Source organism: Protomyctophum parallelum (assembly GCF_964188405.1).
Source record: "Protomyctophum parallelum genome assembly, chromosome: 4".
NCBI lineage: Eukaryota > Metazoa > Chordata > Actinopteri > Myctophiformes > Myctophidae > Protomyctophum > Protomyctophum parallelum.
In genome coordinates, this window is record NC_139700.1 from 44,413,604 (window position 1) to 44,485,692 (window position 72,089).

The 72,089-nt window shown below is 42.5% G+C and overlaps 5 protein-coding genes across 5 annotated transcripts; 4 read left to right on the forward strand and 1 right to left on the reverse strand.

The window, feature by feature from the left end:
- Window positions 1-11,517: 11,517 nt before the first annotated feature.
- On the forward strand, window positions 11,518-12,162 carry LOC310857213 (guanylate kinase-like; the record flags this gene model as incomplete). The annotated part of the gene is made up of 1 exon (XM_083762823.1): window positions 11,518-12,162. One exon carries the CDS (start codon window positions 11,518-11,520, stop codon window positions 12,160-12,162), a length of 645 nt encoding a protein of 214 aa, XP_083618949.1.
- A 1,755-nt stretch (window positions 12,163-13,917) lies between these two features.
- LOC310857214 (cytochrome c oxidase subunit 6A1, mitochondrial-like) lies at window positions 13,918-14,259 on the forward strand (the record flags this gene model as incomplete). The annotated part of the gene is made up of 1 exon (XM_083762824.1): window positions 13,918-14,259. The coding sequence occupies one exon, from the start codon at window positions 13,918-13,920 to the stop codon at window positions 14,257-14,259; it is 342 nt and encodes a 113-aa protein (XP_083618950.1).
- Window positions 14,260-17,469: 3,210 nt separating this feature from the next.
- Window positions 17,470-22,280, forward strand: tprkb (Tp53rk binding protein). The gene is made up of 4 exons (XM_083762598.1): window positions 17,470-17,613; window positions 18,185-18,307; window positions 21,530-21,706; window positions 22,085-22,280. The coding sequence occupies exons 1-4, from the start codon at window positions 17,473-17,475 to the stop codon at window positions 22,169-22,171; spliced, it is 528 nt and encodes a 175-aa protein (XP_083618724.1). The 5' UTR covers window positions 17,470-17,472; the 3' UTR covers window positions 22,172-22,280.
- Window positions 22,281-29,250: 6,970 nt separating this feature from the next.
- Window positions 29,251-30,198, forward strand: LOC310857215 (protein FAM221A-like; the record flags this gene model as incomplete). The annotated part of the gene is made up of 1 exon (XM_083762825.1): window positions 29,251-30,198. The coding sequence occupies one exon, from the start codon at window positions 29,251-29,253 to the stop codon at window positions 30,196-30,198; it is 948 nt and encodes a 315-aa protein (XP_083618951.1).
- A 3,206-nt stretch (window positions 30,199-33,404) lies between these two features.
- On the reverse strand, window positions 33,405-41,324 carry LOC310857481 (homeobox protein DBX1-B-like; the record flags this gene model as incomplete). The annotated part of the gene is made up of 4 exons (XM_083763177.1): window positions 33,405-33,776; window positions 34,929-35,137; window positions 40,273-40,356; window positions 40,976-41,324. The coding sequence occupies 4 exons, from the start codon at window positions 41,322-41,324 to the stop codon at window positions 33,405-33,407; spliced, it is 1,014 nt and encodes a 337-aa protein (XP_083619303.1).
- Between the last annotated feature and the right edge of the window lie 30,765 nt (window positions 41,325-72,089).

The following is a 72,089-nucleotide window of genomic DNA, read 5'->3' on the forward strand; positions in this document are numbered from 1 at the left end:
GCAAATTTAGATTTTAATTTCAGTCATTAGTCTCTTCAATAGTTTTAGTTTTAGTCACATTTTTGTCACCTAGAATGTTTTAGTGTTAAGTCTAGTTTTAGTCGACTAAATATCATAAGATTTTAGTCGACTAAATCTACAGTTGATTTAGTCGACTAAAATATATTTTGGCGGGCCTTGATGCCGTCGTAATGACTGTTTTTACACTTAAAAAGTAGCCGATCTACAGGCTCACAACGCGTCGCGCTGCGAGAAGCGAGGTCGCGCTGAAACAACAGAGCTTCTTAATACGGCACAGTTGAGAAGCAGGAGTTAAACTATTAATCTGGTGTCAGTGAGGTCAGATGTAGAGTTGCTGGCCGGCTCTATATATTCAGATCTAGTATGTGAAACCATGTATGGCTATCCAGGGTTTGATGAGGTCAGTGTCGTGATCTTCATATATGGAGATCCAGGTGATGATAGTCAGCTCCACATTATGGTGATCCACGTATTGCACCAACTTGGTTCATTTGCAAGTCTGAGTCGCGTCGCGGCAACCACAGTGGTTGGACTGACAACCATATATGGAGATAAAGGGTCTCCATGATGTCACGTGATGTCACAAGGTGTGACCATATGTGGGGGCATGGGTGATGCAACGAATAACGAACAGGAAATGCAGGTTTTCATAGCAAATGCGACCTATATGGTCGCAATTACACTATTATTATACTTATTACACTATTACTTGTTGTGATGGCATATAAGCCTCCACCAGAGCCAATCACAGATTTACAGTGCGTTGTGAGTGTTAAAGGGGTCCCCCTGCATACATGGCACAGATTATTTTCAAATGGGCATCTGCGGCCAAATGTGGCATCATGCCACATATAAATCTGTTTTTATGATATGAAAATGTTTGAGAACCACTGTTGTTCAACAGTTGCAATCAATCAATCAATCTATCCTTGAGCATGCATATTGTGTTCCGATAAAGCAGCAGCGACCATGGCCTCATTCAAGATTATATGTCACATGTTTGTTATAGTGTCTGTTGAGCAGTTATAAGTCCATAGCTCCTCATTCTCTTCACATCCTGCTCCAGAAGAAGCAACCAGCCAACAGGACCAACACAAGTTTGAACGGTGAGTCCATTTCCTTTTTTTTTTTTATGTTTGTTTCAGCAAACTTTGGTTGGTTGTACTTTAGCATCATTTGATGGTAAAACATGAATATATACAGGCAATAACCACCAACACTTTTATCATCTCATTTCTGTAGCAGTTCAATCATTCATTTTAAAGTTATTAATGTTTTCTTCGTATTCATTATGAATTGCTTCTAGATGCGGATCTTCGTGTCCATACTGGCTCTTCTGGTCCAGTGCCACAGTGTCACAGCAGGTATGTGTTCAATAGATTTAACCCAATCTGAACGGGAACCCCTTTTGGTGTTTTAAGCATTATGTTACACTTTAGCTATTGAAAAATAGCAGATCTACAGGCTCGTAGTGCAGCACCGAGTGCCACGCTACGAGCGTGTAGATCCGCAAATCTTTGAATATATATTCTTTCAGAGCGAATGGTTTTGACTCATATTCTTTGCTTCTGGGGGGGTTCCTGGAACAACATATTTTCAAATGGGGGTTGGCAACCAATTACATATAAGTTCTGGGGTCCTTGACATGAAATATTGAGAACCACTGATATAGAAACATGAGGTTTTTAAGAAAATTGTCAGGATTTAGAAGACATTTTTAAAATTTTGACGTCAGGCCTAAAATATTCGATTTTATTTGAACTCTCAACCACTTCAACCCCATCTATACTTTGGCTACTGAAAGATATATAGGCGATCTACAATCTCACAATTCAATTCAATTGAAATACAAATTTCACCAATAGGTAATGACCCATAAATCTGTTTTTGAATGTACATTTCTAGCTCTGCTTCTGCACAGTAAACAAATAATAATAATAAAGCACACAAATGATCCGTTTCACCAAATGTATATTTTGCTGTGGAATTTTCATATCTAACAAAAAAAATATTATTCTCTGTATGAAAACGCAGCACCCCCGGGTCCCCCTCCCTCGGATCTCCCTCCCCTGGATAACCCTGTCGTGGGTGGTAACCCTCTCCTGGATGACCCTCTCCTGGATGACCCTCTCCTGGATGACCCTCTCCTGGATGACCCTCGCCTGGATGACCCTCGCCTGGATGACCCTCGCCTGGATGACCCTCCCCTGGATGGGCTCCATTCCCTGGATAACCATCTCGTGGGTGGTAACCCTCCCCTGGGTAACCCTCCCCTGGATGACCCTCACCTGGATGGGCTCCCTTCCCTGGATAACCCTCCCCAGCTGCGAGCGGGTCCCCCTTCCCATTATAACCCTCGCCCGGGTGGGTCCCAGCTGCGAGCGGGTCCCCCTCCCCATGATAACCCTCCCCCGGGTGCAGGGATCCCTTTTATCTCCCATTATTCTCTGTATGAAATTGCAGGAACTCCGACCCTGCAGGGTTCCCTTCCCCTGGATTCCCATCGCCCGGGTCCCCATCCCCCGAGACGACCCAATGAACGGCTTCCGATTTACCGTGGACAAAATGCAGCAGGTACGTTCAAAGACATTCAATAGATTGAATGGGTCAAATACCACATTCTATTTGATTTTGAACTCTTAACCACTTATACGCCCTGCTGTCTATACTTTGGCTACTGAAAGATAGGCGATCTACAATCTCACAATTAAATGACATTGAAATACATTTTTCACCAATAGGAATGCCAGGTAATGACCCATACATCTGTATTTAAATGTATAATACCTTTGCATTTCTAGCTCTGCCTCTGCACAGTAAAAAAAAAAAAGAAAGCACAGAAATGATCCGTTTCACCAAATGTATCTTTTGCTGCGGAATTTTCATATCTAACAAAAAATACCAGTCTTTGTTTTTTTTTCCATTTTGGTAAACTTCTCCCATTTTTCTCTGTATGAAAACGCAGCAGCCCTGGGTCTGATCCTTCCACCGAATCTCCCTCCCCAGGATAACCATCCCCTGAGTTCCCATCAGCTTTGGGATTTGCGTGAACGAATTGCAGCAGGTACGTTCAGAGACATTCAATAGATTGTGATGGGTCAAATACCACATTCTATTTGATTTTGAACTCTTAACCAGCTATAAGCCCTACCTGTCTATACTTTGAACTTTGGCTACTGAAAGATAGCCGATCTCATAATTCAATCATTTTTGTTTTAATTTGAAAGAAAAATCTTAAAAGATTTTTAAATAAATATATACGCCAGGTTCCCATGAATCTTTATTTGAATCTATAATACCATTAGCTCTGCTTCTGCACAGTAAAAAATTAAATAAAAGCACACAAATTATCCATTTCACCAAATGTATCTTTACTTTACTTTACTTTATATGTTTATTTAGAAGGGACAGAGCATATTAATGAAAAGATTTTTTTTTTTAAAGTAGCGTACACGGGATTTAGCAGAGATGCTATTTTCCATCCGTGGTCCCTTTAGGACATTGAACAATGAACACTAAACAAAACTGACATTACAAGACACGGACAGCATACAAAAACACAGTAAAAGGAGAAAATAAGAAAAGATTAAAACTATTGCTATAGGGCCAGCTCTATTGTGGACTGACAGTCATACTTTGCTGTGGAATTTTCACATCGAACCAAAGAAAAGCCAGTCTTTGTTTCTTTGGTAAAGTTCTTCTCCCATTATTCTCTGTTTGAAAACGCAGCACCCCCAGGTCTGAGACCTCTGATGCATGGACGCCCCGTTATGGATTTTGGAATGGAGGTCATGGATTCGGCTGCTGAGGCTGCTACTGACTCCAGTGACATTCTGCATTGGCGGATGATACTGCAATTAGTTAAACAACAAATACAACAGCAACAGGTAATGAAAACCATGGGGTATAAGTAGAACCCATAGTGAATGGATGTATTATTTGTAACAAAAGCCTTTTCACACAATTTGTAACGCTATAGAAGTACACATACAATCAGAAAATGTATCGTCAGTGTGAGCCCATGCTAAAACAAAACTCAAAATACCCCAAAAATCAATGACACACCGCCTTGAATTCATGGACATTTTTTGGATTTTGGATTTTGCATTCCTGAGCCAATAATTCAATGGTCAATGGGGACTAGTCTTGGCTGGTCACCAAATTATCGGCTTAGGAATGCGCCAAAAACGAACTAACTAAAACTACACATATTTTCACAGCACATTCCAACAAGGTCATTCAATATGCCTTACCCAAAACATCAAGCAAAGGAAACACAATCATAAAATGGCATAAAACAAAGAGATAATTTACCAAAGAGATAAAGCAAATGCAATTCTAGCAGTAAACAGGGGGAATGTCAAATAGTCACATATGACTAACAACTAGTACATCAAATATAGGCCTACATAATGATATACATATTTGTAACAACTGCCTACATATACAAACGGAGACCGTAGCCATGTTATCATTGAAACATGGACGGTGGTCGGACTGACAGATTAGAACAATTCAGCCTACTCAGTGTACTCAGATTCAGTCTTTATTGTCTGCTGCTCCCCATTTTCCAGTGAAGTCTTACTTTCAGTTGTTTCAGAAAGTGAGAATGACTCACGCTCAAGGTCCAAGCATATGATGCCTGAATTATACTTGGCATACACCCTCCAGGCTCCATGAACCAAATAACGGTAACTTTCTTGGTCTGGCATGAGCGGCTTGCCGAGTTCAACCCAGTGATGAGCGAACTCGTCGGACGAGCAAAGAACAGGATAGTGTGAGTCGTTCCACATTAGCTCTTGACCAATCTGGGCCGAAAAAAGGAAAAAACACTGGAATCTGTTCTTGAGAGATTAGCTCTTGAATAACAACTTATCAAATGCACACTTTGTACTGATAAGGTCACATGATTATATGCTGGTCTCTGTTGAGCCTTTATAACTCATTTAACTTTATTGTGTTGTCAGCTCCTGGACCAGAATCTTTTTAGCGTCTATCACCATGCTGCCCAAGCCTTGGCTCTGAAAGAGGCCCAAGAGCAGGCCCAGGGAGTGGCCCCCCAGGGAGTGGCTCCCCAGGGAGTGGCCCCAAGAGACCCCCAGGGAGTGGCCCCGAGAGACCCCCAGGGAGTGGCCCCGACAGGCACCCAGGGAGTGGCCCCGACAGGCACCCAGGGATCGGGAGCCCAGAGGAAGGGCCAGGAAGTGGCCCAGGAGACATAGAGAGCGGCCTAAGCAGCTGCAGGTATGTGTTTCTTAAAGTGTGTGTGTGTGTGTGTGTGTGTGTGTGTGTGTGTGTGTGTGTGTGTGTGTGTGTGTGTGTGTGTGTGTGTGTGTGTGTGTGTGTGTGTGTGTGTGTGTGTGTGTGTGTGTGTGTGTGTGTGTGTGTGTGTGTGTGGCCGATATACAAGCTCACAGCAGGGCTTGACATTAACTTTTTGAGGCACTTGTCCTTCGGACAAGTACATTTCTCATTCACTTGTCCGGGCACAAAAGTTACTTGTCCAGAGCACGAGCACACAAATAGGCCTACATTTTAAATCAACTAACTGTAGGTTGGTTTTACTTGATGAATGTATGTTTACTTTGAATATTAGGCGAATATTCTAAGTTTGCAAGTTAATAGCCCTAGATCAGAATGTCTATGATCTTACATAATATTTCATGTATATACACAGCCATATACGTTTCTATCTGACCTCGTCGGCATTTAAACTTATAGCACTGCCTGTGTAACCTGATGCTGCCAGATCCAAGAAGCTTGCTACACACATTTGTTTCACAGCTGTCTTGGGGAACATGGTTACTCAATACCGCCCCCATCTGGCAGAGTCAGGTTACTGCCTGTGCACCCACCCAATAATTAATTCCTAATACTTGGAGTCGTTTTGGGGACTAGTTTCGTATTAATTTGAAAGTTCTGGCAGAAAATGTGTATTTAGTCAATAATGTTTGTGCTTCCCAAACATCGACTGTTCCCAAAGGAAGTTTTTATATTTTCAGTCTAGCTTTTCCTCATGTAAAAGTGTCGATTTTACATAACATATGTTTTCTGCCAGAACTTTCACATGGATATGAAACTAGAGGACAATATCTGATTTAATTACTGGGTGATAAACGCAGTGCTACAAGTTTACATGCTGACGTGGTCAGTCTGCTAACTGCTCTGATAGGACTGATATATGGCTGTGTATTTGGAATACATGAAATGTATGTAAGATTACAGACAAACCAATTGTCACTTGTCCAACGGACAAGTAAGATTTTAATGCACTTGTCCGGGAAGATGTAATACTTGTCCCGGACAAGCAGACAAAAAGCCCTGTCACAGTGTGTCACTTTGTGGTGCGTTGTGAGCTTGTAGATCTGTTATTTTCAAAGGGTTTCTATACATTTGAAAACTTGAGAAATGGAACATTCTGCATAATGATGAGTAGGCTACTTTTACTTTTGGTACTTTAATGGGTAAGAGCACTTTGGTAGAGGTTTGGGTTGTGTTGCTATACCTTCCCATAATTTAACTCCAAATGTGGACAAGAAATCAAAAATAATAATGCTCCAGTTATTAGAAATTGATCATTCAAATCCTCATTGACTTACATTGTATGCTGAAACAGCTCTCAAAGTCACTCTTTTAGTACAAACACAAACAAAGTTGATTCCGACAATATAGAGCATCAACAAAACTCTTTTTACTTTTTAATATACCGGTATATAAAAATGTTAACTTCCTGTTGATTTTACTATTTGGAGATCCGGATACACGGATCCAGTCAGGGTTTTCTTCCTAATAAAATTAGCTAAATCAACAGGAAGTTAACATTTGTATATAAATAACAGTACAAGTTTTGGTGACGTTCTATATTGTCTGAATAAACTCTTTTATTTATTTTTAGGTAGGCCTACCAAAAGACTTTGAGAGCTGTTTCAGCATACAATGTAAATCAATGAGGAGCATATTTTTGAATTATCAATTTCTAATCATTGGAGCAATTATTGATTTCTTGTCCACATTTGGAGTTACATCATGGCACAACCCAAACCTCTACTGAAGTGGTCTTGCACTTTAAGTATATTTTGATGCTCAAACTGTTGTACTGTAAAAATCCCTAAACCACACCAAAGGGTGGAGACGGTTTTAGCGTTGTCCCAGCGGTGTGATATGTCACTTTGTAACTGTTTGGACCCAAGGTGTTGCATGGTGACCCTTTGGTGTGGTTTTGGCCTAACAGATTATTTCTGCAATAGGGTATTGATAATTTGACTTACAAAATGTGAGTAGGCCTATTCTTCCATGCATTGGAAACAAATGAATAATAATGAATTGGAAGTGGAACCCAAGTTGATTTTTTTGTACGGTTCTCTCTCCTGATTGGATTATATTTGTAATCCACTTGAAAATGTTTAATCTGTTTACCATTAACTGGTGAATAACTGTTATTGAAGTGTGTGTGTGTGTGTGTGTGTGTGTGTGTGTGTGTGTGTGTGTGTGTGTGTGTGTGTGTGTGTGTGTGTGTGTGTGTGTGTGTGTGTGTGTGTGTATAACAATATTGAAACTAAACTCTTTTGATTGTGTTTTTGTCCAAATATAGATTTACAAATAATGTACCCTCGCCTTGGCTGCGGAGATCGATCCCAAAGACAAATCAGACACAGGACGAAGATCGAAGAGGATGGTTACATGTATAATGATTTCAATAATGAACTTATCTAAATAAAAAAATGCTCTGTCAAGACAGCTTAATAAACGGATTCAGATTCACAACAGACGACTAATTTATTATTTTCCCATTGGCATGTGTCCGTAAATTGCCACCTTTAGAAAGTATCTTGAGACAAGTTAATATTTTGATATTATTTCTATTCATATTGGTAACCAGTGGGAACATATTATGTTACAAAAATAATAATGTAAATTCTCTGGGATAATAAGTAATAACCCTATTTCATCCCTTCCATTTTCACTTAATTATCCTGTACAAGCCTGAATGGATGATATTGGTATTCCGACCAGAAATTTTATTTTAGTTAACTTTATTAAAGCAAATACAAGACAAATTACAATAGCGTTTTTACTACATATGATATAATTCTGTCAGTTTACATAGTCTTGTTTTGTGTGGTATTTTGCTGCCACCTGGTGGTGGCTGGCTGTAATAGGTCTGCACCATGATAAGTGGTTGTGTAGTCTCTGTCCTGAAGTCTCCAGTTTTGATTGAAGTAATTTTTCCTGTCTGGTTTGATTTTAGGTTCGTGTTCTATGGGTTTGTGTAGAGAAGCCAGGAACCCAAATGGTCCCAGTTTTTTATAGGAGAGACCAGGGACGGCAACATTATAACATAGACAAATATGGTGTTGCATTTATCACAGTGTTCACAATCAATTTAAATTTAAAGCAGTTGACAGTGGTGATCGAGTTCCAGTATGATCATAAAGAGAATCACTGGTCACTTTGATTTTATCAGGTTAGTAATAGTCTTAATATACCTTCTCATCACTGACATGTTTAAAGATGGAGTGCCGTGATTTTGGTACTTTTTTCCAATTTTTAATGTGTTTAAGAGGTGGCAGTACTTCATTAGACCCCTTGGTGTGGTTATGTGCAGCCAATGATGTATTCCCTTTGTATTTAGTGTTTCTTCCTATAGACTGAGGCTGAAACCTTGACAGTCAAACTTGCCAATGAAAAAAACAGTATTATAGTGATATCAGCCCTTCCCTAACCCCTCCCCCTTTATCATACAACAACAGCTGTGGGTGTGGCTTCAGTTCAGGTGGATCACCACCCATTCAGCACCCACCAGGCAAACCAGGCATACGTAATGAACTGGTGGGCGTGCACACATAAAAATGACATTTTAACAAATACTGTACACTTTTTTTGAAAAACTTCTTCATGCCAACAGACCTGATGATCTTGTTTTATGATCATCTTTAAGATCATTCATAGCACTCATACGAACGCTTTTAATTATGGTTCTCTGCCCATAAACAAAGTAATGCATACAATATGTATCTATGAGTTCTCCACTTAAATGCATTTAGAAAATAATGTCTGATTAGCTAAATTTGACAAAAAATTACATTCCATCACATTACAGAATCATTTAATTTTATATGAATGTGACATTTCCTCAGCAGTTGCTGTTTGTGTATTTTCTATTCATTAAATATTTGACATATTGAAGCCTCCCATACACTACGACTTCCTTAATTAAAAACACTATGATGTAAACACTATGATGTCACTGATCTTGATGACTGCTGCATAGGTAGGTACAGTTGGGATGGTCAAGCTGTGAATGGCCAGCTGGTGGTTTTCAGGGAGTAATTAACCTAAAAAAAAATCGAATAGGTTTCTTCGACTATGCATGCACCTCTTGGTACCACAGCACCTCAAAGGCCCTTAAAACAAGGCTCCAGACTTCCCAAAAGAAACTGGTCAGGCTACTGCTTGGCCTCACTCCCCGAACCCACCTCACCCCTGCCCATTTTGACAGGCTGGAATGGCTTAGGGTTGACGACAGTACAGCATCTTGCAATGGGTCTGGTCCACAAGATTCGTTACACCACCAAGATACCCATGTACCTGTCTAAATACTTCCTTAATGTCAGCGAAGTCCACACCCACAAAAAACACCAGAGGGAGTTTAACAAACCATGTGCAATCCAGATTCGGCACAAACAAGGGACTAAATTCATTTCGCTCCTATTTCGCTACCAACAGTCATTAGGACATGTCAATCCCTTGACTCCTTCAAAATCGCTCTCAAAAGGCCACCTACGGACGGCTGCAATTCTAAACTGGACCCCCGTTTTCCCCTATATGTTTGTTCCCATTTTATTCCCTTTTATGATGATTTCCTGTTTTTGGTTATATAGAAGTGTATATTTGTACGTCTCTAAATGTTCTGATGAAATGAAAATGGTGGACCCTATTGTAAACAAGTGTAATGCTTTATGGTGTCGTCCACAGTTAACCGTTTTTGTATTGGGTTGTGCTTGAAATTCTGCTCCTATTCTGCAAACTGTTAATAATACATCAATCAATCAATCAATCAATCAATCAATCAATCCTTATTTTCAGTGTTGTGAATATGTATTTGCCATAGATATTTGCCATAGAGTGTACCAGTGAAGTCAGACTTTTCAAACTGTACTACTGAGATATAAAACCCTGCCTATACCAAGACTTAAGCTTTATAGTTTTCTTTGGTAATGTATTGTGAACACAGAGGAAAAGGGAACAGGGGGTAAAGGGAAGCAAGAAAAGAGAGTTAAGTAACAGCAAAATGTAAAAAAACACACAGAGGAAATATAGGAACAGTACAGCTCCATGTTCATAACAGTTCTGTACTATAGTGATGTGTGCTGCACATCACTAGTAGTGATGTGCAGCACACTAGTAGACAAGGCCGGGGCTCCATTTTTGCCAACGCTAAACCCCTTATCCCTAAACTTCTTTTCCTTTTTTACTATTTTGCAAAACATCTTTGAATAGTCAAAATGGCCAGTCTACAAGCTCACAATGTGTCAATTGGCTAGTTGAACTATTCAAAAATGTTTTTCAAAATAGTAAAAAAAAAAGGCAAAGAAGTTTAGGGATAAGGGGTTTAGCGGTGACGAAAATGGAGCCCTAGTAGTCTAGTCTGGCTGGGTGGGTCCCTTTAATGCCCATATAATATAATATAACGATATTGCTGTATCTGTCCATCTGTCTACGTCCATTTTTCTGCCCCGTGTCAGGCCTGCCAAGTAGCCTATGGAGTCCAGGCCTAGCCTGGCTAATAAGCCAGACCGAAAAAGCCTGCCGGCGATAGTGTGATTTGAGTCTGGCTTATTAGCCAGGCTAGTCCAGGCCTTCAGTACAAATATATAACATGGTGACATCAGCGCACTCCAAATATGGGGAATCGCTATTTTATCAATATTATTATTAGAAATCTGTTGATCCGACTGACTTCCCACTTTGTATCACATGCCCTCTGGTCCAATATGCAGACAGTTGGGTCGGTGGTTCTAGACAAACGGATCTCCCTAATATGCCTGTATATAGGCATACCATCGGTATCGTATCGGTCGGATCTGTCGCTCTGGACAATTGATCCAACCGACTTGATGCCGGGCATGACTCCCTCGTGTCACGTCGACCAATTTTATTTTGAAGTCGGTCGGTCAGATGGTTCTCGAGGTATGTGAACTGCAGACACCATGTATGCACAGACACATGGACAAAGATTTCACACATTTAAGGTAGGATAAATAAATGAATTCATGAATAAACCGTGCTCTTTCTGCTATCGCAACCTATAATCAAAGGTCATTCCAATAAAGATTGGAATGACTTACGTCGGCATTGTTAAGGCAACGGTTTATGTTAGTGTGATGTCAGGCTCTGGCCCGATGTTTCATGTTCAACAAACTGTATAAGATGTTGAAGATTTCTTTAGTGACCCACACAGTTATAGAGTGACAGATGAACACTTTTATTGGATGCATGGCTGCTCCCAGACCTGTAGTCATTAGTGGCCCGTCAGGGGCCGGGAAAAGCATGCTCCTTAAAAAACTCATGAAGGAATACAAAGATGTTTTTGGATTCAGCGTGTCCCACACAACAAGAAGTCCTCGCCCTGGTGAAGAGAATGGCAAAGATTACCATTTTGTCACAAGGGACACCATGAAGTCCGCAATCGACAACGGGGAGTTCCTTGAGCACGCCGAGTTTTCGGGAAATATGTACGGGACCAGCAAAGCTGCCGTGCAAGACATCCAAGCCAAGAACCGCATCTGCATACTGGACATCGACATGCAGGGTGTGAAAAACATCAAAGGGACAGACCTCAACCCCATCTATGTGTCCATCCAGCCTCCGTCCATAAGCGTCCTGGAAACGCGGTTAAGGGACAGAAGAACGGAGTCAGAGGAGAGTCTCCAGCAGCGTTTACACGCAGCTCAGAAGGACTTGGAGATCAGTAAAGAACCGGGTTTATTTGATGTCATCATTGTCAATGATAACTTGGAGGGTGCCTATGGGCAGTTAAAAGATGCTCTTTGTGAGGAAATTACCAACGCCAAGAAAGTCGACAGTTCGTGCCCCGAACTCTTTGCAGATAGTCCTTTCAAAACTCATATCCGGGTTTGAGTGATCCATCAGAGCGATGGTACCTGTAACATCTAAAACTATATAGAAGTAGTCTACAAAATGGAAACAATAATGTATGCCTTTACTGTATATATATACAGTAGCTACTTTAAATTTGTTGTTTTTTTGTTTTAGAAAGATAGTTATTAGCCTAGTTATTTTTTTTACCTGCATGTTTCTCTCGAGTCCAGGGCCAATGCCAATACCACCTCATAGCGCGCCACCGAGTGGCGCTCTATGAGCTTGTAGGTCTGCTATTTTTGAAAAATCGAAGAACGACTGACATAGAAACATAGCTTTTTCAGAAAACTGTCAGGATGTTGAAGACATTTTTACAATCTGATCTCAGGTCAGAATGGGTTAAACCACCGAACCAATCAACACCACATGTCTTACGTACGCCTGCCAGCAGGCTCATTTAGTACCTTTCACAGAGATTTGTTTTTTCACGTCTAAACAATTCTGAAATATTTAACTTCCATTTTAGACTGGAAGTCAATGAAGGCTCAGATCAGCCTGAAGGAAATCATGCCCAAACTGAGATGACTGGCATCATCAATATGACGTTAGCGATATGTAATAAATGCAATATTCCTTGTTGGGGCGGCAGGAGAGTGACCGCTTCGGCCCTTGGGAACCGGAAGGTTACCACTTACCAGTGCGATCCCGGGCTCCCCCAGAGTTGGTGTCGAAGTGTCCTTGAGCAAGACACTTTGGTTTACTGCCATGGTTTACTGCCATAGGTGAATGTAATGCACAATCATTGTAAATCGCCTTGGATAAAGGCGCTATATAAATGCGGCATTTATTTTGTCAGCAGGTGCTATGTTCTATGAAATCAGTAACCATGGTACTACTAACCTAATGTCAAACCATTGCTTAGCTGAGATGTTTTGACAATGTTATGTATATGGACTTCTTAATGAAAGGTTAGGTCCAAAAATAGCCTTTTTATTTCTGAAAATAAATGCACAAGCCAGTTAGAGGAATTTGTATGAATGCATAATGTTATTGTTTGATTATGTTATTATAGAACAGCCATAGAACAGCCTAACAGATTTATTATCACAAACATTTGATTGAACTTGGACCCCTAAATGTACAGTATGTATTTCACCTCCTCGAGGGCCCCTGAGGGTCCAATGCTGTAGATGACAAACGCCAAACCAAAACCCTCTAATACCTTCCTTTTCAAAATCATGTTTTCACTCTACTGGGTGGTGGCCACCTTGGATTGCTGTGTCAAAATTATGTCATAACATCAGACTGACTGATCTGTGTTAGATTCATACACGATTCTAGGTGCTCTGGTTTTAGAAATAAAATGGTCAAGGTGGTACCAGGGGCCATCATGGATTTGCGCATCTCTTATGAAGGTCAAATCAATCATTACAACACGGAATAGATGTTTTTGACCCTAACTACTACAACACAGTGTGGGGGCCCAGTGCTTCTACACACTTCATGCCACAGCACGCTGCAATACTGTATATAAGTTGCTTTTGGCTGCTTACAGAGTCTATGGAACTGCATGGATACCTGTGCAAATCGGTGTTGTTAATCATACAGGACAACTGTGTGTGTGTGTCGTCAGAGACCAAAGCTCTGGTCTGTCTATATAAAGTGAAGGTATTATATCAACTCTCACACACATGAGCTTAAACAGAGCCATTTGTGTTTCTATGTGAAAGAGAAGAAGGAAAGAAATATAGAAAAGAGAGAAGAGAGTCTTCTACTCCCTTGATCGCAACGTAAATGCCTATGTTCGGAAGGATCTCTCAAGCCCTGTTGCGGTCTTCGGTGACCAGGACGCAGCGCCAACTCTCTGCCGCGGCCTCCCATGGCGAGGACCCAGCAGCAAAGACATGGAAGATGCTATCCTTTTTGGTCGCACTGCCCGGTGTTGCAGTTTGCCAGTTGAACATGTACCTGAGATGGCAGGAGCATCATAGCCACCACGAGCAGCCAGAGTTCATACCGTACGCCCACCTCTATATCCGCAGCAAGCCTTTTCCATGGGGAGATGGCAAAAAAACTCTGTTCCACAACCCACATGTAAATGCCCTTCCTGATGGCTATGAAGATCTTGACGACTAAAGACTCTCACTCAGGGCCAGGTTTTTATGGATGTGGCTTCAAGGACGTTGGCCCCTGAAAGGCCTGAATTTATGGTGTGGCTGACTGTTTCCTAGGCTAGTTTCACAAACCACATTTCTTGTGCATTTAGACCGTTGTGAGACAGGTTAGTTTTATCCTACCCTGATGTTGTGTTGATGCAATAGTAATCCCGCTCGGTACGAGAAGAACCCCCAGCCGGGGGTTGCTGATCCATACAGTAGCTTATTAGTCTGTTTAAGTACGTACACCTAGTCCACACCTATTTCAGACCACAGCCATCTGCTGGCTGATGTGTGGTGTTCAGTCAGTGCTGCCAATGTCTGCTTATTCTAATCGACTTTGGGCTTGTTTTTCTGTAAAATTGCTTGTAAATTCTCTGCAGGCCCTTATCTATCTAAAATATATATATATTTCACATTTTCTTTTCAAGATCTTTTTGAAAGTAGCAGATCTATACAAGCTCGCAATGTGACGCGTTCTAAGCTTGTAGATCGTCTCATTTCCAAATATCCAAAGCAATTTGGTTTAAAGTTCTCCATGTGGCCTATAGTTGCTTTAGGATTGTTTTCATAAGCCGGTTTCTTATTTCTCTCAAAGAATCTCGAAACACGGCTGGTGTTTAATTGTGACATCATAACCTATATATTTTATAAATGCCTTCCAGCCAAACAATACAGAAACATACAGACCATCTTTGAACACCAGAGACAAATGGCTGGTTCCAGGCCCGTGGTGATTAGTGGCCCATCGGGGGCAGGGAAGAGCACTGCACTCTGAAGGAATACAAAGGTGTTTTCGGCTTCAGTGTGTCACATACGACTCGAAACCCTCGACCTGGTGAAGAGAATGGCAAAGATTACCATTACATTTCAAGAGAGATCATGCAGGCTGGAATCGACAACGGGGAGTTCCTTGAGAATGTTGAGTTTTCAGGAAATATGTACAGGACCAGCATCAAAGCTGCTGTGCAAGACATCCAAGCCAAGAACCTGATCGACATGCAGGGTGTGAAGCTTAAAAAGGACAGACCTCAACCGAAAAGTGCTTACGGGAATTCAGGTCTTGTCCCCACACGTCTCAAGATTTGCCATTGACAATGAACGGAGAAATTAGGTCAAAATTAATGTCCGCTAAATAAAATTAAACATCAAAACATTAAACGCCACTGACATTGAAGGGAAAATTTACGTCATATGTAAACGAGCAAATCAGCTAACCAACAACAGGCATTCTGATTGGCCAGTATGAGAGGATGCATGACGATGTATGATGATAAGAGTGCCCCTCACTTCACACGGGTGTGATTTTTTATTTAACACAAATCTCTTCTGAGGGGTTCCATGGCACAAAACATGTTATGGGTGGGTGGGGGGATGCCAGACTAGAGAGACACACATGAAAGCATTATAACCATCTAAGTTGCTTACGGCTATTATTCAACTATTCAAGTCCATCACTCAGGTGGTCTCTTACAGTAGGCTATACTAGTCTTGTTTAGTGGTTGACTTTTCCCATCACAGTATTTTTTGTAAACTTGTGGGTCATGAAAGATCTTTGTCCATGTAGGATGTTATCTCTTCTTCCAGTCCCATAGGTCACTGGTTCCCAAACTTTTTCATGTCAAGGACCCCCAAATTGACACTAATAGCCCACGGACCCCCATTTAAAAAGATATGCCAGGGACCCCCATAAGAGAAGATTTGTATGGCTCTAGAGGTGATTCTCAACCTGTTTAATGCATGTCAAACTAGGGGTCCTTGAAATTAGTCTACGGACCCCTATTTAATAGCATTTCTATCTCTGGGACCCCCAATTTATATTGTAAAATCAATGCTAATTTAACTCTGAGAGTGTACAAATGGAAATGGAGTGTACAAATGGTTTCATTTGTACAAGTGTACTGTACAAATGGTTCCATTTGTACACTCTCTGAGCTACAGACCAATAAGGGTCCATTTGGTTCCAAATGATCATTTAGCTGGGTCCCCCCTAAACTCCCTCAAGGACCCCTCGGGGTCCCCGGATCCCTACTTTGCGAACCACTGCTCTAGGTGACTTTGGAGAACAGGTTCCTGCTACATGCAGTTTGCCTTTAGCCTTATGTTATGTGCATAAAACATACAGCTTGTTAATAGACAGATTCCAGGTTCATGTGTTAACCTGACATCCTATAGTTTGTATAGTTTCAATGTACAGATATATATTTTTATATTCTACTGTACTAGTCAGTGATGATAGGTTATTGCCTATGATCCTATTTCTATGCATTTGATAATTTATTACCTTTAGTATACCTTGCTTACTAAATTGCTGCTCAGCCTGCTCTGGATTAAGAGCGTCTGCTAAATTCATAGTTATGCTAAATGCCTAAATTGTAACAAGTCACAGGGCAGAGGATAGAACTTTTACATTAAGTTGAAGATATCTTGAAATACAATTTCTACTAGTAATGTTATTATGGGTAATATCCTGGCCTCAGCCAATAAAAGCCAATTCACGTGAAAAACATAATAATGATAATGATAATGATAATGATGATGATGATGATAATAATAATAATCATAAAAAGTCCAAGAGCAGCAAATTTAAGTTAAAATAAAATTCCTCCGAGGTGGAAAGCCTGGTGAGTGGTGATGCGAGGTTAAAAATACCACATGTCACCGGTCCGTCCATGAAAACGGTTGTTAAGCCGGTGTATTAAATGTTGTGTAACTTGTGTGATTGGGTTACATTACATTTTAAATGACACAATGTAGTGTGCACACCAGTGCATTATACATCGCCTTATTTGAATCTGGGCAGTTTTTATTTCTTCATAATGTAAACGAATGCATGTGGAACCAAGTTACCCAGCTTGTCGACTGTGTCACTCTGTTATTGGTCCCCCATTTGCACGCTGCTGAGAGAGGCTATTTGGAGAGAGGAAAGAGCGGTAAGATAAGATCACCTTTTATTTTTACATTTCCACGGGCAGGAAAATACAAATTAAATTTCAATCACATTATTAAACAATACACTAGTTTGAACTTAATTCACATTGGTTAGTCACTGAGAAAAGGTGTTTCTTTTGGCACAACGTACCATATGCAGTAAAACAAGTTGTTGAAATGGTCCAGCTATGTTTCATATTGCATGACCCTAATATTACATTGTTCGTAATCATAATCGGTGACATTTTGTGCAGTCGTCATCATGCATGTAACCCAGGAGCTGGAGCTCTATCCGGAGCACAGCGTGACGCAGCTGCTGTTCAAAGATGTGAAAAACGCTGCTGAACTGAGACAGAGCGCTGTGGACGGTAAACTCAACTGTGCCCTGATCACCCCCACTATGGTACGTGTCGTGTGTGTGTGTGTGTGTGTGTGTGTGTGTGTGTGTGTGTGTGTGTGTGTGTGTGACTGTGTGTGTGTGTGTGTGTGTGTGTGTGTGTGTGTGTGTGTGTGTGTGTGTGTGTGTGTGTGAGAGAGAGAGAGAGGGAGAGAGGAGAGAGGAGAGAGAGAGAGAGAGATCGTGTCAACTATCCTTTTTACAATTACATTTGAATAAATTGCTGCCATTTGTTGCGAAGTAATAATTATGCGCTCAACTGATTCAAACCAAATACCAAGATAAACTTTCCTATTATGGATGTGTAACTTGTTTTGCCAGAAATTGTTATTATTATTTTTGTATACGGTAGTTTCAGAACATTCTATAAAACATTCCTTGTATTATTATTTTTTGTTTGGAATGTTACACGTTTTCTCATGCCATTTAAAGCTCATTTGAATTAAATTCAGAGACAGGCAGACTGTCTGATAAGAGAATGAGTTCTTTAAATATTGAGACAGTGAACGCATGATTTACACACACATTGAATTCCATTCCAAGTCATTATAATTAATATTAATCATCTTTTTTACAGCTGGTGAATCCTCTCCAAGTGCTGGTAGCTGCGAACAAGGCTGTGCACTTACAGAAAACTGGCAAGATGAAGACCAGAGGTTTATATTCAGAGATTATCTTCAACCTCTCTCCCACTAATAATGTGAGTAAATGTAAACACACACACACACACACACACACACACACACACACACACACACACACACACACACACACACACACACACACACACACACACACACACTGTACTCATAAAACACATTCCCTAATCCCTGCCAGTGACGTGTCACGTCCATTTTTTTGAAAGGCTCACACTGCCAATGTCCAAACTGTGTTTTCAGTGTTTTCTTACCGCTCTTATGATCAACCTTGCAAATCCCTGTGTGTGAAGGTATTTACAGTTTCATATAATCTTTACGGTCTCACCTGACATGTGCGCTGCTGGGTGGCGCCTGTGATTATTGTTTACGGAAGCAGTAGAGAGAATGGCAGCATCAAATAAGCTAGTGTGTGTGTGTGTGTGTGTGTGTGTGTGTGTGTGTGTGTGTGTGTGTGTGTGTGTGTGTGCGCATGCGCGCACGCTGTGAACTGTGTGGTTTACGTCAAGTCACAAAATCGACTCCGCCTGTGTTCCCATACCTCGTCTGTGTTACACCTCGCCGTACAGTGGAGCGCGTGCAGAAAATAGCCGATCTACAAGCTTACAGCACGTCATCGCACATTGCTTATGGATGCGTTCATTTGTTTGTTCATGACTCGTTTCTGTCACACCATAACAAGATACGTAATGGGTGTAATGGGTAAAATAAAATCACTGAGACAGGTGAAGTTGGCAAACATGACTATAGACCGATTCCGTAGCGGGTCTCATGGTCACAGCCTACGTATTTCCTGTAGGCGGACTCGACGTAGCTGCGGGGGTAAAACCCTCACCAGGCGCACCTTTTCCACTACAGTGAACGGCAGAGTGACTGATGTTAGTTTGCCTCAAACTTTACTCCTTTACCTGCTTTTTTACTAACACTAACATTACAAAGATGCCCAGAACATCGAGATGAACCTGTGTAGTTTATGGCTGCTCCAACAGTAGTGGCAACATATAAAATAAAATAAAACGGAATGTCTAATATCCACCACGGTGGCGGAGACAAGAGCCATTGAGTAATGGTTGAGACGAAGCAGTGAAAGATACATAACGCCAGTCTTACCCAATACCAAATATTTCTGTTTTATTAACACAAGGCTGCTGTACTTTATACCTCATACTTTAAATGCTTAGTATGAGGTATAAAATACAGCAGCCTTGTGTTCATAAAACAGAAAGATTGGGTATTGGGTAAGACTGAAATTATGTATATTTCAGGACCCTTCACTGCTTTGTCTCAACCATTACTCAATGGCTCTGGTCTCCGCCACCACGGTGGATATTTTGACATTCCGTTTTTTTTTTTTTTTTTATGTTGCCACTACTGTTGGAGCAGCCATAAACTACACAGGTTCATCTCGATGTTCTGGGCATCTTTGTAATGTTAGTGTTAGTAAAAAAGCAGGTAAAGGAGTAAAGTTTGAGGCAAACTAACATCAGTCACTCTGCCGTTCACTGTAGTGGAAAAGGTGCGCCTGGTGAGGGTTTTACCCCCGCAGCTACGTCGAGTCCGCCTACAGGAAATACGTAGGCTGCGACCATGAGACCCGCTACGGAATCGGTCTATACATTACAATAGCGAAAGGGGCCATCTTGTGGCGATAGACTGCAATAGCATTCTCTGATTAACTAAATGTAATAATGCAAACTCATGGCCATGTTAAAATTAATTACACGGTAAAACCATAAACCGGGGTTTAAAACGTTGCACAACGCCCAACCTTACCTGGTAGAGCCTTTTTTTCTCTGCCTCGTAGTTCCTTGTATCGTTCCAATTTCACCCTGACCACCAGTCATTCTTGAATGGGTTCTAATTATGGATCACACGGTTTTTCGGACAGATATTTTTTTTCCACAAACACAACGAACATTACCAACCATCTGGTATGCAATCGTAGTGAAGATGAATATTCTCTGTGACTACTTAAAGGTGAGTTAAAACACATGGACAGCAATTTCTGGCAGTGTTCATTTTGTTGGCAGTGTTCAACACTGGTCTGGACTATTTTGGTTAAATATTCTTGGCAGCATTATAGGTCAGTGATATGATGCTGTGTTTTCATATTTGATAATGGACTTTTTTTTATTACACTATTCAATTCAATAATGTCCCTCTGTGTTTTATGAATGTCCAGTTACTGAAATCATATTTGTGAATAACACAGGTATAGAGAGGAAGCAACACAGAGGAAAGGATTTTGGTGAATTAAATTACTTTACGCTGATCAAAGATACAAATTAATGGGAAAATAGATAATATGTATGTGTTCAGTATCTCTATATTAACGTTTTCATATTGCTGTTTGAAATCTATCTGTGTTATTGGAGAGTGTGATATTTGTATGTAGGGCTGTCACGATGAATTGTATGACACGTCATACAAGTAATTGCAATTAAGCCATTCTGAACAGGACCCCCTTTTGGTGTTTCAAGCATTATGTTATACTTTAGCTATTGAAAAATAGCAGATCTACAAGCTCATAGCGCGACACTGAGTGCCGCGCTACAAGCTTGTAGGTCTGCTATTTTTGAAAGATTGTGAAAATGTGGCGCAAATCATTGTGTATATATATTCTTTCAGAGCGAACGTTTTTACTCAAATCGTTGCTTCTGTGGGCGGGTCCCTGGAACAACATATTTTCAGATGGGGGTCGGCGGCCAAATACAGATAATTCTGGGGGTCCTTGACATGAAATATTGAGCACCACTATATGATATACAAACAGGTATTTCAGAAAACTGTCATGATTTAGGCCTATTTAGTAAATGGGTTAACTTGTTGGTTGTGTTTTTGGCGTTGAACAAGATTTCTGTTTTGCTTGTTGGCTTCGTAAAAAAACGAAAATGTCAAATATTCACAGAAAAGACTGTCGGTCCAAATAATAATGATAAGCACACATGGCAAAGTCTCATCACAGAACGTAATGCTTTGAAACCCATTTTCTCTGCTTGCTCTTTTTTCCACTATTTTTTCCACTAACCAATATGTCAATTTGAAGATAAAATTCCCTGCTTTCACATGACAAAAACAAAAAAAATCAATTTCAATGACTTAGCCTCGGTCAGAAACGGAGAAACGGTCACATTTTTGAAAATCAATATGGGGGGGGGGGGGGATACTATATTGAAACGACTCAATTATGCAAAACATAATTGTTATTATGTAATAAGTGTGACAGACAGGCATTATTATTATTATTATGTCTGTACTTCCTCCAGATCTCAGAAGCCTTCAAGAGGTTTGGGATCAGTGACGGTGATGACTCTGTGCACGTGACTGTGGTTCACTCCAAAGATGAGTTCCATCTCGTGTCGGACATCACTAGCAGAGTAGACGGACAGCAGCTTCCCCTGGAACACATGTCAATGCTGACAGACGCTGCCAAGGTCAAAAAGGTGAAGTCTTAACACTTGTTGACTGTGTTATTAACCCATTTAAACCTGAGTACGATTCTACAAATGTCTTCTAAATCCTGACAGTATTCTGAAAAACCCTATGTTTCTATGTCGGTCGTTCTCAAACAATTTCATGTCAAGGACTCCCAAAAATATATGTAATTGGCCGCCGACCCCCATCTGAAAATATGTTGTTCCAGTTAAAAACATTCGCTCTGAAAGAATATATATTCAAAGATTTGCGCCACATTTGTACGATTTTTGTATTATTTTGGGGTATTTGGAAATGTTTGACATTTTCGGCTATAATGAAATGCCCAAAATAGGGACACTAAGTTGCGAGTGAATAAAAGGTCTCGTTTCCTGTGTTGGTTTCAGCTGTACAAAGTCAGCCCACAGGAGGAGAAGTGTGGCACTCTGTTGGATGCGTTGATCTGCAGGATGGCTACCAAAGATGTTCTATAGCTTCACAAACTCAACTCTGCTCAACACTATGCTTACTTTGTGTCTTTGTTACTGTTATTATTGCTGCAAAAAAAAAAAAAGATGTTCGAGGAACCAAAATATTTTGACTCATGTATTCATGTCACTGTACAGTATGTAAGACCTAACAATACAAAATGTTGAACTTGCCATCTTATCTTGTCATCAAATTCTTTAACATTGTCATGTACAAGGCCATTCATTAAATACATGTTTATATTTAATAATCTTTTTATTTGCATTTTCTTCTGCTAATTTAGTTTGATAAATGGATTCATTCTTTCAGTTACAAGTTACAGTAGTTCCTCAGTAAAAGCTTTGGCGGTCCTGTGGCTCTTTTGACATGTAGCATGAATCAGGATGGAGGTGAAAAGCAGACTTAATTATATTGAAGATTACTCGATGATGACAGAAAAGATGAAAGGCATATGGTCCGTTTATTGATTTAGCCATGCAGAAGCAGCCATCGATGGACTGCGGGGATCTGGTCTTCATAGCAGATCCCCTGCAGTTGACCGATCAAGAAGACCTTGACACAAGGGGGTCCACAGACACCACACACACACATTGTGTCATTTTGTGTATGAAGCCATATTATCGTTGGACAATGAATGTCTGATAATATCGACAATATCGACATACAAAATGTAATATTGGAAAATCTGTGATTTAATTTATTTTTTAAACATATGTTTATTGTTTTTTCTTTACAACATAGTATTTTCAAAGCAATTATTCACATATATTTTCCCCCCACAACCACATGGCAGCACAAATACCATGAATACAAAACAATAATAACAAAAAAACACATTACATACAGTTAAACAAACAAATGCACAATGTCCCATCACGGCTTTAATTTATCATTTTTTATTTTTTAAAGATTAGTTTTTGGGGCTTTCATGCCTATTGATATATTTCAAAGTAGACTGACAGGAAATGGGGAGAGAGATGCGGAGTGACACTTGGCAAAGGCCGTCGGGACCGAAGGCCGTCGGGACCGAGGAGTGGAACCCACGGCACGCCATCACGCTGGCTCGGCAGCCTCGTCCGGGTCATTGGCGCCATAACTTTAGTTTATTTTTTATTTATAGTACAAAATCACCCCAAGGGGTCTCTGTGCACTTTACAGCAGCAATACAGCGAAAACAAATCAAAGACACAAAACATAGCAATAAGAAAACATAGTAAAACATGGTCAAATGTGCATAGCTATAGATCCTTAACTAGGCGGAACCGTAGTGCATAGAGAAAAGATGTGTTTTTAGCCTCTATTTAAAAATGTCCATGGAGTTTGTTTCAACTTAAATTAAATTCACATCTCTTATGTTGCATAGAGAATGTTCACGTTTTGAACGCTACAATTTACGAATTGGGCATTGGCATTGGCATTGGCATTTTTCATCATCGTCCTCATAAGATGATCAGCTTTTCTTCCGAGAGTGTTGTCCACGACAGATTGAACCACGTGTTTTTTTGCGGCCTGCTTGCAAATCGCTCCTCCTTTAGCAAGGATTTGGTTTTGGGTAGATTTCAGCACTTGGTTTGTTACAACCGTCTTCCCAACTTCTTTTGTTATCTGCTTTGAGGATTGCTTAATGACTTTCTTCCCAACTTCTTTTGTTATCTGCTTTGAGGATTGCTTAATGACTTTGTTTGTCCCAATACCTGTCCCAATTCCAGCTACAGCATCCAACCCTATTTCCAGACTAATTTTTCCCACACCAACACACACATCTGTGAATTCCTTTGCTTCAACTATTGTCTCTATAATTTTAACGTATCCAACCGGGGCCTTGGTTACAGCAGACACCACTGTGTCTGTTAAGGCCCCCATGTAAACAGCTAATGCTGCTGCTCCCACAGGACCGGCTACGCTTCCCACCGCCCCAAACAAGTGTGCTTCTGGTGACGGACATGTAGGCTTCTTTTGCCTTTTCCTCCTCTCCTTGGATGAGATGAACGACACTTTTGACGTGCCCAACGACCGGGATGGTGTTCAAGCTGCTGTTGGCGGTCTGGTAGGCTTTTTGTGCACCTTTTTCATCTCCACACACATCATGAACAAGTCCTTTGACGTGTCCGACGACCGGGATGCTGTCCAAGACACCCGATGTGCAGCTGTTGGCGGCCTGGTAGGCTTCTCTTGCCTCTTCATGCTCGCCAGCGATATAAAGAACGAGACCTATGATGTGGCCAAGGACTGGGATGTTGTTGAACCAGCTCATCTCTCCACCTCTGGTCTGCTCCTGTCAACGTGTGGCCCCAACAAGCTCCAGTCCAACTCCAAGCAAAGATGATGAAGAACACCTTGGTCAAAGAAAAATGAAACAAATACATATAATAGTAATAATATATAATACATACAGTGGGGTCAAAATGTACTGATAAATAAACTGATAAACGTAAATTATCATTGTCTCTAGGGAGTGTGCGTGCAAAGTTTCACACAGACTGGTCCAGTTATCGGTAAAAACGTGCGTGTGTACACGGATAGACAAACGGACGACCACACACAAAGTCACACACACACAGTCACACACACGGACACAGACGAAAAACATAGTCTCTGTCACGCCTTCGGCCTGTTGGAAACAACAAGACCAGAACACTAGTTAACATGTACGATTGTACGTAAGTACAGAGACACTAGGCAGGTCAGGGCATGTAAAATACAATACATAATAACACATAAATAAAGCTACTACTACTGAAGGCAAACCAAATAAGGAACAAGAACGGAGGATAATTATGCAACTAAAAATCCAAAGTCCGAAGAACACAGCCCACACTACGAGGAAATCAACAAATGTCCAGGGGTAAAGAACATGCATGCCATTATAGGGAACACCATGACACAGGTCATAAGAAGTAACTTACTGTGTTGTGTGGCTGCTCCGGACTGTACATGTAGCAAGAGGAGAGATGAGGAGTCGCACTGTCCTCCACGCCTTTTAAAGCCTGGAAAATGAAAGACACTCCCCTTCTGTACAGTATGTGTGTGTGCGTGTGCATGTGTACTTTTATTACTATTCTTGTGAGCGTGTAACGTTTCCCAGTGAAACGGTTGTTTTATGCTTATGGTTAGAGGTTGGAGATACGCCTGATTTATGGTTAGATGCTGGTGTGTGGCGTCATCTGTCATGCACAGACGACAGAAGATCATATTGACTGTACTTGCTTGTAGAACCACTATGCTACACACAAAGCCTACAGGAACATCTATAAAATATTCAGCATAGTGCAATCTATTGGACAAGAGGCAGTAAGTTTAGACAAACACATGAGTACTCACAAATCACAATACCAAATGTCCCTGGCCCTTGATCTACTTACAAAGTTGGTGGATAAGATGCAGCTCGAAACAGAAAGGAAATTTAGTAAATGATTTATACGGAGTTGCGTGCCAGTGTGCATATAAGCTTGTGCGTTACAATATGTCAGGCCATTTACAAGAAATGAGCACCCCCCCCCCCCTATACACCCACACAGCAGAGGTGGAAGTAACTAAGTAGCCTACCTTGTACTTACTGTGTCATTCTGTTCAAGACTGGAGTAGATTGTGACGAAATCCTATGTATTGAATCGAGAATCATTTTGAATAGAGAATAGTTTTGAATCTGGAGAAAAATGCTTTTGAATAAATAAATAAAAACGTTTTTGGATTAAGAATAGAGTTGAATCGGAAAAATCGATTTTGAATCGAATCGTGACCCCAAGAATCAGAATCGTGGGACAACCAAAGATTCACAGCCCTACTCGGTAATGTCCATAAACTATAGGTATGACTTATGAGAGGCCTGCAGATCTCAGGAATACCCAAGCCGAGAGTTGAGACATCGACTATACACTATATGTTCAGTGTCTGTGCACTGTATCCTGAACCACTGCATTTCCAAAGATTGTGCATCTACTATGGTTTGTGTTTGTGTGCATTGCTTGTTAATTGTGAAGTGTGTGTGTGTGTGTGTGTGTGTGTGTGTGTGTGTGTGTGTGTGTGTGTGTGTGTGTGTGTGTGTGTGTGTGTGTGTGTGTGTGTGTGTGTGTGTGTGTGTGTGTGTGTGTGTGTGTGTGTGTTGAAGCTACAGTCGGTTTTATAGGTTGTATGTCAGTACAAAAGTATTCACATCAGAATGTACTATACGTTGCTCTCCCCTTGTTCCCCATATATGGGGGACTAGGTTGGTATGTTGGTGGAGGGTGTGTAGAGCCCAGGATCACATTAGATGATTGACACAGTGAAAAATGGGTTACAAAATCGTGGGATAAAAAAAAAGAAAAGTACTATACAAAAGTATTCTCATCAAAATGTACTATACAAAAGTACAAAGATAGAGGTGTGGAGGTCAGGACACGATATAATGAAACTGAAAGTGTGTTTGTCACATTTTTGTTATCTTTTATCACACTGTATAACTTAGAAATGGAACGTTGGTCAACTTTGATCTTTGCTCTGACGAAGGCCACAGAACAAAACGTTGTGTTTTTTTTACCCCGCCTTGGTAAATAAAGATAAGCAACTTTGCTCTTTTACCTTGTACTTACTGTGTCATTCTGAAACTAAAACTTGCTTTGAAATATTTCCCTTTTCATTTCACCCACAGCACAGAACCTCTCTTGTTGAGGTCTTGCACGCGCACACACACACATATACGGAGTTGCGTGCCAGTGTGCACATAAGCTTGTGCGTTACAATTATGTCAGGCCATTTACAAGAAATGAGCACCCCCCCCCCATACACCCACACAGCAGAGGTGGAAGTAACTAAGTAGCCTACATTTACTAAAGTACTGTACTCAAAGGGATATTTCACAGATTTTTGACAAACCCATTGTGTATTGCTACTTTTGCTGAAGTTTGAAATAAAACACACTTTGACTATTATTTGACAATTTGGCCAATGTTTGAACAGTTTTTATTATAGTTTGTTGATTGTTTGATCCATGGTCTTTTGTTAGGAACTGTGCCTTGCGGTGTGAGCGTTCATATTTGAACCCCAGTTGTGAGCATTCATATTTGAACCCCAGTTGTGAGCATTCATATTTGAACCCCAGTTGTGAGCATTCATATTTGAACCCCAGGTGTGAGCATTGATATTTGTTTAATTGGAATCTATTTTAAAATTCAACATGTTCAGCTTCATGCAGGTATTTATGCTTGTAATTTTTCTTTTTGCAATTTTTTACATGACCATAATCCAAGGTTAAAGTACCAACATCTATAAATGCTATTATACAGCAGCTTGGTTACAAATGTAAACTGCGTGTGTGTATATTTGGAAGCCTCAGTAGTAAAAAAAAAAATCGATCACATCGTCACTTCAGTTCAAGACTGGAGTAGATTGTGACGAAATCCTATGTATTGAATCGAGAATCATTTTGAATAGAGAATAGTTTTGAATCTGGAGAAAAATGCTTTTGAATAAATAAATAAAAACGTTTTTGGATTAAGAATAGAGTTGAATCGGGGGCACGGTGGCACAGTTGGTAGTGCTGTCGCCTCACAGCTAGAAGGTCCTGGGTTCGATTCCCGCTGGGGACGCTGTGGGCACTGGTGGCGTGTTCCCTCCTCCGCGTCATCAGTGCCCATAACCGAGGCGGGGGTTGGCGATAGGGCCTTTCTGTGTGGAGTTTGTATGTTCTCCCCGTGTCCCCTAGGGTAGATACCCTCACAAAAACATGCCGTAATCCTGGTCTCTAAAACTACCTCCCCCTGGCCAGCCTGATGGAGAGGAAAGGAACTGGTCGGAATAACGTGTCCCTTCCACGCGCTACGTCCGGCCGGGGAAATTCCCCTCTGTCAGGTGAAAAGCAGCTTGGACTCCTCATGCATAGAAGGAGGCATGAGGTCAGTCCGCTGCCCCCCCAGGTTGGCAGAGGAAGTGTAGCGCCCAGGATTACATTAAATAATTGGCACTGGTTGAAAAGAAAACTGGGTTACAAAATCGTGGGATAAGTAAAAAAAAAAAAAAAAGAATAGAGTTGAATCGGAAAAATCGATTTTGAATCGAATCGTGACCCCAAGAATCAGAATCGTGGGACAACCAAAGATTCACAGCCCTACTCGGTAATGTCCATAAACTATAGTTATGACTTAGGCCTGCAGATCTCAGGAATACCCAAGCCGATAGTTGAGACATCGACTATACACTATACTGTATGTTCAATCTACTATGGTTTGTGTTTGTGTGCATTGCTTGTTAATTGTGAAGTGTGTGTGTGTGTGTGTGTGTGTGTGTGTGTGTGTGTGTGTGTGTGTGTGTGTGTGTGTGTGTGTGTGTGTGTGTGTGTGTGTGTGTGTGTGTGTGTGTGTGTGTGTGTGTGTGTGTGTGTGTGCGTGCGTGCGTGCGTGCGTGCGTGCGTGCGCCTGCCTGCATGCGCGTGCATGCTTTATTCATATAGCCTAGTATACTGCACACTTATTCATCAGTCTGGGCCAAATGTCAGGGCCGACCCAGTCCAGCCCTGTCTGTGTGTGAAATTGTGGGTGAATGTAATGTAACAATCTATGTAAAGCACTTTGGATAAAAGCTCTATATAGATGCGCCATTTACTATAAATGCACCACACCATTACAAATAGACACAAAGTATAGTCACAGTCAATGAAGTAGGACTGAGACCAGTTTTGAACTGTTTTGTTTGACTTGGTTCCACAGATAAATATTGTATAGCAAGGTCGGTTTTTGTAGATCGATTTGTGGAATTGTTGCCTCTTATGTTATTTGACAATTTGGCCAATGTTTGATCTGTTTTATATGCATGTTTTTTGGTCTTTTTAATTTAATTAAATTTATTTTATTTCCTTTTTATGTATTCATTCGGGTGAACTCGTCTATTGTCACAGATTGTTCGCCTACTTTCCGTATAAATGTATGTGTTTATTTGAAATAACATGACGTGACGTGACGACATTCAGCTTATATTATAAAACACGTTTGGGGAAGTTGATTAATAGCAATGCCAAGGACTGATCATGCTTTATTGCAAATAAACAATTATCATAAACAATTATACTTTCCCCGTGTCTTACAACAACCAGTGTTGGGCTTTGTGGACAATGGAAAGAATACGTCTGGATCAGTCTGCCCAACAGGCCGTGGACGACTACCTGGAGTACAGAAGGATTGTGGGTGATGCCGACGGCGGCACACTGTTCACTCCTGAGGAATACGAGAGGTACAAGGAGAGGGTCATTCCTCAGCGAACCAAGAACCGGCTGTACGTGAGCTACGGCGTGCCGGGAGGAATGGACTGTAAACTTATCGGCCCCGAGACCGAGTGCTTCTGCACGCACCGATACAAGGAACACAAGACGGACTTTGAGACGGTTCCCGACGAGCGACCCCTGGCCCTGCCGTGCCGGGTCGGAGGGTGCCGCTGCGTGACCTACGAATATCTGCCCCTCATCGGGTCGCAACCCGTCCGCTGCAGGTGCAAGCACACGGCTCACGATCACAGCGAGGGCGCGGGCCACGCGTGCACCCAGTGCTCGTCGTCGTGCGCCGGGTTCCAGAGCTCGTACACCTGTGGCTGCGGCCAGCCTAGCTATGGCCACCAGACCCTGGTCGAGACCAGACGAGAACGGGAAGAGCGAGGCCGGCCGGTGGGTCGGGATGTCCCGTACGCTGCCATGGGCGGGCTGACCGGGTTCAGCTCCCTGGCGGACGGTTACCTCAGGCTGGACCCCAGCGGCGTGGGTCCCCCTCCGGCCTCCGTGCTGTATCCCGAGCGGAGTGGCCCATTCCAGCCGCACGTGTTTGAGGAGGCGTACGGAAACACGTCGGTGTCATCCGGCCAGGTGGATGAGGCGTCGTCTACGGGGATCCTTCAGCCTGTGCCGGACCTGCGGACGAGAGAGGAGAAGGACATGGCGTACTTTGAGAGACGCTACCAGGAGAGGCTGAAGGCGGAGAGGATGCAGAGGGTCTCGGCCTCAAGGGGCAGCAGGGCTTCCTCCAAACCGTCCAGAACTTTACCCGGCGGCAAGGCACGTGACACGCGGTGAACCTACTGTATCTATAGATATAAATTAATTATTTATGTATTTATTTTATAAAAAAAAGTGACACAGTGCTCTTATCATCGTACATCATCATGACGTAAAATAGACACCGTCTATTTGCTCAGGCACTATGATATAAAATTCTCCATTCATTGTCAATGGGAATGTAATGTTTGTGTACACCAAAAGCTGGATATACTAACGATTGAGCAGAGGAAGCAGTTGAAGAGAAGAAACCATACTGCTCCATATCTACCATACTGCTCATTTGATTATGAGAAGTATTATTTTTAATTGTCATATTTTGGCCTGAGGATGGCGCTACAGGATAGACCATGGGGTCACCAAAATCAGCAGAGGCCATCCAGTAAGTTGAGAGCTGCTCATTCGATTTTGATATAACTTGTCTGCACTTGAAAGCGGTTACAATGATGGGACCATCATCTGATGAGCATGATGAAGGCACAGAGCGGATTCCATATTAAGCCAGTGTTAAATGATTAAGCTCATCTGATTGAGCCATACATACATACATGTAAATTACTATAGATTAATAACTAACTGATTCTACTTATGATAGCGCTCGAGTCGGGGCCGACCACAGTTTATTTACAACTGGACACAAGAAGTGACCAGTACTGTATACAGTATAGTATAGTCTATATTATCTGTGTGAAATAAACTTCAGAACTTGTTGTGTGATACTGCCTTGTGTCGTCATGTTCTGTGCCCATGCGACTCAAGTGAAACATCAATCACCACACTTGATAAACATCACTCAACCCCACTTAGTAGAGGGAGACATTTGAGGACCACATGCATGGCTGGTCAACAGCATTCACAACGCAAACGAATCCAACAGCTTTTCAATGATTTCATAACAGCTAAATGTTACAGATTACATCTTTAACCACACTGTAGTAAATACAGCATCTTTTGTGCGCTGTATTTCATTATTTGTCCAGTATGATATACCGTCGCTGTCGGGTGGAAACCTTGTATGTCCAAAACCGTTCCTTTTTTTTAGATGGCTTCTGAAGATTACGTCATATGGCAGCCAAGTCTATGGGTTTGTTAATGTTTGTTTATAATTACATAGAACTTAAATCATTTGCCTGCCGGACTCTAATGTTTGTTTAGGGTACTTATGATGTAAATCGTTCTATGGGTTTGTTAATGATTGTTTATAATTACATAGAACTTAAATCATTTGCCAGCCAGTTTGTTTAGGGTACTTACTGTATGATGTAAATCGTTCGCCAGCCAAGTCTATGGACTTTAATGTTTGTTTAGGACAACATGTTTGTTTGTTTAGTGTACAATGTATGTCATGTGGCTGATATAAATACATCTTGTAACTCATTGTTGAGAGTTCTCCTATATTCAGCTATAGTGTAGATTCTTGTCCTAACACAAACATTAAATGCCATTGACAATGAATTCGAATAGAGAATTTACGTCATATGTGTCTGAGCAAAGCGGCTGTTTCTGTGTTAACAAACATTGGATGCCATTGACAATGAATAGAGAATTTACGTCATATAAAGTCTGTGGACGTGCAAATCGTCTGTGTTGTCCTAACACAAACATTACGTCATGATGATGTACGATCATAAGAGCGCCCCTCACTTCACACAGGTGTGATTTGTTTCATACAAGAAACAAGCCAGGATGGATAAAGGAAAGAAACACTACAACCGAAACCATTGTGGAAAAAGAAACAATACATTGAACCAGATAATTCATAGAACAAAAGGAAGGATCTTATCATCATGACGTAAAATTGGCACTATGTCTATTTTGCTCAGACACTATGACGTAAAATTCTCCATTCATTGTTAATGGGAATTTAATGTTTGTGTAGGACAAAGTTTGTGGAGACACACCAAAAGCTGGACATAGGAGCGACCCTCAAAAAGTTGAGAGGTTAAAAACAGGACCCACTCGTGACGTCATGACTCATGTGGCAGCCAATGCAGTGGCGTCATGTGGCAGCCACAGTGGTCGCCACTCACTTCACAGGAGTGTGGTTTCTTTTCCGGTGAAGGTGGAAGATGAGAATGGCTCTGGCAGTCTTCTGTTCTGTTCTGCAGTATATCGATTTAGATTTAAAAAAAATCACACCCGTGTGAAGTGAGGGGCGCTCTTGTCATACATCATCATACATCATCTACATAACTTTTCCCTTCATTGTCAATGGCATTTAATGGTTGTTTTGCCACAAATTTATGTCATATTTGGCGGACATTTGACCTAATTTCTCCTTTCATTGTCAATGTCAAATATGAGACGTGTGTGGACAAAAGCTGTAGGAGGGGCTAGCGCCCCCAAAAAATTACATTTTGGTATGAATTAAAATGAAATGCCAACGTATCCATACACCAAAAGTTAATTGGAATGTTTCTAAGTTTTATTTGAGAAAATATATTTACCAATACAATTATGTATAGACACCACAAAATTATGTGTATTATAAAAGGTTATATAAACATTTTAATCTACATTTTAAATCTAAATGAAAATGCTGTCAGTTCAATCCTTGGTATAAAATAAGTATTTAAACGGCACGTACAAAATGCACAGTATGGCACTGAGAGGAAGATTGCAGAAAATACAGCTTAAGTTGGATAGAATATAGAGGCACTGAAATATTCCTCTGAGGTGACACATATCCAGTGCTAAACAAAATATAATCAAACAAACAAAAGATATTAAGGCTACGTCTGTACTAATTATTAACCACCTTAAACCTGAGTCTTCCAAAAATATAAAAACTGATATAAATAAAAAACAAATAGCGAAAATAACAGTTCTACAAAATTACAGCGCGTGTAACAATGCTACGTGTTGTGAGCTTGATTGGCTATTTCAGCTATTTCTTTAAACATGCTTCAGACTATTTCAAACCATACATACACAAACCCCACTCTCATACAGGCAGACACACAACAACATATCTGTGTTTAACACAACGCATGGATTTCCTTTTGAAGAGATGAGAAAGGCTGGATGGTGATTAGTATTATTAATCGCAATAGGCCTGTATCATTGTCCCATTTCAATGCATTTAACAATGGTTCGTCTTCTACAGGAGGGGAGATATGAACTTCACTAATGAGAGCCTCCTGTGAGACACCGTCGCCTATATATTCCCAATATTTAACATAAATAAACAAATGTCTCATCACTAAATCCTTCTATAGTGCACCTCACGAGACTGTAATTTCTTCATCCTCTGATTGTGAGAAGTCAGACTGCTTGCTGGACTCCGACAGGGAGGACAGATCATGACGACGACGACGATGAAGATCAGGATGGGAGGAGGCCTCCTGCAGGCCGTGGTCCAGTAGAACTTGACCACTGTGGTTCTGTGTCATTAGATCGAGGTGCGGCTTCCCTCCCTCGCCCTCCTCGCCCACTGTCCCTTCATCGTGGCAGCATGCCCCGCCGACGTCGGTGAGGTCCGGGTGGGGGTTGGCTTTGGTGGGCAGCGTCTGCTGCCGACAGCCCCCCGTGGACAGCAGCTCGCGCTCCTTGGAGTTCCTCCACTTCATCCGTCTGTTCTGGAACCAGATCTTCACCTTGACAGGAAGAACGTGCCGGAAGACAAAGAGGTTTTTTATCATGTCAAAATATATTATATATAATATATATATATATATTTGGTTGTTATAATGTCACATAATAAGGGGAAATTAGCTAAATCTGCAAAACAAATATTGCTTACCACTAGCTTTCTTCACATATGTGTTCATAAAGGTAATCACATATACATTTTTTCCAACCCAACTCCCTTGGGAAACTTTGTGACAGCTGCTGAAAGATAGGGTACCATTATTAACCAATTTAAGGCAACATTTTCCACATTTTATTTTACTTTAAGTAGCATGTGACGTGTCAAACTAAGGGGTTTTCATGATTCTGAATCCATTACAAGCATTATTCTTTCACAAAAAACACTTGCCTAAAAATGCCCATAGCCGTCATCATAAATGTGATGAGGTCAGCACATTTGGGCACATTAGGGCAAGGGGCTATGGCCGAATTTAGCCCAAGGAGTATTTCTGTGCAAAACTAATGCCTGCAATGGATTCAGCATCATGAAAACCCCCTAGTTTGACATGTCACATGCTACTTAAAGCATAATGACATTTTGGGAATTTTGCCTAATATTGGTTGTTAATGGTACCCCAACTTTCAGCAGCTGGAAGGGAGTTCCCAATGGAGTTGGGTTGGAACAAATGTATATGTTATAGTAGACACATTTGTGAAGAAAGCTAGTGGTAAGCATTTTTTTCTGCAGATTTGCCACATATTTCGCAAAGTTTCTCTAAACTAACTGAGCAAACAGCCAGCACACAGTGAATTTGTCATGCAAAATAAATCTATGTGAAAAGGACATTTACTGTGTGCTGGCTGCTTTCTCAGTTTCATTATATTGTTTATTTCATCTGGATTGTTGAGGCGAGCAGCCGGGCATTGTACTGAACATTGCAGTGCTATTTCTCAGTCGTTATTATGACCAAAACATTACATACAGTACAACTTAGATGTACAGTGTGTACACATGTCTGGACCGTCAACAATCTCAAGATTTTCTTACTAAAACGAGCATGTGCGATTCTGATTTTGGCTCTCTGGATCTCTGGATCTACACTATTTTGTCAGGTGTTCATGCAAACATTTCTTATTTACTTTCGACTTTTGAATAACATGTCCATCTCTATATATACCTGGGAGTCTTTGAGTCCCAGCTTGCCAGCCAGTTTCTTCCTGTCTGGCTTGCTGATGTATTTCTGCTTCTGGAAGGTCCTCTCCAGGGCTTTACGCTGGAGGTCTGAGAAGACGGCTCTCCGCAGCATGCCCCTCCTGGGCTTCCCCCTGGGGAGCAGAGGCCACGAAAACGTCCCTGGGACCGGAACCACAGAGGACGAGGCAGAGGCTGCAAGGGACACAAAAACAACCACGCCCAACATGTTACGGTAATTGTATATCATTGTTCTCAACTAATAAACAAAAATAATGATCATAACAACAATAATTATTATTATTATTATCATTAATATTATAATCGTAAGTTCAACTTGTGCTTAAAACTGTTTAAGAGCCATAAACGTCAAGACGTCTAATTGACAATTATGGACCGGATGCCACAGACGACAAGACGTGCTCCCTTGGGAATTAAAAGAAAAATCCATATTTTGAAAATTCCTCTAATCTGGTGTACAGGTGATGACATGCACATTACATGCATAATAGAATTACAATTTCTTTCTTTTTTTATAATGGGAGAATTGGCACTCAAAGCCTAAACTGGTGACAGCCAGGTGGCGCTGAAAGAGTTAACCCATTCTGGGCGGGAACCCCTTTTGGTGTTTTAAGCATTACACTTTAGCTATTGAGAAATAGCAGATCTACAAGCTCATAGCGCGGCACTCGGTGCCGTGCTACGAGCTTGTAGCGGTCTGCTATTTTTGAAAAATCGTGAAAATGTGGCACAAACCTTTGAATATACTTTCAGAGCGAATGTTTAGCTTCTGGAGGGGTCCCTGGAACAACATATTTTGAGATGGGGGTCAGCGGCCAATTACATATATAATATTTGGGGGTCCTTGACATGAAAATGTTTGAGAACGACTGACATAGAAACATGGGGTTTTTTTCAGAAAACTGTCAGGATTTAGAAGACATTTGTAGAATCGTCCTCAGGTCATAATGGCTTAAATCTATGATTATTATTATATTATTACTAGACCGGGTGCCCGGCTGTAATGCACTGAGTCAGTAACAATGGAAGTTGGAGATCCTATGCAATACCCGCTGTACCCGTTTTAAAGTACACCCCCTTTCCACCCATCTGTCTGTGTCCCTTTTATGCATATTATGTGGACATTTCTGTATCTGTCTCTCTGTGTCCTTTATTTTCTATATATGGAGTTCTGTGTCAGACATGCCCAAATATGCATGGGGCATTGGGGTATGATGTCAGAAGTTCAGAACAGGATAGCGGCCCTGCCCAGAGCCCGGGTCAGAGGCCTTTTGTGCGGCTGTGGAACGCCCCTCGAGTCACGTGCATTACAGCCGTACACACACACACACACACACACACACACACACACACACACACACACACACACACACACAGACAGACAGACAGACAGACAGACAGACAGACAGACAGACAGACAGACAGACAGACAGACAGACAGACAGACAGACAGACAGACAGACAGACAGACAGAGACATGGTGCATTTATAGATGGATAAATCACCTCAAGGAAAATAAAGTTGAATCTTTAATCTTCACATCTGGTTAAAATCAAAAGTGAAACAATTAGCCTATAGGGCTGAGTGCCTTGCTCAAGGGCTCACTGCCATTCATCCAGAGATGTGCTTTACTATTTAAAGGATGGATGAATGAATAGAGCAAAAATGTCCCTCCAACGTCTGGCTTTCAGACATGACATCATGTGGAGGCCAAGTCTATGGACTTTTAATGGTTGTCTTATTCATGCGGCCCCAAAAATCAACATGCCCCCACAAACATCTGCATGCCTTCTGTGACATCATTTGGCAGCCATATGGACTTAAGCATATATCCTGTGATTTTTATTTGTTTGTTTATTTGATTTTTTTCCCCAGAAAAGTGAGGACGCCAAAAGCGATTGGCCGGAATGTGATGATGTATGATCATAAGAGCGCCCCTCACTTCACACGAGGGTGATTATATTATATTTCTTTTCTCTTAAAGCAGGAACTTTAATTTTAAAGTTACTGCTCTGGATTAAGAGTGTCTTCTAAATGCCTACAGTTTAAATTGTATACATTTGATTGGGAGAGACAGGGTATTCAATAAATAAAGCTAACACTTTTATTGATCCCTGTCCCTGATTGGTGGAGCTTCTAGCTCCACCAATGTATTCTTTCTTTCCTTTATTTCTATATCTGAAGCTGAATGTGAAAAGCTCAGTTTGTCCATTGGTGTAAACAGAGCTTTATGCTAATGAGAGAGGCTCTCCTCTTCCAAAACTCAGTCACACAGCCTCTAATGAAGCATGAAGGGGAATTGTATGGCTGGTAATTGTATGGAAAACCTAACTGTGTAGTAATGAAGTGAGTGGAAAAGGCCTCCGACAGGCCATTATATTATGGGTCTATTAAAGACTTGCCACTATATTATAGTCCTATCACTGCCATTGAAAACGTCTCTTGCTTTGAGACTAAACACACACACACACAGTGAGGTGGCATTCAGAGATGCCGGGCCTGTTGGATGTTTTAATCTTTAAAATTGGCAAACATTAGCGATGACAATTAAGCAATGGACATTGCTTTCACATGTGTGTCCATTTATAATAATACAAAATATTATAAACCATATAGATTAACCATTTGTGTCCTATACTTTGTTCGTGAACACATAGTGGAACATTCCTGAGCTGAGTAGATCTGCTATTTTTGCTCTTATGTATCCATCATGCATTCATTGGACTGTTTTCGCCGGTAATCACATGTCCAAAACAGGACACCAGGTTGAAAGTGGTTCATATGAATTGCTGGAACACCTATTTTGCCTGAGAAGTCAAGTCAGATGCCTGTCTCTGAATCACACAGTGATTGCAGGCTGTGCCAAATGACAAGAGAAGGGGTCCCTTGTCTATAAGCATGCATAACAGACCTGAACCATAAACATGCTGGCCTCTCTCTGTGCCCTTGTGGAAATATTCAAAGAGGTGAATGGAGCCTAATAGGGAATTAGTGCATGACTGGTAAAGACCTGTGAGTAGCAGGGGCTAAGTCAGACCCTGTGTGTGTGTGTGTGTGTGTGTGTGTGTGTGTGTGTGTGTGTGTGTGTGTGTGTGTGTGTGTGTGTGTGTGTGGGTGTGGGTGGGTGGGTGTGTGGGTGTGTGGGTGTGTGTGTGTGTGTGGGGTTGCGTGCACAAGCAAAGTAAGATAGATAGATTGAGTGTGTGTGTCTGGGGGGGGGGGTGCAGTGAAAGGAAGATAGATTGTGAGAGTATTGAGAGAGTGTGTATGTGTGTGCGCATGTGTCTGTGTGTGTGTGTGCGTGTGTGTGTGTGCGTGAGTTTCCTTCGTGTACGTGTGTGTGTGCGCACGCATGTGTCTGTGTGTGCGTGCGTGAGTTTCCTTCGTGTGTGTGTGTGTGTCTGTGTGTGTCATTTCAGCCCCTATTGGTCACGGTGCTGAAAGCTTTGTGGGTGCACGGAGGGCCTCGGTGGGAAAAAGACAGCGCGTGAAGAGGCACCGGGGTCTCGCGCTGGGAAGGAACCCACCTCACATTTAAACCGTGACAAACGGGGCCTAATACATTTAGAGCGTGACAAACCGGGCTAATTTGTAGATTATAGACAACCATGTGCTAATGTCAGCAGTCAGTAGGTCTACTAAATAGAGCTTCAAATTGGCGAAACTGATTCTGAGCTTCCCCCGAGAGCTCTCCTGGGCATTCCGTGACTGAAAGACCTGCAATGATGTGCTCAGCTATAAACCTCATCGACTATAGTCCGTAGTATATGGCGGTGCCGTTTGTCGAAAAGAAGAACTGATCTTCATGCTACCCCTTATTTTCAGCACACCGGCGTGCAATGGAGAATACTACCGTGACATATTCATTATAATTTAGTGTCTATACTTCTTTGGTTTATTTTCTATCACTACATTTGCACATATAAGGCTACATGTAGTGTATGTGAAATGTGTCCTCTATTAAATGTATATCCCTCCTAACTATATAGGAGTGCTCAATGCCCTGGGAGCAGATAGGGTTAAAATTGTCCTGCTCAGGGACACATGGGAGAAGGGACACAGCTGGTGTAGAGTGGCCGGTATAGCGACCGCCGGATCCGGATGTCAACCGTGAGGTTCCGAGTTCGATCCCGGGGTTCCCAGAGTTAGAGTTATGTTGAAAGTGTTTCTTGAGCAAGATAGCTCTAATTAGCCCTAATTGCTCCTGATGAGCAGGTTGGCACCTTGCATGGTTTGCATCTGTCTGTGTGTGTGTGTGTGTGTGTGTGTGTGTGTGTGTGTGTGTGTGTGTGTGTGTGTGTGTGTGTGTGTGTGTGTGTGTGTGTGTGTGTGTGTGTGTGTGTGTGTGTGTGTGTGTGTGTGTGTGTGCGTGCGTGCGTGCGTGCGTGCGTGCGCGCGTGCGTGTGTGTGTGCGTGCGTTAGATAAAAGCACTATATAAATGTACCATTTAGCACAGACTGCATGCAGACTCTTGGCCAGTCGGCCTGTCTAGTGTCTGTATACCCATTCAGCTGTAGCCCATGAATTGATCTTAATGGCTATAGCCAGATTCTCTATCATTTGATAAAATCCAACTGTGTTATATAAATGCATGAGTCCAATTGATGTGCTTCTCAAATTAATTTCCCCCCAAAAATGGCTCCATCTCAAGTTTAAACCACTTTAACCAAGTTTCGATATATATTTAAAATAATAAATGAGTTTAAAATGTAAAACTTTTCAAAAGGTCTATGCATGAGCTCAAAACATGCTGGCATCATGTTGTGAGGGCTTAAGGATTAAATTAAGACTAAAGAGTGTATTAGCGTGTGTCTATATGTATGTATATATATAGATATAGCATTTCTGTAGACTTAGATAGCATTTGATACAGACTTATAGCATGTTATGTAGACAGCATTATAACTGTATTGTATGTAGTCATAGCACGTCATATAGTACATATGTATATAGTATATATGTATAGTTTATATATGTATAGTTTCATTAAATAGATATTCGACTTGTTACGTTCTATAAGCTTACGCATGTTTCATGATAAATGCTTTTTGTGTGATGTATTGCATGCTTTTTTGTTCTTGCTTAACCCATTCTGACCGGGCACCCATTTTGGTGTCAGCATCATGTTATGCTTTAGCTATTTAAAAATAGCAGATCTACAAGCTCATATCGCGCCACCGAGTGGCGCGATACGAGCTTGTATGTCTGCTATTTTTGAAAAATCGAAGAGCGACTGACATTTTTAGAATCTGATCTCAGGTCAGAATGGGTTAATGTAGATCGCTCTGGAATGCCTCGAGGCCCCTACCTGTGAAGCAGGACGCCCTGATGAAAGGATGGAAGGCGCCATCAAAGAACGGCAGGTTGAAGGCCTTGGTCTGCAGGCTGCACACTGCATGGGGGAGAGGATGAGGAGGAGGAGGAGGAGGCTGGAACATGATCAACCCATCATGGTGCAAAAAGACACACATGGGCCTGTCTTAAGTCATTGGGAACAATTTCTATCTATACACCAATCTCTTTGCCAATCATAATAGCTTATTTTGTGTGTGTGTGTGTGTGTGTGTGTGTGTGTGTGTGTGTGTGTGTGTGTGTGTGTGTGTGTGTGTGTGTGTGTGTGTGTGTGTGTGTGTGTGTGTGTGTGTGTGTGCGCACGCACCTTATATACCTGATACAAATATCATAGAATCTGAATTTTTACTATAACGAAATTTGACTTGATGTATATGCATGCTTTGTTTTGTTGGCTTATTTTGTGTTATAGGACCTACTGCCACCCTATAGTCCTAAATAGCCTCTCAATAATAATAATAATAATAATCAGAGTGATAATAATGTATTATTATTATTATTATTAGTATAGGCTAGTAGTAGTATTTTATTATTAGTATTTTTATTATTATTAACAAAACAATAATAGTAGCCTATTAATAATGTTAGGCTAATAGGCTACTATAACATATATCCTAATAATAATTAATGATATGGGCGCATCTTCGTGGTGTTCTTACCATTCCTTGTGGAAGGCGCTAGAATTGCGCTGACGCCGAACTTCAGGTAGTTGGACTCTGGACAAGCGGTGCCGCTGCGCTCCGCAGCGCCGATGGGAGAGGCGCATGAGGGCAGCGGTCTGTGGGCCGAGAGGAGCCCGGGCCCGGGGGTCCTCGGCACGGGGCCGGGCGACGGGACGGTCCGCTGATGATGCTGCAGGTAGCTGACGGCGGGGCGGCTGATGCGGAGGAGGTCATCGACGAGGAAGCTCGACGGGAAAGAGCGGGACAAGGGCGACGACAGAGCCGCCGGGGGACGCAGTAGCCCCGGGTAGAGAGGAGGCGGCAGGGCGCTGCAGGGGAACATCATGGCTGAGATCCGTGAAAAAAAAAAAAAAGGTAAACGGTTCCTTCCAACTTCAACTTTTTTTCTGGGAGCTAAATCTCTCTTTCGCGGAAGAAAGCCTTTTGCAAGGTAGTAGGGGATGTTAAAAGACCACTATCAAACCTATTCACAAACATCACTTTTATTGATTTATCTCTCTCACAGATCTATAGCCTGGCTATATACATGACACATACACTGACTGATCTTTCTCACACACTGTGCCCTTTCTCACCCGTGTCGTCTGTTTTATATAGCAGCAAAGCAATGCAGACTCGAGAAATCACAAGCGTAAACTGTCACAGTCAAAGCCTCCTCACACACACACACACACACACACACACACACACACACACACACACACACACACACACACACACACACACACATCAGACGCATGTTGAAGTTCAACATTGAGCCGGCGCGATGGAGAGGATTCCCGACGCGGATTGGTCAGCGGCATATGAATGGATAGGGCTGGATTAAAGTCAGAAGCACTCAGTGAGGGACATCATCACCCAATGTAGCCATCGTACGTCGGTGTCGCACTAGTAGGCTATTATCAATTGGTCAAATTAGGCATAATAAAACGTAGCCTGGCTAATAATTTAATAAGCCAGACGCGAATCATGCCGTTGGCAAAAAGAAATGCCTGCCGGTGGATTAGATTTGAGTGTGCATGGTTTATTAGCCAGGCTAAATAAAACGAGGATATATTGGCCAATTGGCGGCTAACCTTTGATTGAAGGTCTGCTATTAGAGGATTTATAATATAACCCAAGAAAGCACTATAATATGGGTTATTTCCCTTGCGTCTATTTTGCATATAATAGGCATATAGCCTATATTCAATTCATCATTAAATAATAGATGATAATTTATTATTATAACTTACATTTCATTCAATTTAGAACCCAAATGAACCTGCACTGATTATGTTTGATGTTGTGGTTATATGATTTTTACACGGTCGGTCTCATAATAGTATTTTTTATTTAGTCCTATAGTCGTCAAGATTATAATGACATTTGTGTGTTTAGTAATAGTCTTAAATATCATATGCTAAAAGTTTAAAGGAAATTATACCATTGTGCTGTCTTGGCAAAAAGTTTAAATTTCACATTATAACACAGCATGATTTCTAAAAACATTGTTCTTAAATTGTGCTAAAGTCACACACACACACACACACACACACACACACACACACACACACACACACACACACATACACACACTTGACATGTGTATTTATTTCCACACGAGATGAGACGAGCTCAAATTCAAATGAGTCAATCCACATTTCATACTCAATTACTCATGCAGTCGTCGGCAATGAAGCTGACGTGATGAATTGATCACGTTCCGTTCGTAGGCTACTTTATCCTATATCCTTGCAATCTCGTCATCTTAGTTAAGCCTGCAGCTACTCCGTAGCCTAGCCTATACTTATGTGGTGTTGCTATAACTTGCTATATATAGCCGTGCAAAAGTAACAGACCTGCACAAGCATTAACATTGCATGCGACCAGAGATATTATGGTTCGATGGTTGAGCCTGCACATTCAGGTTTTAAAATAAATGTAAAAAGTGAATTTCATTTCACCAAATATAAGGCTATTCACATTATTATTATTATTATTATTATTATTATAGGCCTATTATTATTATTAGCTAGTAGCCTATTAGCAGCCTACTAGGCCTATGTAATTATTATTGTATAATTGCACAGTGCACTGTCTGTGCACTGTCTGTGCACTGCATATTTCAGAAGGGATAAATCTTATCTCACGTTATATCCACGACACGACACCTCACGTCATGCGCCGTTTAAACAAATATCCTCACGTCACGCGCTGCGGCTTAGGCCTAGCAAACGTGCGCTGCTCGTGGTTGTAACTTGCGTGCGCTGCGTGTGAGACTGACACAGAAAGACAATAGCCTATAGCGATATAGATCGTCAATGCCCTGTGAGGTATATATGGTTATTGATCTACATTTGAATAAAACAGTATAGGGCTGAAAATATTATCCTGGTTAAAAAAATAGAATAGGATCTTTGCAGAGAGAGAGATAGGCCTTATTTTGTCAATTGTCACAATTGGAAGTAAAGTTGTTCAGTGTATAGTCTTCTCCTAGAACTTTACTTTAGTAAAAATGTCAACAGACGTTTGCATTAATTACAATTTACATGTGAATCAAAGTGAATAATGGTCATGATTATTGAAAGGAAATGAAACATAACATACTGGGTGATAACAAGTGGATATATTGGTTAAAATATGGCTGAATATTTAACGCCAAAATGTAGGCTAGTGTACGAAAAAAAATGTTTTGTATTGTGTAGTTGAATGTCATTCATTTTCCATTGACAAGGTTTGATCACAAGGGGGAGCTGTGGGGAAAAAGCATGTTAGCAATAGTTCCAGGAAGTTAGGTACCAGCAACATGTATAAAAGTACAGGACGTTGGCGTTGGGGCCCAAGCCGCTGGGAGGCTCTCCAACGTTGAAGCGCTCGGCCCTACTGGTCAGAGGTGGGACTGCAGGCAGACCCGTGGATTTATGACGAGGAAACCCCGTGCCTCTGGAGTTTAACATTGAGCACCCGTTTGCTCTTCCACATTTTGGACACCAAATGTGGTGTCCAAATCGGAAAAATGCGGAAGTAGACCCTTCTTCCGGGTGCTTCAAAACGCCACTAAGCAACTTCCATCGAAATGAATAGAGGGGCTGTCGCTCCGGTTTGGCCTCTATCCTTTTATTACCCCCAGAGGCATTTGGGGCACACGGCCGCCCACCCTGCAATCGGTAAAATAAAATTATAAATACATACAGAGATGCAATCACAGTTGAATTGATCAAAGTTTGGCGGAGCCTGGTGGTGGCTGCTGCTAGCACACACCATAGATATATGGCACAAACCATATATATAGGCATAAACGTGCCCCACCTCCAAATAGCTCTGGTGGAGTGTATAGGCTAATAACATGAAGGAAGTCAGAACTTAAGTGGCGAGTGTGCAGTGTGCTCTCTCGAGTACCGACTGCGCTGAGCTGCGGATGCGCTGATGCTCTGTTCACAATTGCGACAGGTACGCTCACAAATCACAACTAGAACTGCACTTTGTCGAGTGCCTACTTGCGTGTTGCACACTAGTAGGCCATAAATGGCCTAGTAGTGCGCAACCAGACCGCCGACCGCTACGAACTTTCAATTCTCAGCCTCTCTGTAAAACATTGAAATTAAATACTAAAGTCGGGTTATAACTGGCTGTCAATGGTGACGTAATTACGATATGTATCAATATTGGTTGGGTAACAGGAAACGTTTGTATGTATACATGTATGGAGAATTGTAAATTGAAAGTACTATACTGTTTTCTGTGCGTATGCTTGGTAGGTATATACTGATGTTGATGGTGACGTAATTAAGATAATTATGTTTCAATGTCGGGTTATAAGTGGCTGTCGATGGTGACGTAATTAGGATATGTTTCAGTGTCGGGTGAATTAAAGGTAATGTCTGTATGTATACATGTATGTAATCTGAAACCTATCTTTATTACGTCACCATCAACCTACCAAGCATACACGTGCATTCGTACCAGCACGACAACAATACTTGCACGCTCTGCTTGCGCAAGTAACTACTGTACAGTGCCCACTGTGCCCCGCTGTTTATAAACCAAAACACAGACTGGCGGCCACGCGTGGGGGAGGGGGGGCTGTGGGCATACGCTGCATGGGTGACCTAAAGTGACACTGTTGAGCAGCCTAAAGGGCCATTCACACTTAGCTATGATATAACTGCAGCCAGTGTTATTGTTCAGCTACCTGCACCGCTCAGTTCACATAGGTGCGATTATTTTTTAAGCAATGCATTGCCTTATTTGATGACTTCATGGAGTACTTGATTTTTGGAAAATAGGAGATATATTTGGTTCGATTACTTTTGGGATAACCTTTTTGATACTTGACTCATTGGAGACATTGAAAGGAACTTTGCGTTGCTGGAGTTAAAAGATCGGAGATTGAGCATTTTGGTTGTACAAGGTTAAGTAAGGTTAAGGATAAAACATATTGCAGTTTAAGTTTTCCAGGTACAGGACCTTTGTTTCTTATAGTTCTTTTATATAACTCAGACAGAGAATTGTATGGTTCTGATTGTTATACCGTCTATCTATGCTATATTATGTGTACGGGTGAGGGTTTATGAATTCACAACTGATGCTGGTTTTGATTGATCCTTCTCGAAAGTGTCATCAGCCGAGCTCAGGAGATAAACCTTGGCATTCCTCCTCCAACACAGAGAGGGAAGGTTAAAATCAGCTTTGCTGTTGGCCCAATCACGTCTGATTGTGGGTTCCGTCTTGTAAAGGTCCCATAATGTGACTCAAATGAGTTAAAGTTCAGAAACACAAAAAGTGAAAGTCATTGTCCCGGTGGCCGCAGGTCCCCCTGGCTGTGCTACGCGTGGTGTTTCACTTCATTGTGTGGGGGGTTTTTTTAAAGCCAAAAAGGCTTTGGGTTTGGCTTCCAAACCGCGGGGGGACAACGGCCACCGCCCATTGATGGACTCAGAAGATAGAAAGACACAAATGGGAACAAAAGGGAGTCTTTGAGGAAGATTCTGTTTGGGACTGAAGAGTCTTTTTCTGCTTTTCTCAAGGGTCTGGAGAGGTGAATCCTTTAGGGCGAGCGTTAAGACCTGTGACTAATGGTGTTTGACTGCATCAACTCTGCAGTCGTCTGCCCCCTCTCTCTCTCTCTCTCTCTGATCACCATCCCTCCTTTTCTATTTTTCTATCTGTTGTTATCCCTCCCTCACCAGTCACTCCATCCAGAGGTGGTGGTCCTATACCTTCATATAAGCTACTTGGCTCTTGTAATTTTATACTACTCTGCAATTGAAGAGAGTGCTGTGTGTCCTCTATTATATCTATCCATGTAGACAGTTAAATTAACACTGAGAAATCGTACTTGAAAAATATTTTTTTTAACAAGCCTAATCGCCAACACTTTTTGTCTTGTGAAGAGCAGGGTTGTATTGACTAAAATGCAGGTGAATGATTGTCTACACGACTACACCTGCAGCTTAATAATCAAGCTTGATCATTTTCTTTGAACTTTCCCCTAAGTGTGTGGAACTTGATATAGGTTATAGTCTGTTCTGTTCACAAAATAAGAAAAAGGATAAACCTCAAGCCAAGGCCAGTATTGGTAATCGTAGTCAGTTGAACAAATGATCGATTACACCATTTCTTGCATTCATATCTTTGCAAGTTAATGCATGCTTTTGCATCAGTTTTCTGTCACAGAAGTGAAGTGGCAACATCATATACTAAGTTTGTCATTTGAGTATTTAATGGTAACATACTCCCTTCGCCAACAACAGTCAACAGAAGGAATTGATCCAGTGCAGTAGGTTGTCTGCCCCCATTTTTGCACAGTAAAATCCAGAAATGGACTCTGAGGGTCCATTTCTGAACTCTCAGGGTTAAATGAACTTCAAAGGTTGTGCTGTGTGGGAGTTGGAACACCTTAACCAAAACCTGCCCAGACAAGAAGAAGAAGAAAAGGGGGAAAAAAGCATTTTATTCCTTCAGAAAATCCCTCTATTGTATTGAAGTGGAGCAGATGGTTCTCTGTGAGGAAATATGGGCGCCAGCAGAACTAATTTCTTCTCCGGGTCCGACAGACAGACCGGCTTGCTACATGATTCTTAACCAACACAACAGCTGCCGGAGACTTAAAAACCAGTTAAGACTAATTTGAATGCTATTAGCCTCTATACGTCTTATGTATACGACCTTCCCCACCCTAACCTGTTGAATCAATACATGTCAATTCTAAATAATAAACAAGCGCATCTATGAGGCATTAACCCATTACGACCTTGAGGCCGATTCTACAAATGCCTCCTAAATCAGTGCAATTATGAAACGGTTTTAAAACACTTTCAACAAATGTTCAAAAATGTTCAAAATGTATGCAAATGTATAAGCTTGCAGTGTGGCGTGACGTGACTGTGAGCTTGTATATCTGCTTTTCTGCTATTTTTGAATAGCCAACTCTAAAATATAAAATTACACTATGCATTCCTGATTTTAATTGACAAAATAAACGTGAAAGTGGAATTGACCATGAAAAGCTATAATGTATATGGACGTGAATTAATAAAAAATAAAAAAAACACTATCAATGATAACTAAAAGTGAAAGCACGCTTTTAATAGCAGGGGAAAAACTATGCATGTTTTTAAATTATGACAACTCCAAATACTGTCATAAATAGTTTGGTTAGTTCAGAGAGATTGGATGCATGTGAAACTGTATATCACCAGAATGTTGCAGCTTGTATGAAATAAAACTTTGTGACAATATGTAAATTCAAGATTATGTAAAGAACAGAACAGATCTATGGAGATTTATATTAATAGTTTTTCTTACAGATATATATTAATTTCACGTCAAGTTGGTGCAATTTATAAAAAAATACAAAATAAAACAATAAAACCTTTGCACCCGATAATCTCTCTCTCCGTCAAAGAGCATCTGTTTTCAGGCCGTGTGGAACAGAGTGGATTAGCAGGGCCCTGGGTGTCGAGGCGCGGCGACAAGCATTAAAACCATATTAACTTTCCATTAAACATCACCTCCTTCTGCAGTGGGAGACAGCTATACAAGTGCTTTCATGAGAGGGAGAGGGAGTGTGTGTGTGTGTGTGTGTGTGTGTGTGTGTGTGTGTGTGTGTGTGTGTGTGTGTGTGTGTGTGTGTGTGTGTGTGTGTGTGTGTGCGTGCGTGCGTGCGTGCGTGCGTGCGTGCGTGCGTGCGTGCGTGCGTGCGTGCGTGCGTGCGTGCGTGCGTGCGTGCGTGCGTGCGTGCGTGCGTGCGTGCGTGCGTGCGTGCGTGCGTGCGTGCGTGCGTGCGTGCGTGCGTGCGTGCGTGCGTGCGTGCGTGCGTGCGTGCGTGCGTGCGTGCGTGCGTGCGTGCGTGCGTGCGTGCGTGCGTGCGTGCGTGCGTGCGTGTTTTTGCACCTGTTCTCAGTTCGTTTTTTCCTCAGATCTTTCTCACAGTGAGTTTAACTCCACACTGGGTCTTCTACTGCACAGTGCGGCGGTGGCTCAGGGGTAGAGTGTCTGGATGGTAACCGCAAGGTTGCCAGGTCGATCCCGGGCTCCCCCAGAGTTAGTGTCGAAGTGTCCTTGAGCAAGACACTGAACCACTAATTGCTCCTGATGTGCTGATTGGTGCCTTGCATTGTTTCTGCTGCCATCGGTGTATGAATGTGTGTGTAAATGGGTGAATGTAATACACAATCTATGTAAAGCGCCTTGGATAAAGGCGCTATATACCACATACTTTATGTTCAAAACCACATTTACTTTAGCTGCAAACAAATCATACTTCTAGAGCAGACATTTCTTTGGAAAAATACTCGCAACTATTTCACCTATCAAAGCATAATCCTTGATTAAGTTCTAACCAGCTTTTGAACCGACACATATATACCAACGGAGCAACAGACTGACTGACAGAACGGTTGCATTAAACCCATAGAGCTATAAAGGAGCTTGAGCTTGTAGATCGGCTATTTTTGCTACGACAGTAATATGCACAGCTGTGGCCCTCTGGAGTGAGCGTGGAAATATATTGGCCCTCGCCATCGTCAAAGTTGCCCACCCCTGGCCTAGACCATGCATTTTCATCAACACACGGCATGTGAGAGAGTGTGAGAGAATGTCCCCGCAACATTTTGTATCCCATGTGACACAAGTGAAGCTTCACTGACACAATTAGCCTGTGCAGCTAACAACTAAGAGCAATACGCTCCTCAATGTGGTCTTTGTAAATAACTGCCACCCTCCCTACCCCATCAAACAAACTATCTCAATTGATTCCCCTCTCTTCATTCTGCTGTGGGTTGGCTCGCTGGCTGGTTAGCATAGCCAACAGAACACTGGTGACACAGTCGCGATCATAGAATGCTCATTAGTTCTAGATTGGTCATGGGAGCTCAGAGAAACACATGAGTGTGCTTATACTCTCCGATTTCCAAATGCTTCCATTCTTTCATTCATCTGCCATTTCTATTCTAATCGTATTGGAGGCAAATAATGTTCTGTCGGCCTTCAGCGGGAGCCTTAAAGCACCTGGCAGGTTGTTTAGAGGAGAGCTTGTAAATGCCTGTGGTTAAAATAGGGCTTCGAGGCCCAAACACAAGCCAAGCGCTGCCCGGGGAAAGGGAGAAGGGGGGGTTTGATGTGGTTGTCAAGTCAGGTTTACTTGGTCTGTTGGGGAGTGTAGAGAAACTGACCCAACGCGTACACTGATACGTAGCTTCTTTCTTTCTCTCTCTCTCTCTCTCTCTCTCTCTCTCTCTCTCTCTCTCTCTCAGGCCAGTCATTCTTTTTAAGGATATTTCCTGTTTTTCTGGTGAGACAGAATTGGTTCTTTGCCCAGTGAGAAGACCAGGTGAAAGTGGAACTGGCACATTTGGGCTGTATCGGTCTTAGTACACAAAGATGTGGAAAATGTAGCCACCCCTGTGTTACTAAATGAATAGTTAAAATGTATTAGGTGTCAACCACTAGGCCATTTAAATAGGCAACCACCCTCATCTAGTGTCAGAGGGTCCTATTTTACATTTTGGAGTGGCAGTTTGGCTAGGAATTACGATAGCCTATACATGTGGAACTGTAATTTATGTCAAATCTGTTTTTATGGGCATTTCTGGGCAATGAATTTGAATCAATCAAATGTCTTCAACAACGTCCAGTAGTAGTAGAGCAGAACTTTTATTCGGTAACACACAAGTCATTCACTAATGCAGGAGTCCTGATCCTGAATAAATAATATTCTCTCCCTCCCTCTCTCTCTCACCCCCTCTCTCTCTCTCTCCCCCTCTCTCTCTCTCTCTCTCTCTCTCTCTCTCTCTCTCTCTCTCTCTCTATATATATATATATATATATATATATATATATATATTCAGCACCCTAAACAAAAGCAGCATTTCTCTCAAAAGCCTCCATTTCAAAGTTATTGGGCATGAATTATCATATCAGCGGCCAGTGTTATTCACTGCTACACAAAGTACACAGTATAAATCCTCATTGTTCGTGTAACCCTGCAGGTCTTGGTTCCATCTGTACACTCTTTTCTTAATTCAACGCTGAAGCTTTGACTGTGTAGCTGTCCATCCAGGGCCCTTTTTGGTTTTTTTGGGGGGACGGGGCAGCTCTGAGGTGTCTTTGTTTTAGCCGGGTTGATCGTAGAGGGTCCTCCTCCGGGAAGCACCTTGTCCAAAGGCATGTATTGAGCTGGGCTTGATGGGGTTGAGCGTGGGGTTGAGGGTTGAGCGCTGAGCCATGGAGACCATGGGCCATGGGGTGAGGCGTGGTTCCTCAATACAGCCCCGTCTTATTCCTAGGACCGGGGTCTGAATGCAAGGACGCCAGCAACACAGCGCCACTAGGCTATAGCAGGTATTGAGACGGGGCCACGCCACGTAATCGGATTGAGTGCCGGCCACGGTATTTATGTCACTTCTCGTCTTGTCATTCCCAATAACAAGCATGGCAACAGCGTGGGGATCTCCCATGGTGATGGGGCTTTCGCCCCATTCACGTTGAATGGGGAGAAAAGCGGCCAAGCCTCATTTAATTCACATTTAATTCTCACTCAAACCGTTTTAACGATTGATGTTATTTGCATAACAGGGGGAAAAGAGACTCTGCCTTTTCTGTGTGTGTGTGTGTGTGTGTGTTGGAGAGAGAGAGAGAGGAACAGTGTTGTATTTCAAAGTGTATAGTAGGCTTATATATGCATATGCTCAGGGACAAGCGTTCTCACACAGCTCAACAGACAGAGAGGGGGACTGAAAGACAGAGATTCCGTTGCATTATGCTGCCCGTTATTGTTTGTCTATGGGTTGTAACACCTCTTTGAATGATACGGCGTAGCGATATTGAGTGATGTATTTAAACTCGAGACCCAGGACAACTTTTCGTTTGTATCGGTCGCAGTTGCATCACCATTAAAATGAACTCTTTCTGGAAAGAGTGGATGGACGTTGGACCAATGAATGAATGAAGTTAATGTCTTCTGACTTTTGTGTTGCAAATAGTTTTCTTCACATTTGAGAAAATCACAAAGCGCACATGAGCTCACATGGCAGAGCAGTCAGGGTACAATACGGTGGGAAGCGTTGCCTGTAGCTTGCACACCTGCAGAAGTGTGAAAACCTCTGAGTGCCATGGTACACATTCACCACACAATGAATTTGAAACATAATGTCCAGTCTAAACATTAAAGAATAATACATATATAGGGATAGTATGCATAATGCATTACAGGGGCAAACAACTTATAACGGATAACAGAGACAGCATGATTCTTTTTTTTTTTGCCAAGAATCATTATTATGTAAATTATATTTATAATATGATTCATGTACTATATGTCAAAATGATACAATAATAATGCTATATGTGCAAGATAGTCTCTCTCCTCCTGACAACCACCTGTTGATTCACTGGTAATGCTAAATATGTATTATATTTGTTATACGTTTGTTACATTTATTATTATGTGTATTTTATCGACTGACAGGAAGACAGATGGATGCACGGACACGCCACAGTAGACACGGTCATGGTACTGTAAGAGTAAGAGGGAGATACAACATTAGTATATGGTAACAATATAGATATTATAAAGAAACAGTATTATACAATTAATAAATAGGCTACTGTCTATCTGTCTGTATGTCTGCCATGTACCCTAAACACCAGTAGAATGGGCATGGACAATAGAAGAATGGCCTGGCCTTCTGCACTTGGTCTGATTGAAAGTATACTTTATGCTAGCATAAAGTATACTTTATGCTAAGTATACTTTATGCTAGCATAATGCTGTATACCTTATGCTCACCCAGACAAAAAGCATGGAATACGGATGTGTATTGCAGGAAACTCCCGTTAAACTTTCCAACAAACTCCGGTAAACTCCCGAATTGTACCATCACACCTGTATATTACCGTATATAACTGTATATGCCTGCTAAACCTGATGTTTACGGGCAAATCTAGTGCCCATAATTGCCCGTTAACTCCTCTTTTCACGTATGAACCATGTATAATATACAATTGAGAAGCCGTGATACACCACTGACTTTAACCCATTCTGGGCGGGGTTCCCTATTTGTACCTTACCCCCTCAGGCCGGGAACCCATATTTGGGTTCTGTACAGTATGTACAGTATGTACAGTATTCAAAAATGTAAAAATGTTGATTCTGCTATATCAATATTTGAAGTTTTTCAGAAACCTTAGGTCAGGATTTAGAGGCGTTTTTAGAATCGGCCTTAGGCCTGAATGGGTTAAAATGCTGTGGTGCCTCGTCTACTGACTGAGCGATTCGGTCACCCTTGTGTTGAGGGTACGATGATGAGTCTCTCTCTGAGGGTGCTTCTCCACTCCGCTACCTCATCATAGAAGGGGTTGGGAGGGGTTCATGTAGTATAGCACATTATCAAAAAGATATATGAAACTGCCTCCCCCTGGCCAGGAGGGGAAAGGAACTGGTCGGAATAACGTGTTCCTTCCACGCGCTACGTCCAATGCTACAGTACGTCCCCACTGTCAGGTGTAAAGGAGCAACTTGGACACTCATGCATGAAGGAAGCATGAGTTCAAGTCCGTTGCTCGGAGGGTGTGTAGAGCCCAGGATCACATTAGATAATTGACACAGGGGTGAAACATGGGTTACAAAATCGTGCATGGGATAAAAATTATATATAAAAAATAAAATAAAATAAATGATGAGAAATAATCATCTTTGTTCTATCTTTGTTCTATATCGAATCAAAATGGAATACTTTATCAGGCTATATGGCATGATGATACTTAATAATACAATAATACACCTCTCTCTTTGGCTGTGAAATTAAGGTTATGAGGTTCAAATCTTATACCAAGAGTCTAACCAAGGACTCTTAAAAAACGTTTAATCCTTAAACTTCTGCTCCGAACATCAAAAGAGTAATAAGGTAACATCAAATCGTCGTTGGTCATAGATCACTGACCCCTTCAGAGGCATCACTTCAGAGAAAACTATAGGGGGGCAAAAAGAAAGTGTCCACTTAAGCCCCACTTAAAAATGGCCAGTCTACAAGCAGTGTGTGTGTTTAGTATAAGTGTATGGAACAATGGGGGGGGTTCCACCGTGCTTTATAGCCAAGTTCAGGTGGAGCATTTCAGGAGCAGGATGCATAAAGGAAGAAGGCACTTCAATGCAGTGTTGTTTTTTGCAAATTTCAATTTTAGTTTCAGTCGTATATAGTCTCTTGAATAGTTTTCATTTAAGTTTCGGTCACATTTTAGTCACCTGGAATGTGTTTAGTGTTAGTCTAGTTTTAGTTGACTACATGTCATGAGATTGTGTTGATTTAGTCGACTAAAATGTATTCTGGCGAGCCTTGATGCCGTCATATATGACGTTTTTTACACTTGCTGAAAATGGCCGACCTACAAGCTCACAACGCGTCACAGCGCGACGCGTTGTAGATCGGCTATTTTCAGCATGCAATCAAGTGTAAAATGACTTAAACTGGATCTCTTGTCCACTAGTCCCTTCCTAAGATTTTTGTCTAGTTTCTATTTGGTCACATGTGCATGGACGGACGGGGATGGATCGAGATGCACTCTGCGGCTGCATGCGCTGATCTAAAATCAGATTAATCTTTTATAAATAAACTTCAGAGGTGGAGAAGATATGCATAAAATAAGTGAATTGGAGGTTAAATTTGAATGCTATAGTGGGGGGTGGCTATTGCCCTCCCCTGGGACCTCAAATGACATCCGTGCCCTTTGTATCGGCGTCTGGCTGGCAAAGCCCTGAGCTCCGAATCCTGCTTTTGTAGCCGTCTTAAGCCTCGTTTATACTTTGTCATAATACCACATCCCTCGCCTAAAATATCGGATTTTCAACTGCAAAACGTGATGCAGCAACATGGTCGGAAGGCTATAGTGGCAATATGATATCGATGATATATTGATATTGTGACATAATTGGAAATCGTGTTGGTTTTAAAGGCTGCACTTTATCTGACTTTGCCAGCTGTTCTAATATTCACATGTTCTGCCTCACCTAGAGAGAGAGAGAGAGAGAGAGAGAGAGAGAGAGAGTAAGAGAGTTAACCGGAAGGCTCGCCCCAAAACACACTCGTCCTCATTTTCTTTCGCAGAACGTCCCCAGCGGTTCTTGTATTGTTGTATTTGTTTTACTGAGGTTAAGTTTAGGCATATAGCCCAGGCGGTGGCGTAACCGTCTGGGCACCCGACTGGTGATCCAGTCGCAGTGTGCCGCGGGTTCGACTCCCGAGCCCGACACGGCCTTTACTGCATGTCTTCCCCCATCTATCTCCCGTTTCCTGTCAGCCTACTGTCTGTCCCTTCAAAAACCAATAAAAGGCGTAAGCCGCAAAAAATATCTTAAAAAAAAAAAAAAAAGTTTAGGCATATAGTTTTACTGAGGTTAAGTTTAGGCATACATTTACTGAGGTTAAGTTTAGGCATAGTTTTACTGAGGTTAGGTGCAATACCTGGTGGCGACCGTTCCGAGGTTGCCGGATTTGACCCTGGGCAATTGTGTTCTGGTATCTATCAGTCAGTCAGTCAGACAGACAGACAGACAGACAGACAGACAGACAGACAGACAGACAGACAGACAGGGGAAGGGGGGAGGGGATAAGTGTGACTGGCAGTTTCCTGCTGGTTACCTTTCTTATTCTGGCTTTCAGCCCTTTACCCTTTCTTTCTGCTCCCCTCTTGCACGCACGCACACACACACACACACACACACACACACACACACACACACACACACACACTCACTCACTCACACACAAAGCCTGTCAGTCCATCACGCCTCGTGCCCTTATCGTCGCGTGAAGATCATGACACTGACCTCATCAAACTCTGGAATAGACTGGATCATCACCTAGATCTGCATATATGGAGCCAGCCAGCAACTCTATATACATCTGACATCAAACCCTTATATCTCCATTATATAGAGCTGACCTGTTGACATTCCATATGTTGATCCTTCCCCACCCGTTCTTCCACTTCGATGTCTCCCTGTTGACTGATACCTGTCCATTCAACAGCCCCGGAAATTAAGGCCCGGCCCTCATCAAACCCTGTACACTCAAGACACTGCCCCCGCTGCCACCCTTAGATCTCCATATATGGAGTTGACCTGTTCTGACATTCCATATTTTGATCTGACCTCATCAAACCCTGTACACTCAAGACACGCTCCATACTGTATATATGGCCAGTACAGAATTCATTCCATATTATGTTGATCTGAACCCCCATGCCAAAGCGCCAGCCCAGCAGTCTGCTATCACCCAGGCGGATGCGTGCATGCACCGCTTCTCGCCCTCAGGGCAAAAACATTTAACATTTAAAGTGCGTGTAAAAGTAGTACTTATGGACACTTGTACAGTAGGTCCAGTGTTGTTTTTGGCAGCACATTTTGATTTGAGTTTTAGTCACAGTCTCTTGAATAGTTTTCATTTAGTGTTAAGTCTAGTTTTAGTCGACTAAATATCATGCGATTTAGCCGACTAAAATGTGTTTTGGCGGGCCTTGATGCCATCGTAATGGCTGATTTTACTCTTGCTGAAAATAGCCGATCTACAAGCTCACAACGCGTCGTGCTGCGACGCGTAGTGAGCTTGTAGATCGGCTATTTTCACCATGCAACCAATTAGCCTGTCGCTAACTCCCACCCAAGCCCGTTCTTGGCCAATACCACGTTAGCAACGGTTACTAGGTTAGGATCCTGGTCAAGCTTTCAATGCTGGTTAAAATGGTTTTGCAGTGTCAATAAATATATTTGCTGTACAGCATGTGTGGACCTCAGAAAGAGGGTTTGTTTTCTTACCTTGTTATGAGCAAACTAGTCCATTCCATGAATTATTTCGCTCCGTTGTGCAGTTTAGTAGTAGGCCTATTAGAAATAAAAAATAGGCTCTCATTGACTTCCATTGTAATGGGGAAACAACTCTCAAAGTCACTCTTTTAGAACACTAAGCTGATTCTGACCATTTATGAGTGACATCAGGAAAGCTCATGCGGTTTTATTTTTAATTAAAATTTTCAACGTTGTCATCTGATTGGTCCAAATCTGTACACACACTCCTGAAGTAGCCTCGGTCCCAGGCTTACCATCCAGACCGTTGGATGTAAACAAACACTATATACACAATTTTGGACGTGTTTGAGGGAGATGCTTTAGGAGAAATGTCTGGGAGTCGGGACTGCAGCATGGCGACTTGTTTACAAACGAGGAACACCAGAACCGCTTCACTGTATATCTCCAACCAATATAGTTATTTTATAAATCTATCAAAAGACGAAAAATAAAATGGCATGAGTTTTCCTGATGTCATAAACTGTCAGAATAATCAGCTTTTGTTGTGTTCGCTTATGTGCTAACTGACTTTTGAGATTTTGAAAGCTGTTTCACGTTACAATGGAAGTCAATGAGAGCCTATTTTTATATATACTATTAAACTTAGCGACAGGCTAATTGTAAAATGACTCATGCTGGATCTCTTGTCCACTAGTCTCTTCCTAACATTTTAGTCTAGTTTTTATTTGTTGACGAAATTGTCACCATATTTAGTCTCAGCTTTAGTCATCATAGCTTAGTTTTCATTTAGTTTCCATTTAGTTTTCACCAGTGAAAAAAGGTAGTCAGCAAACATTTTTCGCCTTAGTTTTAGTCGACGTAAACAACACTAGTCTATAGGCGACTGTGGCTCAGGAGGTAGAGCAGGTCGTCCAATGATCCATGGGTCGGCGGTTCGAATCCCGGCTCCTCCTGTCTACATGTCGAAGTGTCCTTGGGCAAGACACTGAACCCCAAATTGCTCCCGCTGGTTGGTACCTTGCATGGCTTCCGCCGCAATCGGTGTATGAATGGGTGAATGTAAAAAATTTTTTTTAGGTCTACTCGATACAGGTCCTTGGGTCCTCATGTGGTGGTTGTTGCATTCCATTGTCTAACCATCGCAGCAGTTCACAAATCGCACATTGTTGTATTTTTCCCTATATATATGGGAGGTTTTATTTTTGACGATTTGGTCATGTTTTCAAACTGTTTAATCTGTGGGAAGTATGTGTCTCTGATGTCTTGGTATAGTACGGCAGGTGGTTGGAAAGTGTAGCTCTGTTTCCACCACATTTTGTGTGTGTGCACACAGGATACGTGTGCGACGTGCGTGCGTGAGTGCGAGAGAGAGAGACAGAGACAGAGGGAGAGAGAGGTTTGATGTGGTTTCCTGGTGGAGTGCATTGTGTCGGGGCAGGAAACACAGCTAATCCAGTCAGGTCTTACTCAGTCAGGGACCTGCTGCACCATATGCCATGGAACGTAATCTCAGTGCTTTATGAACCCTGGGATCACCATGGATATAATATCTCTTTTCTTCACCGTCACTCATTCAGGCCGACTGCCGCTATAGAGTGTCGCAGTCCCGCCCCCTTTCATGACGACGCCAGGCCCAGGAAATGATTCACAATGCATTTTTCCTCATAGACATTTCAAAAAGTATTTATTTAAAGACGGTTACGCCACGGACAAAGCCAACTGGAGTCGTGAAAATTCATGACAACATACACAATATTTTGGACCAAACAAATAATTACAAAGAAGAAAAACGACAAAAAAAGCTTTTTCTTCTTTCTAATTATTTGTCCGGCCCAAAAAATTGTGTTTGTTGTCATGAGTTGTCACGACTCGAGTAAACGTCTTTAAATAAATACTTTTTGAAATGTCTATGAGGAAAATGAACTGAGAATCATTTCCTGGGCCCTGGTAGGGGGCGGGACTGCGACGCTCTATATATAAATAACACATCTCTGAAATGAGGGTCTTCTGACCATGCACCAGGGGTCGTCGCCATGGTGGCTTGTGGTGGACATTTTTCTCAATGTTCCAATTTTTGCCATGGACATACACCATGAGTAGACGGGACGGTAATATTAAGCCTGATGTCGAAATTAAAAAAATTAATCTTCTAAAATCCTGACTGAAATACCTCATGTTTCTGTATCAGTGGTGCTTAATATTTCATGTCAAGGACCCCAAAAATGATATGTAATTGGCCCCATCTGAAAATATGTTGTTGATCTACAAGCTGTAGATCTGCTATTTTTCAATAGCTAAAGTATTACATACTGCTTAAAACTCCAAAAGGGGTTCCCGCCCAATCACAAAGAGAGCCCTGAATGACCATAACGGGTCTGTAACTCCGAGAGTGTACAAATGGACCCAATTGGACCCGTCCTTTTGGATATATTTCTACACTCTCAGGGCTGTATTTTGTGTGTCTTAAGTACTAGGTCTTATTCCCTAACTTGAGTAAACTAAAGACCTGGAGGCGTGATCAATGCCATTTGGCTATTCTGAGTGGCCAAAGAGCATTGATCACGCCTCCAGGTCTTTAGTCTTTTGTTAAGCCAGCATTAATAGGAAGAGCTTCACCGAACACGTGCGGAAATAGGACGGTGTTTTATGACACAATACTTTGCCTGAAAGTTTGTCTTTTTGGTGTATTCTTCGTAGTACTTGAAAGCACTTCAAAGTGGTCCAACGTTTTACTAATCTACTCTTTTATGCCTTATTTCAACAGCACACAAGCTCCTCTGAAAGGGAGATATTCAAATGGATCCAATAACTAATTCAAAACTCCACACAGTGAAACAAAATAGCCTTTATGTCACAAACCGACTGACAGATTCTACATGCAAACACTATTGATATCACAAAGGCAGAGCACGGTGTCGATTACCATGCTTGATGCATGCAAATGATCGGCAATGAATTCAAAATGCCACAAAATGAGAAAGTGTTCTCCATTTCCTTTTCTGAAAACTGTAACACCCCCTTGGCTCTATCGCATTGCACGCTTGCACACACACACGAGCACACTCGCGCAGACACACAGATTATCATCACACACCCAGCGTGAACACTATTCAATCCACTTCCTATTTCACCTTTGTTTGCTAATTTCACATGGAAGTCACCATGCTGCACACACACACACACACGCACACGCACACACACACCAAAATAAAGGAATATAAAGGCGCAGCCAGGAGCATATCCCATTTCTTCCATATCAGGGCTCCTTTGAAAGCGCTCGCTCTGCGGTGAATGAGAGGTCTCACTGGAGCCATTCACCTCAATGATCTGCTCTGATCTGCTCTCAATCTACCATATCTGTTACACATGGCTAGGCCTAACAGGGAGGAAGAGAGTGAGGGAGGATAGAAGGAAGAGAGAGGGAGGGAGGATAGAAGGAGAAGAGAGAGGGAGGGAGGGAGGGAGGATAGAAGGAAGAGAGAGGGAGGGAGGATAGAAGGAAGAGAGAGAGGGAGGGAGGGAGGATAGAAGGAAGAGAGAGGGAGGGAGGATAGAAGGAAGAGAGAGAGGGAGGGAGGGAGGATAGAAGGAAGAGAGAGGGAGGGAGGATAGAAGGAAGAGAGAGAGGGAGGGAGGGAGGATAGAAGGAAGAGAGAGGGAGGGAGGGAGGGAGGGAGGATGGAAGGAAGAGAGAGGGAGGGAGGGAGGATGGAAGGAAGAGAGAGGGAGGGAGGGAGGGAGGATAGAAGGAAGAGAGAGGGAGGGAGGGAGGATAGAAGGAAAAGAGAGAGAGGGAGGGAGGGAGGATAGAAGGAAGAGAGAGAGGGAGGGAGGATAGAAGGAAAAGAGAGAGAGGGAGGGAGGGAGGATAGAAGGAAGAGAGGGAGGGAGGGAGGGAGGATAGAAGGAAGAGAGGGAGGGAGGGAGGGAGGGAGGGAGGGAGGGAGGGAGGGAGGGAGGGAGGGAGGGAGGGAGGGAGGGAGGATAGAAGGAAGAGAGGGAGGGAGGGAGGGAGGGAGGGAGGGAGGATAGAAGGAAGAGAGAGGGAGGGAGGGAGGATAGAAGGAAGAGAGAGAGGGAGGGAGGATAGAAGGAAAAGAGAGAGAGGGAGGGAGGGAGGATAGAAGGAAGAGAGGGAGGGAGGGAGGGAGGATAGAAGGAAGAGAGGGAGGGAGGGAGGGAGGGAGGGAGGGAGGGAGGGAGGGAGGGAGGGAGGGAGGGAGGGAGGATAGAAGGAAGAGAGGGAGGGAGGGAGGGAGGGAGGGAGGATAGAAGGAAGAGAGGGAGGGAGGGAGGGAGGATATAAGGAAGAGAGAGAGAGAGGGAGGGAGGGAGGATGGAAGGAAGAGAGAGAGGGAGGGAGGGAGGATGGAAGGAAGAGAGAGAGGGAGGGAGGGAGGATGGAAGGAAGAGAGAGGGAGGGAGGGAGGATAGAAGGAAGAGAGAGATGGGGGGGGTAGATAGATGGATAAAGAGAAAAGGAAGATGGATGGAAAGAAAACTTGTATGGGATACATAAATAAATGAGAGAGAGAGAGAGAGAGAGATGAGAACAGGGGTCACATAGATACATGGATTGACGGACGGACGGACCCATCTTAAACTCTATTGGGACGGACGGACAGACCGATATAATTATTCTCCCTCTCACTTACTCATACACACACACCCTGCACGGTTGCGCGCGCACACACACGCACACACACACACACACACACACACACACACACACATGGGAAGTCACCAGTCACCATGGTTTGACACAGGGAATGGTCTTTAGTTATGCCTTTTCACAACCAGACAGTAAATGGTATGGATTTGCCATGGTCATTATCACCATGAAAACACACACATGCACGCATGCACGCACGCACACACACACACACACACACACACACACACACACACACACACACACACACACACACACACACACACACACACACACACACACACACACACACACACACACACACACACACACACACACACACACACACACACACACACACACACACACACACACACACACACACGCACGCGCACACACACACACAAAGAACAAGCCTTGACAAGGGTTTTTCGGGAAGCCTGTCTTCAGAAATGAAAGGTAATACTCTTTTTGTAATACTTTTACACAGCCATGTAGGTGGAATCTTCAAACCTAGCTCAGCCTAACGGACGTTGCACATGAGTTATAGAATATTCAAATGATAATGTGTCAAGGTGTGTGCCTGCCTGGGGTTTTATAACAAGGTCACATTATTATTATTATTATTGTATTGTCACATTATATCCAGGCGTGGAATGCCCTGACCCCCTCCCTCAGAAAATGCAGATCACTTACATCTTTTAAAACAGGCCTCCACCTTTCAGCAGGCCCAAGGCAGAGGAAATGATCCTTCCCCGTGGTGACCCCCCCCCCCCTTCCTTTTTTCCCCACTCTGTAGTGCACATACAGTGTTTTTTCCCCCCTTGAAATGATTGAGAGTATGAGCAGTGAGCGGTGCCTCCGCTCCGTTACACAGCTATGTGTGTCCCTGCGTGGCCCTGTGTCTTTCCGAGCATGGACAGCTGAAACACCTCAGGTTGTCCATCGTATCCGATGACGACAATCCATTTATCCATCTCTATGTCTTGTGAGTGCTAATGTGTCTATGTAGGCCAATCCGCGATCCACACGATCTGCCACAAACAGGGCTGCAGGGAAGAGCACTGACTGGGGGTGTGGGTGTGGTTCTGGCTCTGGTTCTTTGACGTTTCTTGGTCCGCGGTCCGCCGATCACCTTCTGTCCTCCTCAAGCTTGCGCAACTCCTTGTTGGAGGAGCTGCCGCCAGATGGTGCGTTGAGCTGCAGTCACCTCCAGCTGAGTCGGGTTCAGGCCGCATTTCCTCATGGCAGACTTTAGTTTAGGTCTTTGTAGCGCTTTTTGGGGCCTCCTGCCAAGCGACGACCAAGATGGAGCTGGCCATAGAGCACCTTGCGCGGTAGGCGTTCTTCTGGTATTCTTATGATGTGGCCTAGCAGAGGTCTTGCAGAGGATATACCCAGGATGCATTGATGTGGAAGGCCTCCAGCATCCTGAGGTGACGGCTGTACAGGGTCCACGCTTCACAGGTGTAGAGCAGGGTTGCCATAACAACAGCCAGGTAAACTGCTACCTTAGTATGGAGCTTAAGGTCCTTGTTCTGGAACACCCTTCTCCTGAGTCTGCCAAAAGAGGATGATGCCTGTTTGATCCGGTTTTGAATCTCTCTGTCGATGCTGCAGTCATCAGAGAGAAAGTATTTGAAAGAGTCCACTGTTGCAAGTGGCATATTGGATATGGTGAAGGTTGGGGGGTGAGATGGATGCCCACTGGCATATTACCTCAGTCACCACGTTAACAGAGAGGCCCAGTGCTGTAAGCACTTGCAGCGGCTGCAAGGGTATAGCTTGCAGTGCCTCCGGTGTGTGTGTGGGCCACAACTGCACAGTCATCTGCGTATTGCAGTTTGACGACTTGCTCTGATGTTACTTTTGTGACTGCTTGGAGCCTTCGGATGTTTCCATCAAGTCGGAAGTCCACAGTGACCCCACTGTCCCTCTGGATCCTCTCATGGAGCAAGAGTGGCACACACAGGAGGAAGGCGTTGAAAAGGACTGGAGCAAGGACACATCCCTGGCGAACACCAGTGAGCACCTTGAATGGTTCCGATTCCTGGCAAACCAATAGTCACACGTGACATCATCCCTTCATGGAACTGCCTAAGGATGTTGACGAACTTCTGTGGGCAGCCAAACTTCAGGAGGATATTCCAGAGAAGCTCCCTATATTGACCGTGTCAAAAGCCTTCGATAGGTCGATAAAAGCAACACACACGCACGCATCACATGTGCAATCCCTTTTGGAATAAGTGTTTGACTGTACCCTGGTTGCTGTCTATTCAATCAATCAAAAGCAAACAAAAATGCAATATTGCTTAAATAAAATAAATTATTAAATACAATAAAATAAATAAAATCCCAAGGCACACCAGTGTGCACCGACAGTGGTTCTAAAACCTTTTCATGTCAAGGACCTCCAAATTATAGGTATTTGGCAAAATTGTAGGCCTATATGCCATGCAGGGAGGGACTCCACATACTTGTTTTTACTTATTTTGCTGTGGACCAAGTGGAACCTCCTCAAAGGACCCCACTTTGAGAACTGTACAGGCCCACTGGTCTGCACAGTGCCACAGTCATATATTTTTTAATTCCCACGTCTGACATGGGAAGCAATATATTTAGTATAGGCCTACTACATTATGCTTCGCCTAACACAGCAGGACACATTTACACCACTGTAGAGACTAAAGGCTCATACATAGTCTGGATTTTCGGTGGTTAGGTGACCACCGAACTACAACATGACGTCACGCGCTGCAGTGAAGAGCAAACCACCGCCACCGCTCCAGCCCTTCGCTCTGTTTTTACTTACCACCGCTCAACGTTATTTCAGCTCCGGTGGTCAGCTCACCACCGGAGCGGTGGTCACCTTACCACCGAAAATCCAGACTATGAATAGGCCTTAAGTCAAAGTGGAAGCTTGGAGGGGGGCTGGACTTCTGCTTTACCCCAGGATTGTTTTCAGCGTTCCCTTGAAAATTGTGGGAGTCAAAGTCTTGCTGGAGAGACTACCTGGTAGTGTGTGTGTATGTGTGTGTGTGTGTGCGTGTGCACGGCACGCGTGCGTGAGTGTGTGTGTGTGTGTGTGTGTGTGTGCTTACGCATGTTTCATGATAAATGCTTTTATGTGATGTATTCCCATGCTTTTGTTCTTGCTTAATGTAAATCGCTCTGGATTAAGAGCGTCTGCTAAATGCCTAAATTGTAAATTGTGTATGAGTGTGTGTGTGTGTGTGTGTGTGTGTGTGTGTGTGTGTGTGTGTGGGCAGCGTTACATCCTTAATCCCTGTAATAGAGTGAACCTCATGAATAACCCTTCTGCTCTCTGTGGTCTATCCCACTTCAGCGCCGTATCTCTGATGGGGCTGCCGTGCCATGCCGTGTCGTCCCCCCGCCAATTATTCACTCCAGGAACTACAAGACCCAGCATCTCTTTCTACCGCCATCCATCCATCCATCCATCCATCCATCCATCCATCCATCCCTCCATCCATCCATCCATCCATCCATCCATCCATCCATCCATCCATCCCTCCCTCCATCCATCCATCCATCCATCCATCCATCCATCCCTCCCTCCCTCCCTCCCTCCCTCCCTCCATCCATCCATCCACATCGCTTTGTGTTGGGATAATTGTTTCTTTTTCAGAATGGTGACATAAGAGGACAGGATGTGAGACAACTCGGATGAAGAAGCGATGGTTTGAATACTGATATAATTCTCCCCTCTTTCCTCCCCAGAGAGAGAGAGAGAGAGAGAGAGAGAATGAGCAATGGGAAAATTGGATACTAACTAGTTATACAATCTAACTATAACCTCATTATCATTTAAGCGTTGGCATAACTCATAACTATAACAGATTCATGATGAGCACAACTAACCCTAAATTGCTTTTCTGCATGCTCAGTAATCACTCCACATTTTTTCCCTTAACCTGTCGCACGCACGCACGCATGCACGCACGCATGCACGGACGCACGCACGCACGCACGCGCACACACACACACACACACACACACACACACACACACACACACACACACACACACACAGACAGACACACAGACACACACTTGTTAGCCTCTTTCATGCAATTTCTCCTCCCCTCAGAAAGGACATAGGAACCTTGTTAAATACAAGACTCATGGGCTGGCTATTACGGTATTACCGGCTTCAAGTATTAACACCATGGAAAGGAACTTTGAATTCCTACAGTAATGTCTCTCTCTCATTCCTTTCTCTGTCACTCTTTATCTCATGTTCAATAACGATGTAGAGCGACAGAGTGCCACAGTATAGTCCCTTATATACCTCCCCAGTCTCCAAAGCATCTAATAGCTCTTTTTGTGAGTGCAGTCGGACCACAACACCTCCTCAAGGAGAGATACGGCCATTCCTTCTGGCACACTGGAGAAAGGAGAGTCAAAAGTGGGTGAGGAGACGGGGTATAGTCAGGGGGACAAAGGAAAGAATTGGCTCAAGTGACGGACAAGTGGAGAGAGAAGTAGAGGGAGAAGTGAGAAGTAGAAAGAGGAGTGATTGTGACCCCTTTTTTGGTTTTAATTAAAATACTCCAGCATTTCAAAAGAATCATTGCATCTCCCGATCTCTTGTCCTCCTCCTCTCTCTCTCTCTCTCTCTCTCTCTCTCTCTCTCTCTCTCTCTCCCTGCAGAGCTGAGTGTGTTGGAAGCTTCGCGTGGGCGAGTGAAAGCAGAAAGGGCGAGAGAGGGGTGGGGAGAGAAGGAGAGGAGAGCTGAAAGCAAATGAGAGGCTGTTTGCGGATGAAGTCATTACTGTCCCTCATTAAACAATTAACTCATTCATGTCTAATGAATGGATTAATTAACTTCTGGCTATAAGGGAGAGCACGGGAAGCCTGGCCTGCGGCGGTCACACGACAACGTACCAATCAGGCTCAAGTGGTTAGTGGCAGTGCATGGTGGAAAAAGTACTCAAATGTTTTACTTAAGTAAGAGTAACAATACTGCAATTTAGAACTACTCCGTTACAAGTAAAAGTACGGAATTGAAAATGTACTTGAGTAAAAGTACAAAAGTATTGGCATCAAAATGTACTTAAAGTACTAAAAGTAAAAGTACTCATATTGCAGAATGTCCCATTTCACAAGTTGAAAATGTGTACAAAATCTATTGAAAACAGCCGATCTACAAGCTCACAACGCGACGCATTGTGAGCTTGTAGATCGGCTGTTTTCAAATGGCCGAAATGTAGGGTTGAAGTGGTTAATGTATGTTTTCTAATCAAAATTAAAATCGCCAAAATAACTAGTAACTAAAGTTTTCAAATAATTGTAGTAACTTTGAAGTAAAAGTTCACATTTTGGCTCTAGTGGAGTAAAAGTATTGGAAATTGGAAATACTCAAGTAAAGTACAAATACCTCAAAATTGTACTTAGGTACAGTACTTAAGTAAAGGTACTTAGTTACTTTCCACCACTGGTTAGTGGTCCAGGGAGTGGGCTGCACACCTTTAAAAAACGTCAACATTTTGTTTAAAGGTGAATTCTGGAGCAGCACTTTTCTTACCGTGAAATGACGTTATTATAATTATCCAAAAACCAGTGGTTTTAAAAATTAAATTAATTAAATTAAATGAATCCAGAACGCAACGCACCATATAGCTCAGAGCAGCTGGGTCATACATAGGCTTGTTCGCCTTTTTTTTACAGAAGCTCCTTTGGGACAAAACCATAGACTGTAAAAAATATGGACAAAGCGTTCCCCGGGTCTAACATGAACGTAAAATGAAGCCTGTAATAATATGCTAATTCCTGATGTAAGTCGCCATCTTTGGTACCAGCTGGCCATTGGCTGGCTCCGTTTTGTATACCAGCTGGTCATTGGCTGCCCAGACAACGAGGCGGGACTTCCCCCCTTCTTCTCCGTTGGTTTTTATTTTGACTCGAGTGGGAGGGGAATCCCGATCATAGACTGTAATGGTAGCCACGCCCCTCAGAACATACGCGATGGTTTTTTTTCTTTATGGTAATTTTTTTAATTAATGGGACCATAATTTTCCAAAAAGAATATTATGACATTAGAAATGAGACTTTAAACTAGTGACTGGAAGAAGAAAGTATTCATGACCATGTTTATTAAGGTAATACAGTCTAGGTGAAGTTGGGCCAAAATACATGGGCCTCTATGGAGCTATGGGGCTTTTTGGGTCCGGTCCAGCGCCACAACAGGCCATTATATGAACTACCGATTTCAAATGAGGCTTCACGAAATATCTGGCTGACTGCCCCCCTGGACAAAACACTGTGCGTCGTATCTGGTCATTATGAAAGACAGATGTGTATAGAAACATATAAATGCATCTAAATAAGCGATTCATAGCGTATTGGCCCTTGGTCGTGGAACAGTCCAGACTAAAACTGGCTTTGAAAGTTCCCTTGAGAAAGTTTCAAAAGGATCATCTTAGATGTACAATCCAACACCTTGGATATGTACTAGCCTATGTTCATGCCTAGATATATTTATTATTTCGGTTTATATTTTGTACATTGTGTATTTGCAAAGAAAATTGCACTTTGGTGATTTGTTGTATTTATTGCATAGGTATTTTGAGGTACTTTTTTTTAAGATCCAGTGTGCGGTCAGATTATAAGGTATGAGAAAAATGGTTATCCTTTGGTTATCTTTCAACTTTACATTGAAAGGAAAGAATGGACAACATTTTATACTGACATTTTGGATCAATCACGCTCATGTGTCATCTGCATTGATTTTGGAAATCACCGCAGAATTGAGTTGCAAGTTTACTTGCCTAACTTTATTTCCACAATAATATGCTGCCTTAATTGTAAATAATTATATTATATTTACAATTAGGGTTCTATATCTGATACCTGGGCCCCACTCACACACAAATATATGGGGGAAAGAAAATAACTCTTATTTTTTTGTATTTCATTTCACTTTTCATGTCACGGTCTGTTTCCCATGTTTCACTTCTCGTATGAGTCCCAAACTGTGTCGGCGGCGTTCGCGTTCCCAGAACATTGTTTGAGAAGGACGCTATTCTGTGATTCTTTAATTTCCAGAGCCCTTTTGAGAGTTGGAGAGACGAACCGAGAGCTTTTCTATAGCCTAAAAGAGGCAGTGAGGCATGGTGGTGGGCAAGCAATACTACCTGTGAGGACACACACACACACACACACACACACACACACACACACTATAAAAAGGCTGTCAAGTGCAGCTGAGAAAGAATGTGAATAGAGTGATAACAAAGGCCTCCAGGGCCCCAGGGTGACCCCTAGGAGTGTATCTTTCAGCTTGGGGTTGTTTTATCATTCACACACGCACGCACACACACACGCACGCACGCACGCACGCACGCACGCGTACGTGCTTCCTGTCTTGCTCTGAACAGATTCATAGGAGTGGGAAGACGTGAGGGAGGACGGATGAAAGGAGAGAGGAGAGGAGAGAGCTGGCCATGCAGGGATGGAGGAGGAGGAGGTGAAAGAAAGGAGACCAAGGAGCAATAGAGATGTATGGGAGAACAGAGGGCGAGAGATACACACTCAGTAAGGTATAATCCTTCTGTCTGAGCGCACATACGCACGCACATGAACGCACGCACACGCACGCGAACACATGCGCACGCACGCACGCACACAGGGCAGCACCACTTGGACTTGGTGGATTTGGTAATAATATCATGTATAGGCCTATATCATTAATTATCTCTTCTGTAAATTATTTAAATATGTTGATAATGTCATGAGATAATCATCATATAGCTAGGGGTACACTGTTACACTGTTGATTAAGAGAAATGTATCATTATGTCACAACCGAATCGTTAAATTATAACATTCGCATAAAGCAGGCCATGTGCCACCACGCAGTGGGATTGAGATTGACTGCCATGCGAACTGATAATGACTAACGAGTACTGTACGAATTGCAGCTGTGGCGCATGCAGAGATGTTCACGGCATTGCATGAACACCTAAAGCCTCCGTCATACGAAGTTGCATGCCGGTCCGGTGTCATGTTCTGTAAATAACAGATCTACAAGCTTACAATGCGTCAGGTATGTGATGCGTTATGAGCTTGTAGATCTGCAATTTACAGCATACAGGCAACACCAGTGTGTATAGCATTTATCAGGCTCAAATGCATGGAAAATGTAGGTACTTAGTGCCAATGAATGCGACATAGGAGTTACTATATAATCGTTGCTGTCAAAAACTCAATTTTTAAGGTTTTTCATTTTTTTCTCGATTTGAACACCCTTTTCACCCTTTACATCTGTGTGTTGTTTCGAAAATATTGAACCAATGGAAAGTAGTAAAAAGTGCTTTGGACAAAACCTCTTAACTCCATTGGACCCTCAAACTGTCTGCTAAAGCAACTAACTCCACCACCTCTCCCCCTCACATGGAAGTAATTGACAATATATAAAGTTACAACACCAACTTTGATGAGGCTGTATTGCTTTGTTTTAAAAATATACGGTTTTCTTAATTTCCTAAGAACCTTTTTAATTTCAAGGACTCACATGAGTTTGATATGCATTAGGCCACGGACCCCCCATTTGATACAATTTTTTAAAATCTCTGCCAGGTCGAATGGCTGAAGGCTGGAGATTATGAGCTTAAAGATCTGCTATTTTCACTAGTTTGGGCCCCGGCCGGGTACAGCAAATGACTCCTTCGCGTCTTGAACTAAAATGTTTGGGAATACCACTGGATTTAGATAACAGCATTAAGCACCTCTTTTGGATTTTGACCTTAAGAGTTTAGAATTGTGTCCTCTCTGATTCAAGATCACAAACTTGTTATTCATTAAAGCAGATTTCTTACTGGGGAGATCAGAGATGCACGCCCGCAAGCACACACACACACACACACACACACACACACACACACACACACACACACACACACACACACACACACACACACACACACACACACACACACACACACACACACACACACACACACACACACACACACACACACACACACACTAAAAACACAGTAGGGGTGGTTTAAGAAAGCATGACTTATCAGAACATATGGTGGCTAGTTTTAGTTTGCATGTATGCGTGCATGGGTTCCAGGGCATGTGTGTGCGAGTGCATTTTGTGTAGTAAAGAAACCACACAGAGCATGCATGCACGCACACACACACACACTGCACACACACACACACACACACACACACACACACACACACACACACAGTGTCACACACAGTGTCACACACACAGTTTTTCAGCTCATTAAGCAGTGGGTTGCGTGTCTGATAGGGTCATTAGTGGTTATTCAGCTGGTGAGAGAGGGAGGACCAAGGGGGGGAGGTGAGGGGGGAGGTGGATGGACTATATGGAGGGAAAGATCAAGACAGTGGACAGTGTTGCCATGATTTTGCGAGAGAAACCTGGTCTAAGAAAACAAGTAAAAAAAAGTCCAAAACCAAAATAGTTTGTTTACATTGACATTGAATGTCTTACGGCTGCAGTAATCAATTAACTATGGAGACAAACAAAACCCCAAAACGAATGAATCTTACGTCCAAGGCTGCATGAGTCAAGTAGGCTACGAGTATGCACATATAAAACGAAAATCGTACTCAGGACCAGCAGTGTACATTAAAATAACTATATAAATAAAAGAATAGAATACTTTTTCCAGTGTGATTCAGATTTGGTAATATTGACTTCTTCTGTTTTCCTGCACCTGAACCCGGTTGAGTTGGTCGATGCATGCACACACACACACACACACACACACACACACACACCAGTAAGCTTCTTTCTTCATGAAGCTTGACATTTGCCACTATGTTGTCCAAGCTCCATGGGAGGCCGAAGACGTCCATATGGTGCTGGTCACAGTGGACAACAGTGTCCACAGGACCGGCCAATCAAACAACGCATGCACAATGGCATGGAATCACCACGGTCCACTCACCCACACACCCTCCGCACACATGCACGCGCACACACGCACACACACTCACACACACACACACACACACACACACACACACACACACACACACACACACACACACACACACACACACACACACAAGCTTGCATACAAACTGACCGGACTATAACATTATATGCCCTAGGAAACTTGACAGAGTATTTTTGACTGACTGAAGTATTTTATTAACAGTTTGCAGAATTACAGTACATTTCAAGCATTTGCACAACTAACAGAAACTGTTAATTTATCAGAAAGAGACAGACAGACAGACAGACAGACAGACAGACAGACAGACAGACAGACAGACAGACAGACACAGACGGACAGACGGACAGACAGATAAACGCAGACTTTTAATTAAACAAATACCTGAAATCAAGAGGGAGAACAATTACAACATTTCTTTTTTTAAATGCCCGCCCTAAAAGCAATAATTCTATTTACTAAGAGCCTGATTGAAGAAGTAATACATACTGTATGTTGAATGTTCCGAATAATGATAATGGACTGGGGTGATAGTTTAATCCAGATAACAGTGACCACTTTCACATCTACTGATTAAGAATTGAATTCCAGACGTGACATGGCAGACAGACGTGACATCCACGTCTGTCAACAGGATCATGATGGGATGCTCAGACAGATTACATGCTGATCATTCATGCAGGTCAAATGAAATGGCTGAGTCATAAACCACTCAAGTTGTAACAAGCAATACAGATTGTATTGTATATGTAACTAACCGGTCCACTTTTAGAGACACTTTCCCATATTCCAGAACAACAAAAACACTCTCTCGCACGCACGCACGCAAGCACGCTGTGGCAAACCAGGGGAAACAGCCAGGCCTATTCCCCACAGAAGGAGGCTGGGGGAGGTGATAGAGGGACTATATTACCCTGTAGGCCTACAGGTATTGCAGCCAATGGGAGCCTGGACATGGACACACCTGCAGCCAGTGAGGCAATCAACAGAAGCTTTTAAATAGCCGACGCCCAAGCTGCCTGGTGACTGGTGAGTCAGTTTGGACTAATGAGGAAGCAGGAATCACTCTGTTTATGAGGAGGCTGGTATGATGGATATTTCACAGGTGAGTACAAGATTTAACTCAAACCCTTGGACCCACTTGGATGTGCTGTGCGTGCATTGTGGCTCACCTGGTCTCTTTCTCTC

What these genes read in the sequence shown, in the direction of transcription:
- tprkb (XM_083762598.1), top strand. Translation starts at nt 17,473, where the DNA reads ATGCATGTAACCCAGGAGCTGGAGCTCTATCCGGAGCACAGCGTGACG. An exon ending in ACCTCTCTCCCACTAATAAT is followed by an intron (nt 18,308 to 21,529) that starts GTGAGTAAATGT and finishes TACTTCCTCCAG; the next exon opens with ATCTCAGAAGCCTTCAAGAG. An exon ending in ACGCTGCCAAGGTCAAAAAG is followed by an intron (nt 21,707 to 22,084) that starts GTGAAGTCTTAA and finishes TGTTGGTTTCAG; the next exon opens with CTGTACAAAGTCAGCCCACA.